Source organism: Crocuta crocuta, unplaced genomic scaffold (genome assembly GCF_008692635.1).
Source record: "Crocuta crocuta isolate KB4526 unplaced genomic scaffold, BGI_CrCroc_1.0 scaffold102, whole genome shotgun sequence".
Classification (NCBI taxonomy): domain Eukaryota; kingdom Metazoa; phylum Chordata; class Mammalia; order Carnivora; family Hyaenidae; genus Crocuta; species Crocuta crocuta.
Window position 1 is genome coordinate 13,041,033 of NW_027530019.1, and position 72,089 is coordinate 13,113,121.

A 72,089-nucleotide genomic window follows, 5' to 3' on the forward strand; every position below is an offset into this window, starting at 1 on the left:
AGTTCCAAAAGCCCAAACTCTAGCAGGAGGAGAGTCAGAAAGAGACTAAAAGTCTTGGCCTTAAGCGGGGTGAGTAGGCCCTGCTCCCAAAACCCTGGTCAGAGAGAAGAGTGAGCGGCATCTGTCAGCAGCTAGAGGGAAAGAAATATGCATCCTGCTTCCCACCACTGAGGAAGGCAACACGGCCTGAGACCTCACAGCAAACTGACCAGAGGCAGCCTGTTCAGGATTCTGTGCTCTGAACACAGCACAGAAGCAGCAGAGAGCTGTACGCTGGGGGAGGGAACCCTCTGGACTGAAATGACTTTGTGGATCGAAGACTGGGGTCCAGACGGACCTCCCTAAGAGCTCAGTACTTGGCTGATCTTGAGACTGTCTTGACGACAAAGATTTGGGTCCCTGAAGGTCTCCTCCAACAGAAACAACTCCTTTCCCCCTATCTTTAGATGACAGATCCCATGTTTCTTTCACCTACCTTTATCTTATGACAGATTTGGCTACACGCTATCCTATAAATTGACTTTTAAGACAGTAAAGCTCCAACCAACTGGCTGGGATCCCAATCTACTTGAGAGGATGCCAGAGAACTTGAGACTGCTCAGGCAACATGAGAACTACAACAATACAAGTATCTACAAGTTATGTGTACTAAAAACTTTAATTTGCAATACTTGGGAAAGCAGACACTCAGGCTGTCCTCATTTTATGCAAAACACTAACTCAGAGAGGGTAAGTAGCTTGTTCAACGCCACACAGCCAGGATTCAAGTGCAGGCATTCTGGCTCTAGAGGCTGCATTTCTAACCACCACGCTAGTGTTTGATTTGGCACCACAGGCAGGGAGCCACCTCAGTCCCGAGGAGGTACTAGAAGAGCCCGGGCCTGTGTGGTTGACCCGTTGTAATGTGAGCACCACATGCAAGTTATAACTAATAAGTATATATTTAAAAAAAGAAAAAACCCCCACAGATCTTGCTCCAAAGAGCTGATCTGAGTGAGACGGGTAAGGCCTGTACATGTGCCTGTCCAAGGCAGCTAAGATGTGGCAGGGGATGGCAAGGGCAGGAGCTACCGGGCGGCCCCTAGTGGCCTACATGGTGGCACCTCAACCACTGGTCCCCGTGCTAAGATTCTGGCTGTGACTGTCTGGGTGAGTCCTGAGCATGTGGAGTGGCTTCCTTATCTGTTCGGGGATGGGGTACAGTTGATGTGTGGAGGGTCTCTCCCAGCAATGCTAGTTAACTTTCCTCTACTCTGCCCAGCTCCCATTTCCTGTCCGCCTGACCCTCTCGGTTTGCTGGGACTCCTCGACTCACTGTGCCACACACGTAGTCATCCTTAGCTCGTTTCCCTGAACGAGTCAATCTCATTGAAACTTCATGTGTCACCTTTCAATGTTTTTATTACTTTGTTCTAGCATTACCAGATTTTTCAATTTTGTTTGAAAAATGCAAAGGCAAACAAATCAATGTATATTCATCTTGTTGTTCACACAGATTTTAATGGGTATTTGGTTTTTATGAAATGTCATCCTTGCTTTGCTAATTGCAGGACTGAGCAATTAAATAAAAATGCACCACATGATCAGGCAAGATTAAACTACTTTGAAACTGCAGCATGCGCTGATTCATATAACTGTTTCAAATGAACGTTAGGTTGGATTAAACACATGTGGGAAATAAAGTACACATTCCAATGGAATAAATACACCTGTGAAAGTAACATTTAATTCTGAAAGGAGTAAACAGGACAATGACGTGTATCACAAGGTCAGCCGTCAACGACAACACAAGGTTACAGGAACACACATAAGGTGCCACACTAGAAAGTGAGGTTATGATTCCATGCAGATCTAGAACCTACAATAGATTTTATCCCCTTTCACCAATGCTCAGGTTTAACTAGTTTCTGAACTTGTAGCTGCTCTTTCCCAACATTTTAATTCACGACCTATTTGACAACCATGTGCTAATATCCGGTATATAAAATTGTTAAGACACACAGTCCTTTGTTCATAAGGAGTTCGAAAACTAGCAGTTTGGGCAACTGCTCCTTTCCTGTGGAGGGGCCTATGAGAACTTCTGGGACAATACGCTCAGCAGCTCTAAGTCAGCCACGGGGGCCTCTAAGGAACGAGATTATTGGTAGTGGTGTTCTTTGATGAAAAAGAGGTCTATGTTTATAGAAGTTTAGCTTAAGTTCATCATGGTCTGTCTGTTCCTTTCTTAATCATATAATGTCAAGTTGTAGAAACTCAAGTGTTTATATGAAAGTCAGAAAATGAATTTTGTTTTGAAAAAAGTCAAGTTTTATGTAATTCAATTCCTCGTTCACAGACATAGGAAATTATAAGGAAGATGGTAATCATGGAAAACATGTATTGAATTGAAAAATTATAAAACATTTGAATATATATTAATTCTTAGTACACTAAAAAGAGAAGTTTAGATATATTATCTTCAATGATTTAAAATTATTTTCATGTCAGGGTGCCCGGGTGGCTCAGTTGGTTGAGCAGTTGACTCTAGATTTCAGCTCAGGTCATGATCCCAGGGTCATGAGATGGGAGTCCCGGGTCAGGACCTGCACTGAGTGTAGAGCCTGCTTAAGATTCTCTTCCTCTGTCTTTCTCCTCTGCTTGTGTGCATGCTCTCCCTCTCAAATAATAAATAAATAAATAAATAAATAAATAAATAAAACAATTTTCACGCTTTCATTTTAATTCCTAATCTTGCTTTGGAATTTGGATGATATACTCCCCAAATTTCCCATTAAAAAAAACTAACACTTATTAGGCTTTTTATTTTTTAATAAAAGGAAAGGATCACAAAACCATGGCCCATAATTTCTTAGACAACAGACAAAAAAGAAAAAAGTAATACATGTACATGGTCAGAAAATTCTAAAGCGTAAAACGTACTGAAAAGTCAAAGTCTTCAGAAATGCATTGAAAAGTAAAAGTCTTCATTCCTTCTTCTCCCTAAAAGTAAAGGTAATCACCTTTTTCCCTTCTGTTTCTTTTCTTTTTTTTTTTTTAACCTGAGCTGAAAATGACTGGAATTAATCTCTCAAAACCTAATGCAGGTTTCTGCCATCTCTATGGGCTCATGCCAAACTGAAACACTGGCTTTCAGGACCATTGCCAAGGTACTCCTACAATCTACAAAAATGGTCTGATGTCACCTCTGCATTGGTTCTAGGATTCATTTTCATGGGGTCTGTCATATTGATCATCATCCTTTTGGGACTAATGAGTCTTGGAAGCAGGGGAGACAGCAATATAAACAGTGCTTTATCTTTGAGTACCTGTGTCAGTGTTTCTTTAAGATAAATTCTTAGAAAATTTTCTCAGCTGGAGGGAATATTTAAATTTAATAAATATTGCCAAATCACCTTCTAATAATGTACAATTTGTATTCCAACTAACAATATAATAGGAGTACCTGCTTCCTCTCACAAACACAATTTTCAACTATTTCCTATGTGAATAATACAAATTTCAGATTTATTTTGCATTTTACTTAATTTAGAATGAAAGGTGAACATCTCAGGTAAGTTGGCCATTAAAATGTTTTTCAGTGGACTCTTCATGTTCTTTGTCTATTTCTATTGGCTTTCAAAAATTTATGAAGAGTTTCTTTGTACTTTAGGGTTAAATAGTGCTTTATCGTATTTTATACATTCAGGCAATGGGGTTAAAACGGGAAACAAGTAAACCCTTGCCCTTAAGAAAGTTAAATTCTAGCAGCAGGATACAGAAAAAAAAATTTACACACACACACACACACACACACACATGGTTGTGATACGTGCTTTGGAAACAACAAAGCAGGGCAAAGAGGGACCGAAAGTAGCAGCAGTACGCGTGTGGCATGTGTGTGTATAGAATGGCCAGCGAAGACCTCTGTGGGAAGGTGGAGATTTGAGAGGACACCTAAAGGGAAGTAAGGGAGTAATCCATGTGAAGATACAGGCAGAAGAAATGGTAAGCAACAAGGCCATAAAGAGAGAGACTAGCTGGCGTGTTTCGGGGGCAGCAAGGAGGTGGACCGGCTAGAGAGGAGGGAGCGAGGAAAAGGAGAGTCAGGGAAGAGGTCAGGGAATAGCGGGGTCACTGGTAGGGTCTCATAGGCTGTGGTAAGGGTTCTGGAGGTGAGGGGGAAGCACAGAGATCAGTTATGAGACCTTGAGATAATGCAAGTGAAAGATGATGAAAATTTATGTTGCAAGTAATTTTTCCTAGTTTCAGTTTATGGCAACTTTTTTTTTTTTTTGGGAGGAGAGAGATAGGTAGTCATATTAGACTTGGGTTTTTAATCTACTATAGTAATAAATAGCAATCTTCTTGCTTTTATCTTAGTTTTATGCCACAAAGACAAAAAAGTACAAACTCATCTAGTATTTTATGTTTTAATTTTCTTACAGTAACATTTTGAATCTAAGATTGCTTTGCAGCTAAGCAGCGAACAGGCAAGACCACTGCAGATGGCTGTCCAAGGTTTTCACTGCACAAGGGCACCGGCGGACAGAAGTGCGGGTGAAAATCTGGTAAAGCTACAGGGCACTGTGAGGTACAGAAGCCACCAGAGGAAGGGTTTTTTTTTTTTCTAATTTGCACGGAAGTATGAACAAGTGGTGGCACCGGTGATGGAGTTCAAACTTGAATCCATTGTTTCAACACCAGTTATTGAATACCCCACCTTTTCTCATACTGATTTGAAATGCACCTTTATCCTATTAAATATTCATGGCTTCTTGTATCTTTGGGTGGAACAAAGGACCTCATTAAGGTCAAAGTTTACCATATTAATTAATTAATTTTTGGGAGACAGAGAGAGACAGCACGAGCAGGGAAGGGTCACAGAGAGAGGGAGACACAGAATCCAAAGACAGGCTCCAGGCTCTGAGCTAGCTGTCTGTGCACAGAGCCGACGCAGGGCTTGAACATGAAGATCGTGTTTGAACCATGAGATCATGACCTGAGCCAAAGTCGGACCCTTAACCAACTGGGCCACCCAGGCACCCCATAAAGTTTACCATATTAAGAAAAAAAATTTTTTTAGGGGCACCTGGGTGGCTTAGTTGGTTAAACATCTGACTCTTGATTTCAGCTCAGGTCATGGTCTCATGGGTTTGTGGGATCGAGCCCCACTTTGGGCTTTGGGATTTTCTCTCTTCCTCTCCCTCTTCCCTGCTCTCTCTCACTCTCTCTCAAAACAAACAAACAAACAAACAAACAAAAAACACTTAGAAAAATTTTTAAATACATCTTCCTCACTAGGGAAGTCTATTTTAGGAGCCAGACTGGAAGCAAATTTGGCATGTTAGAAACAGCTGGTGCAGGGTTGCCTGGTGGCTCAGTCAGTTGAGGCTCCTACACTTGATTTTGGCTCAGGTCATGATCTCATGGTTCCGGAGATGGAGCCCTATGTCCAGCTCAGCACTGGAAGCGGGGAGCTTGCTGGAGATTCTCCCCACCCCGCCCCGCCCCTCTCTCACACCTGCATGTGTGCTCTGTCTCTCAAAATGAGTATATTAAAAAAAAACAACAACAACTGTAATCTCCTTAATGGCATCATTTCTACTTAAATCAATAAAGTCATCTTAAAAAAAAAAGAGCTGGTGCAGTTGGGAGGAAGAACCCCACCTTTTCCGATGCAGCCTTTCTTTGGTGTCTTTGCTTACAAACTTTAAACACATCAACAAGAGTCATTTCAAAGAGGCTTGTGAGAACCATCTGGAAGGCTTTCTTAACTACCTTGAGGTAATAGCTCAACTAACAGTCTAAAGTCCTACTGCTATAGGTAACCTTTTTAGTTTCAGATTCGGGTTTGGCATCAGTTAGAGCCCTTTGACTTAGGGGGAAGGTTTCTTACTCAACTGGCACATGAAGATGAGGGCTCTCACAGTGGTAGAAGATTACTGGATGCATACTTTGTGAATGGTGAGGCACTACATATTCCCTGGTCTCTTTCCAAACAAAAGTAAAAATCCTGTCTTTTCAGCTGTTTCCCCTACCAGGTCCATTTGTTATGTATGCTACTTCTGCCTTAGTAAAGACAAGAATTAAGAACCATTTGAAGCTTCTGCCAAAACACAGGCTTCCTTCCCCAAAGACGAAAACAAGCATAAAACTCAAGGGAAATGGAAATATACCCACTTTGTGGTTGTATGCTCAGGCAAAGAAAAAACTAAGACATCACAGGTCCTGGGGCACGTGGGTGGCTCAGTCGGTTAAGTGTCCGACTTCAGCTCAGGGCATGATCTCACAGTTCGTGAGTTTGAGCCTCGCGTCGGGCTCTGCGCTGACGGCTCAGAGCCTGGAGCCCGCTTCAGATTCTGGGTCTCTCTCTCTCTCTGCCCCTGCCTCGCTCATGCTCTATTTCTCTCTTTCTCAAAAATAAATAAACATTAAAAAAAAGAGAGAGAGACATCACAGGTCCTGTCTTCTTCCCTCTACAAAGCAGGGTCGGGGCTTGGGGAGGGGGAGGGAAAGGAGGGAGAGGTGACAAAACAGCTGCAAGTTCTCTAATAACGGAACTTCCTCAGTTTCTCCTCTCTCTTCTCGGAGTGGAATTTCAGAAACAAAGCTTTATCTATAGAGCAGTGGTTTTTCAGGCTTGCTGTCAAAGTCCTTGAAGAATTCACTAGACGGTAGCTAAGCCTATGTTAAGAAAGAATCTAAATTTACTGTCCAGCCTCATGATTTTAACGTGTCAAGGCGTTGGACTGAGAAATGAGAGCAGAGGCGTAGAAGGGCCCAATTACAATAAAGATACAGATATATAACTTTACATCATCAGTTGTATGAGAAGCAAACATGAAAATGTTTGAAAAGCTGTATTTTGGTTAAGAGCAAAAACCTCTAAGTTGATTATCTTTCAGAGTCAAGTCCTATTTCAGTGCTTCAACTATATATGGTTAAATATTTTTAGTTGTGATATACTTAGAATTTTCTGCTCTCCAGCAAACTTAGAGCAGTAACAGTGACAACTAGAGTGAAAAACAAAACAACACAAAACTGAAAACAATCAGGCACCAAGGCCAGGTATAATTTGTGCTTCTGTTTGGAGGTCCAATACTTCACTTGACTCTAGCCTCTCCCGAATTATTACATGCTTCCAAGTTATCTCTTTATTCTGGTCTTCTCTCTCTTCAAATTTTCCAAACAAAAGAACTTGCTTCCATTCTTTCATCAAGCCCCACCAAGTCATTCTGCACGTCATAGAATGGTGATTATTCCATTTCTGGAAGGCTGCTACACCCCGTTCAAAACCTTTTCTCTTCCTTTCTAACAGCCATAATCCTAATCAAGAGACCCAACAGCCACAGCACCACTAGATTATATACACAGACCAAAGGGTCTGGTAGATAAAAAACAAAAACATTAAAACAGAAACAAAACAATTTTGCCACTTGAAATTTAAGAAAATTTGGTCTTATATAAATACTTTTATCTGCTTTTAAATCTAGACCACTCAGGGGCGCCTGGGTGGCTCAGTCTGGTGAGTATCTGATTTTAGCTCAGGTCATGATCTCAGTCTGGGAGTTCCAGCCCCACATCAGGCTCTGTGCTAACAGTCCAGAGCCTGGAGCCTGCTTCCGATTCTTCGTCTCCCTTTCCCCTGCTCACTCTCTCAAAAATAAAAAAATTAAAAAAACATGGAAAAAAATAAATCTAGACCACTTGGTGGAAGGTGAGGAGCACCCAAAGGAATGAGTCTATCAGAGCAGTCCCATGCCTAGGGTGTATACATTTCCATGGTAAAAATAGCTCCTGTCTGCGAAACCAAGCCATTTATTGTCTTCGATGGCAAAAAGTAGATGAGATGTTAGAAGCACAAATTCAACAAATACTATTTTATTGCTTAAAAATACATAGCGACGATTAGGGTACATGTCACAAATTACAAAAGAAAAATGTACAGGGAAAAGTAGAGACAAATGTATTAAATGACAACAAGGTACCCATTCATATGGAGCCCATTAAGAACAAAACAGTTCTCTGTTAGACAAGGCCAAGAATAGATACAGTGCTATGTAAAAAAGGTGAGTTACCCTAGAAATATACCTCTACTAAAAAGGAGACATGTGTTGGTAGTGTATCTAAATGTGTCCTAAATTGAGTAACAGCATACACGGGCGATGTTCCACAACACAACCATTGGTTTAGGCAGGAATCTGTGAGAGTCGTGGTTGCCTATCTGGCTGAAAGAGCAAAGCCCCAGGACTGATTAACTTCCCTACCTTCCACAGAGCTTTGTTCAGGTGGTTTTGGAATGCGGTGTCAGACACCCCATTCATGGCTGCTGCAAGTTCCCTCAGAACAGACACTGTGGACTCATCACTGGCATTCAGAATCCGCACAAAGAATTTATTCCACAATTCACCATCTTTTAGCCTAAAAACATATAAAACCATTTCCATCAAGATTAGGCACATAAAAGAATTCTGGGTTTAAATCAGTGTACATATATGCGCTAAATAATTTAAGGTAATAGCTAGAAACTCTAGGGTTAGGGCTCATTCAAGTAGTCCTTTCAAAGCCCAGGTGGAACTGTAAAAGAAAAAAAAAAAAAGACTACCGTAGCGGGGAAAGCCATAATACAATGCACATAAAGTCTCTGATCTGAATCTATAAATTTCCTCTGTGCACTAAGATGCAGCACTGTTGCACAAGAGAAGAAATGCGAATTTTCCTCCTCTCCTCTAACTTTCCTAAAGTCTAGTCATCACAGACACAGCAGTTCTCCCTCTCCTCCGGCCCAGTGTTCTATTATCTTCACCGTCTTCTGAGAATTCTAAGCTTGACTGCGGTCACTACTGCTGAAGTCTATGATATTTGTAACTTCTTTCTTTAATTAGAGAAGCTTCTAATAAGGCACAGAGTTATCAGGCAACCCCAGCTGCCCCTACCTGTTTGTGTTTGGGTTAGACCCACCTAGGACCATAACCAATGAGAGATCCCTGAATCTATCCTACACATCTTATATTGTATTTAAAGCCTATTTTTAAAGGATGTTTAAGAGACAAGTAAGGCTGGCTAAATTCTGAATTAAATAAGAAAAAAAAACCCAATTTGTTGGGAGCAGGGGGAATGGAAAAGGGGTGTTAAATTCTCAACATGGTCTTTTTTTTTTTTTTTTTTTTAGCCAAAGAACATACCAATAAGTGATAGATTGGGAAGCTTATTCTGGGAAGTTATTAGCTATGATAAGCTCAAGTGGAACACGTGATATTTAATAAGTTTTAGGAGGAAGCTTAAGGGAATACTAAGGTCCTAAGACCAAGAAGCTCTTAGTAAGGGAGCATTTACTTCTCCAAAGAGATTCAGTTCTCTGCTTTGGTTCTGACCATTCATTAAGTAAATAATAGCCGAAAATTAGTATATAATTTAGAAATTTAATTCTCTTCAAGAAATGCTTATTAATTTTGATAACAATAGCTATTAAAAAGGAGTATATAAGGCTAACATCAATTGGTTAGAAAATCATTCTCACGAAATATTTCTATTAACACTTTTAGACTGAGAGACTTGCGTCATGATAGTCACAGTCTCTAAGAAACAGCTCGGTCCAGAATGATGTCCGAAGTCTGAAGAGTTTGATTCTCAGTTTGTCCTGCACCAGATGCTCCACTGATCCTCTAATGGAAACTGGGTGAAATTCATGGACTCGTGGCATTTGGACTAAGAAAACTAAAGCTGCCCAAGCAGAGGGCATCCAAGAAAAAGAGAAAATTATTTGGAGAGTCAAAGACCCTGAAATCACCAATACTTACTCAGAAATATTTTGGCTAAGTTTCCAGAGGGACCCATCCCAGAAGACCTGTAGGTGCTCCTTGAACAATAGTAAATGTGCTAAATCTGCTATACCAAACAGATCTACCTGAAATCACAAAAAGCACCATCAGCTAAAATAATTTTCTGCTACTATCATGGCAATTTATTTATGTAGAAAGTTGAAAGTTATTATGATGTTTAAGTTTATCTTATGATATACATTTTAGTAGACTGTTCCCTACCCTTAGTGTAAAGGGAGAAGCTCCCCAAAGAAGTGATCAACAGAGCTAACTCTAGGATGCCCTAAGGACACAAGATGAGAACAAAATTATCCTCAACAACAAAAATATCAGGACTGTCCAATTCAAATTTGTAGACCTACTGAATTTGCATGGCCTATGGCTGTGATCTAAACGTGGTTCACATGACAGTTTAAGTTCATGCTACATATTCCATCAGCGAATGCCAAATGCTCCGAGATGAGTCAGAAGGGATTTTTGTATATAATGTTAGCATATAAAACACTGTACACTCATAACATTCCTTTTATACACATCATTCCCTTTAATCCTCCCAACAATTCTGACATACACAGAGCAGACTGCTCTCCTTATTTTACAAAGATTACAGAAAATGACTTATGAAAGACCACACAGATAAGCGATAGAAATGGCCCTGCTGGGGCGCCTGGGTGGCTCAGTCGGTTATGCGTCTGACTTCGGCTCAGGTCATGATCTCACAGTTTGTGGTTTGAGTCTTGCTTTGGGCTCTGTGCTGACTACAAGCTGGGAGCCTAGAGCCTGTTTCAGATTCTGTGAGTGAGTGTGTGTGTGTCTTTCTCTCTCTCTGACCCTCCCCTGCTCATGCTGTCTCTCTCTCTCAGAAATAATTAAAAAAAAAAAAAAAAAAAAAAAAAAGAAATGGCCCTGCCATTTAGGTTACTGAGTTAGCCGTATGTCTGCACGTGTATGTGTAGAGTCTTCAGTGTTATGACAGAAAAATGGTACATTTTGCTTGACTTGGTGCTATTTGAAAACTAGGTCATCTATTCCAGGGGAGAAAATATGAGTAAACACTATCTTTCATGGTTTATCTAGATAAGAAAGAGATTAAGAAGCCCTTTCCATATTTGCTCAGGCTTGTTTCACACTTACCTGGTAGGGAGAAGAACAGTTAGCCAGGATCTTTTGTCCTTCCAGGATTTGTACAGTCCGAAAGCCGCTGAGGACAAAAACATCTAGCTGCGCCCTAAGGTCGACACTGTAGGAAAAGTCCACTATCTTCAAAGCTTGATTGTTCTTATTACAATCATAGGGATCGTGGAGTCTACGCCCAGATTTAAGAGAAAGAGATAATAAAAATAGGCCATGAAAGAAGCTGCAGAGCCGGTCTTTAAAAAAAAAAAAGAAAGAAAAAGAAAAGGAAAAAAAAGGTACTGCAGGTGTGTCTTAGCTATGCCAACAGCTCCCTCCAGTGGTTAGCTATGAAAATGCACCTGTAAGAGCAGCAGACGTGTCCACCTAAGTGGGGAATGTTGAGATTAGTCCAGTGACACAAATACGTCTAAATCAGAATGTATACCCATCACAGAACATTTATCATATTATCTTTATTACATAAAATAAGTACTGAAAGTATAGAGTACAATCCTCTGTCTCACTAGACATAGTAATACGTACAATAGCAATGCTCTACACAGATAGGAATTATGATGGAAGAAATTAAGCTTTTATAGATGTCATAGGCCTTCTTGTTCATTGCTACAGATTAGGCTTTCCAAGTGTCAGATTCCTCCTTTTCAGAATTTAACTGAAACAACAAAATAAGGCTGTTTTTTGGGAAGGTGTCACCTATAAACTGTCCTGTTTTTATTAAACCAACACCATATTCTCTTACTCTTATCTGTAATTCCAATTGTTATTGACTTAAAAAAACTCCCAAAAACAAACAACAAAAGACAATTTTATGACATTAATTCGCTATTAATTATATTTTCCTTATTATCCATTCCATGCATTAAAGCTACTCTCCGAAGAGACACAGGAATTATTTATGTGAGAGAAAACAATGAATTATTCTCATGTGTTCCTTTTGTCTCTGCTTTTCTCAGTTCCTTCAAATCCATGATTAGGATCAGTGATAGGTGCTATATTCTTAAATATAGGCTTTGACTAATCCCATCACATGATTTATTTTATTTTAAAATTTACATTTGCTTATATGGAAACCAACTTGACGATAAACTATTTGTAAAAAAAAAAAAAAAAGAAAGAAATTACTTAAAAATAAAAGCTTAAAAAGAAAAAAAAATTTGGGGCGCCTGGGTGGCTCAGTCGGTTGAGCATCCGGCTTCAGCTCAGGTCATGATCTCACGGTTCGTGGGTTCGCGCCCCGCATCGGGCTCTGTGCTGACAGCTAGCTCAGAGCCTGGAGCCTGCTTCAGATTCTGTGTCTCCCTCCTCTCTCTCTGACCCTCCCCTGCTCATGCTGTCTCTATTGCTCTCTCAAAAATAAATAAAATATTAAAAAAAAAAAAAAGAAAAAAAATTTACATTTGCTCCCATTTCTCCTTGGCACAAGATACATTTTTGGCCATCGTAAAATTATGTATTTACTGCTCTGTGCTCACCCCTTGAACGTGATGTCTAAACTGGGTTTAATTTGAACACTAAGCCCTTTTTCTTGGCATAGTTTACATTTGCACTCTGGTTCTACCCACTTTTCTTGGCAATTACCTCAGTCTGGCTTGACTTAATTAACCTTTGTTTTGAAACCAAGAAGTGCTTCGGTTTTACTAGCATCTTCACTGGCCCCATTCAAAGATGACACAATCTACTTCATATCCCTCCAAATATTCATATTTTATATCTCTTTTTTGACAGTAATCATCACAACACTGAGAGGTTAATTCTTTTTTATGAATTAATATTTCCTCAATGTATTTTTTCTTTGAATTCTTTTAAACTATTCCAAATGATTATTGACTTTTACATAGCAAACAACTCTCTTAACATACTGTGTTCTTCAATACGGCATTTATCAAAAGGCATAAGGAATTGGAAACGATCCATATTTTTCTTAAATGTTTATTTATGGGAGAGAAAGAGAATGTGTGGACGTACATGGGGGTGTGGGTGGGGAGAGGCAGAGAGAGAGGGGGACGGAGGATTTGAAGCAGGCTCTGCACAGACAGCAGAGAGCCTGATGCAGGGCTGGAACTCACAAACCATGAGATCATGACTCAAGCCAAAGTCAGCTGCTTAATCAACTGAGCCACCCAGCTGCCCCAGAAACTATCCACATTTTAAGAGAAAGTTGACAGAATTATAAGAGAATGAAAAGGACCAACCTGTTTCTAAGAATCAGACTCCTTGGACTCAAGTCACCATGGACTATTTCTGCTCTGTGTAGTTTCTCCACTATTGTCAAAAGGTTATAAATAACCAACACTATTATTTCATGGGTAATAAGTTCACTGTGTTGAAGAAGATCCTGGAAACAAAAGGATAGAAAATTCACTACTTGAGTTGGGGTGACTGTACTTAAACTCAATACCTTGCTACCTGCTGCTTTGTACTCTTCCTTGTCGTTTTCTACTAGAATTTGGGCTCCTTTGTAGGTTGGGTCTTTGTCCCACTGTTAACATTGCTCTCCCATAAGGTTGTAAGGGTATGATAAAAGAATGGGTGAAGAACATCAAGGATTAGCCCAGGCCCATAATAGGTGCTCTATAAATGGTAGCTTCATTCCAATCATTTTAGAGAATTCATATTACCATCAAAATATGCAACAACACCTTCTTAGGGACATTCCAAAGAATAGTATGATATATTGTGCTTGGGTTCTAAAAATAATCTAGTAGGGGATAGCATACATAAAACAAGAGTAGCAAAAATAGACCATTCCTTATGTAAGGAGTTTGGAAACTGCCACTCTGTCCTAGTAAGTAAAAAGCTTAAAAGACTGAAAATCAACTCTTCTAGGATCTATAAGNCTCATACTTCTGTGAGCTTTATGTCTAGGAGCTAGATCCAGTTCTCACACTAAATATTGGAGAGAAATTCTCACTGTGCTTCTAGACAGGGAACGGAAGAGGAACCATTTTGAAATAGGCCAGAGCACTCTGTTCTTAAAAAGCTCTCTCTCAGGATGGGGCGCCCGGGTGGCTCACTGGTTGAGCGTCCAACGGCGGCTTAGGTCATGATCTCACAGTTTGTGGGTTTGAGCCACGCGTCAGACTCTGTGCTGACAGCTCGGAGCCTGGAACCTGTTTCAGATTCTGTGTTCTCCTTCTCTCTGCCCCTCCCTCACTTATGCTCAGTCTCTCTCTAAAAAATAAACATTAAAAAATTAAAAAAAAAAAAAGCTCTGTCTCAGGTGAAACTAGTTGACCAGAGCCTAACCTGCTGGAATATTATCAGAGCCTACTTGACCCGTGGAAGGGAAATACCCAACTGCAGCCCACTCTAGCCATCCTGTCCCACCTAAGGGAGGAGAAATACTTGAGAAGTACACAGTCCAGAGGCACAGGCTCACTATAAAAGAACATAAATCATAGAACTTTATAACGCTTTCCTTCCCCTCACACCTTATCACATTATTAAAGGCCTATTTATAGCAGTTCTTTTTACCCAGTACATCATGTCTGGCTATCAAGAAAAATTATAAGACACACTAAAAGGCAAAAAACACAATTTGAAGAGACAAAATGAGCATCAAAACCAGACATGGAAAGAATACTGGAATGATCACACCAGGAATTTAAAATAAGAGTGGTCATGAGCTGATGATGGTCACAGTTAGATGACTGGATCATTGCACAATTCTATTTTTGTCTATGTTTGAAAGCCGACATAGTAAAAATTTTAAAAAATACCAAAGAAGTTCTTGGTCAAGATAACTTAGGAAAGGAAAATGATGAATGCTTTTAATTTATAATTTTTTTGCTCTGAGAGACAGAGCGCACATGAGCAGAGAAGGGGCAGAGAGAATCCTAAGCAGGCTCCACAGCCAGCGTGAGCCTGACAGAGGGCTCAGTCTCACAACTGTGGGCCCATGACCTGAGCTGAAATTAAGAGTCAAAGCTTAACCAACTGAGAGACCCAGGTACTCCTTTATAATTTAACTGATCTAGAAGAGTAACAGAAATCTTGCACTAAATTCATTTGATAAAGGGGACACAAATATGTTTTTATATTATTCAAACCTGAAGGGTGAAGCAGTTTATATACTGGTGCCAAACAATACAACCATCTTGGTATTGGTAACAGCTGCACAGATGATCATACTCTTCCTTCAAACGTTCCTTTAACTTGAGGTTGATATAAAAGTCCCATGGGACAGGTTGAGAGGACACCTGTAAGAAATTTTAAAAATAAGAGCTATCAGAATCTATGGTTATGGTTGGTAGATTGTAAACATTCCCTCCAGCCCTTATGATACCCAGAAATAACAATAAAAGAATGTTTTAAAAAGTCATAAATCTATAATAAAAAACACAGCAGCAACCAATTCTGGAAGCTGCACAGTAAGAGGTAATCCACTTAGCAGACCCAAGGAAAGCTGATCGTAGCAGTGGAGAAAGCTGAGAGCAACCAAATTTATGCTACAAGACCATCTCCCCACAGTATAACACTGATGGCACCAATTAACCTACAGAGGGGTGGAGGTGGAGCCAATACGGCAATGGATGAACTCTATTAATGTGGAAGTTAGGCCCCAGACTCCCCACTGCTGCTCCTGTAGCCCAGCCTAACTGCCTCTCCTCCATTCTAGAAGACCAAAAGTTGAACCCTGAAGAGTATAAAACAGAAGGTCTCTGGACTAGAGGACACCAAGCACTGAGAGTCAGGTGGAAGAGGAAAAAGTTTATATATCAAATGTTAAGATGGCACCTTTCCACCTCTCCACTCTCCAGACTAATTTTCCTACTTAGTTTCAAGCTAGCAGCCAGCATTATATGATTTAGGCAGGAAATCAGAAGTTTTCTCTGGAGGATCTGATCAGCTCAAAAGAAAAGACCTGAAGGATTGAGGAATTTTATTGAATGGCCATGTGAACTCTTCTTATAGTGAGGCCCAACAGCTGTCAAGGTCCTATATGAAAGAGCTTTCAATTAGCTTTTAGAGTCCCACGCTTATATATGAATAGAGGGCCAAAGACCTGAAGAAAGCCTCTAATATGAAAGACTGAGTTCAAAACAGACAAAAGGAAACAGATGATGCACAGAGAAAAAAATTTAAAGCATCGTAAATATACTCAGAGAGATAAGGAATATTCTACCTTTGAAATGAAAAGCAGAATGTTACCAAGAAGAAAAAAATTACCAAAACATAAAAAAGAGCTCTTACAAATCAGATGCATGACAAAAGAAATGAAAAAAATCCAGTAAGAGTTCTGAAAATAAAGTTGACAGAACATTCCAGGAAGAAAAAAAAGAGAAAAAGAGAAAAAAGATAAGACTTTTAAAGGGTCTCTAAGAGACCCCATGTCCTAATAAAATGAATTGTAGAGAGAACAGAGAAGACTGAAAACAAATAATTTATTCTTTGAAGAAAATTTCTCAAAACTGAAGGAGTTTCTGGATTGAAATGGCCATCCAGTGTCTAGCATATGAGCAACAATAGATTTTTACCAAAACATAACATAATTGTGAAATTTCAGAATACTGGGGACAAACTTAAGATTCTACAAGGATTCCCAGAGAGAGAAAAACAGTCTCACACAAAGAATGGCAAAAGACTTTAAAAAGCAAGGCCACAAGCCAAAGATAATAAAGCCTATCTTCAAAATTCTAAGGAAAAAAACTTCTGAACCTAGGATTCTAATAGTCAGCCAAACTACCAATCAAGTATAGATGTGGAATAAAGAATTTTCTGACATGAAAGATTTCAAAAACAATGTATATCCTATGCATCCTTTCTCAGGAAGCTACTAAAATAGGAGGGCTTAAACCAAGAAAGAAATAAAAATGGGAGCTAGTATTACTGGGCATCTGATATACAAAAGACGTAACATGAGTCCCTAGGATAATGGTGAATGGAAATGTCAAGGTAATATTGTTTGAGTGTGTGTGCGCAAGTGTGTGTGTGTCAAGTACAGAATGTAACTTATCCTGACTGAAGCAGGCCAGAAGATTTCAGGATATTTCCTAAAAAAGATAACATTGATAGAACACTTAGTATGTTTGGACATATTAAGAGATTTACACAATAACCTCTCATTTTTGATATCTCATCCTGGCATAGAATGGTGAGTGATTTTTTTGGCGTCTCACTGACTTTTCTATCAGGAAGCTGATAGACTATTCAAAGGATCTGCTGGTACCATGGGGCCACAATTACTGCTCCAGCCCACATTATTTTTTTTTACAAGGCAACTAAAATGACAAAGAACCAGTCCCACCTTTATTATGGTTAACTCTGCCGAGTTTCTTGGTGTCACCCAGAATAATTTATAATCTTCACATGTTAGGTATTCTTGTTTAATGCAATAATCTTCATGACCTGTTGAGACGGTAAGATTCCATTTAAAAATCGTTGGGAATATGGATAGCCCCTTACCTTTTACTTCCTGGTTTAAGGGCTAAAGGCACTTTGTATTTGCCACTTAGTAGCATCTACAATACTTTTCAAAATCATTTGTTAAAAGTTGAAAGAGGGGAAGACAGAATCCCTATTGTTACTGGGACATTAACTTATCAGTGTGTCGACTCTATAATGCTGTTTCTTTCTGTATGTTAAAGCAGTATTTTTTTTTTTTAATTAAGTAAACTCTACCCCCAATGTGTGACTTGAACTCATTACCTGAGATCAAGAGTCACATGCTCTACTGACTGAGTAGGCCAGGAGGCTCCGTAATGCTGTTTCTTATAGTCTAAAAATATTTATTGTGCTCAAACATCAAGCTCAAGTACAAATAATCACTTACTTGTATGCTGTCATACAAAAAAACCTACGCATTGAATGATACTTACCTAATTCAATTTCCTTTTCTATTTCCAACTTAGGCATTGGTCTGTCTTCTACAAAAAATTCTGCAGAGGCCCTAAGCTCTGATAGAGATTTTAGTAGTTGTCTGCGATACTGTGGACACCAGGGTGACTGAGTAGGGTTGTCTGCAGGAAAAAAAAGTTGACAAAAAGATCACCCCCAAAATGTATTATAAACGGGGTGGGGGGGGAAGACTGCATAGTCAACACTGCTAACCTAACAACACTCGTATTTCAGGTCTTTACGGTGTTCAGTTGGTACTGATTCATTCTAGAAGCTTCACAATTTATGGCAACTTTTCTAGAGAATAAAAAATAAAGCTCAGTTTGCGGAGATAAGTTAAGTGTTCACCAGACACGGAGGCAGATGTATGTTTGCTTACAAGTGGGATATGCCATGCTACCTGTAGTCTCATTGGTAAGCTCCAGTTTCTCAGGAATTTGCAGACATTTGATGGAGGACGAACTTGTGACTGAGGCAGAAGACCCAGAGAACCCAGAGGAGTGTGTGGCTTCTCGGCTGTCTTCGATGATTGGGCTGAAAGAACCACAAATGAGTCAGTCCTCATAGAGGTAATATATATTAACTAATCTTCGTTACTTTACTTAATATTCATTAGATTAATTTTCAAAGTCCATTATTCTCCTGAAACAGATATAGATTCATAATCAAAATCTAGGTGACTTTATCTACCTTGGCGGACAAGCAATGCTCAGCATTAGATTTTCTAAATGGATGCTTTATTTACCTAATCCATACTAAATGCCTAATCTACATCTATTCTAAACTACTGGGAAACAATGACTAAGATACCAATTTTTTTCTTGTCTATCTTTTCTGTGGACTCCTTACTCTTCATTAAGAAAAGGTCAAGAGAAAGGGAAACCCAAATCACTCAATGTAATGCTAGCAAATGTGATAACAAGTTTGTTGGGAAAAAAATCTGAAAATGCAGTTATAAAAGCATAAATCGGCAAATTAAAGAATATTCCTGAAACAAAATTAGTTTGTTTAAATTTGCCAACTTTTAAATACAGTTAGTCCATGGCTCTTTATGCCATTCCCTCAATACCATTCGTTATTTATTTCCACCTCTCCATTAAAAGATACTTTAAAAAGTACATTTCTACTTGCTTATCTGAAATCAGAGTATCAAGCTATTCTACCATTAAAAATGTTTTTTAATGTTTAATTTTTTTTTGAGTGAGCGAGCATGAGCGAGGGAGGGGCAGAGAGAGAGGGAGACACAGAATCCGAAGCAGGCTCCAGGCTCTGAGCTGTCAGCACAGAGATTAGAGTGGGGCTTGAACCTGTGAACCACAGGATCATGACCTGAGTTGAAGCTGGCTGCTTAACCAACTGAGCCACCCAGGCGCCCCATATTCTACCATTATTTAAAACTCAATATTAAAGGAAAAACAAAATCTCTCCCAAAGAGGTACACTTTGCCAAGTTTCCTCAAAGACACCATAGTCCTCCTGGGCCTCTCAGCCTCATATTCAAACAGTTACTAAATCCCACTAAATCACAATTTACTTCTTCTCACCCTCATATTCAAATCAGTTACTAAATCCCACTGACACTTTTCAGGGGGAATCCTTCTGTCATGTAAAGCACTGAGCACAGTTCGTGGCAGGTAGGTAAGAGCTGGATAAATGATCGCTATCAACTGATAAGCACACACAGAATAAAAGACCAAACAATCTGGTTATGCAACCTATAATCACCTGAGCTTCTTGATGCTGAGACTTGGATTATAGATGGTGCCACAAGCTGTCTGCTGATCCTCGGAGATCTTCACATCTAGATCCTCCTCCTGCAGCAGTCTCTCAGGATCAGAAGGGAGATCTTTCAAGGATATTATCTCATGAAAAGGAGTGGATACAAACCGAGCTGCTCTCGCAAAGTCGCAAGTGTCCTCTGGGTTAGGGCATATAGTTACATTCCTGAAACCTGTGATAATAGCATCCTCACTCAAGGGCTCAATTCCTGTAAATTCATCCTGAAATAAAAACCACAAAGAGTTTAGCTGAAATATTTCGATGAGCATATGGAGGACTTTTTTACTTAGACACACATTAGATAAGGGATTTTCAACATAGGGTACAGAAGTAGTATATCAGAATCTCTAGGAAAGACTATTTTAAAAAGCACATCATAACATCTGAGGAAAAAGGTTTTGTATCATGGAAACAGCAAACTATGTATTACCAAAAAAATACAGTGAGGATTCTCCACACAAAGGAAAAATACTGGACAATGTTTTTCCTCCAACCAATTTCACCTAAGAACTAAAGGAATAATACGTTTTTTCTGCTGGCTTTGGCCTAGAAAATGTTCTGATAATCCTCTATCCTCCTGCCCTTTAAGTGGTCTTCTATGCCAAATGTTGAATTTTTATTTTATTTCTTAAGGATAATTCATGGTCATAGTAGAAAATATAGAAAACAAAGCATAAAGTATAAAAAATGGAAAATATTTAAAATATTCCTTTGTCTTTAAAAACAATACATGCAGGGGAGCCTGGGTGGCTCAGTCGGTTAAGCATCTGGCTTCGGCTCAGGTTATTCGTGGGTTCAAGGCCCGAGTCAGGCTTTGTACTGTCAGTGCGAAGCCTGCTTAGGATTCTCCCTCTCTCTCTTTCTCTCTGCCCCTCCCCAATTCGCTTGCTCTCTCAAAATAAATAAAGAAAGGTATTATATGTATATGGTCTAAAAAGTCAACTAGTTTGAACGGATATATAGTGAAAAGATCTCCCTCCCTCACTTGACCCCCATTCTTCCACTCCAATTACTACTCCCCAGCTGCAACTGTTGTTACCATATACATCTGGTAGCTAACATGCATAAGCATATTCTATAGATTTAAAAAAGGGAGTTTTACATAAGACACTCTCAAATACAGAGAACAAACTGAAGGTTGATGGGGATGGAGAAAATGGGTGATGGGCATTGAGGAGGGCACTTATTGGGATGAGCACTGGGTGTTGTACTTAAGCGATGTTATCATGGGAATCTACCCCCAAAGCTAAAGGCACACTGTATACACTGTATGTTAGCTAATTTGACAATAAATTATATAAAACAAAAATCAGTAAATAAATAACGGGTTTAGGGGTGCCTGCCTGGCTCAGTTCATGGAGCATGTGACTCTTGGTCCCAGGGTCTGGAGTTTGAACCCCACGTTGGGCATGCAGCCTACTTAAAAAATAAATTGAAAGGGGTTCTATAGCAAGTGAAATTATAGCATATATGCTAGTATGTATTATTCTTCCTCATTATACTTTTAGCCTATCTTCTGTGCTATTAAAAAGTCTTGGGGCTTTTTTTTTTTTAGAATTTTTATTAATTTCTAGGAGAGAGAGAGAGAGAGACAGCGTGAGCAGGGGAGGGTCACAGAGAGAGGGAGTCACAGACTGAAACAGGCTCCAGGCTCTGAGCTGGCAGTCAGCACAGAGCCCGACGCGGGGCTCAAACCCACGAACTGCGAGATCATGACCTAAGCGAAAGTCGGACGCTTAACCGACTAAGCCACCCAGGTACCCCACATCTTGGGGCTTTTTAAAGTCAGTTAAAGCGTCTGACTCTTGGTTTCAGCTCAGGTTATGATCTCACAGTTCATGGGTTCGAGCCCCACATGAGGGTCTGTGCCAATAGTGCAGAGCCTGCTTGGGATTCTCTCTTTCTCCGTTTCTCTCTCTGGCCCTCCTCTGCTCACTCTCTCTCTCTAAATAAATAAAATAAACTTAAAAATTTTTTTTAAAAATTAAAAAAAAAAAGTCTTTAAAAACATGATAGTCACACGGTGGGTCTATGAGGAGTTAACCAACTTTCTTAGGTTATTCCCATTTACTATTTTACTATTATAAAATCATTTTAAATATCCCTGTACATTTAAATCTTTAGGGATATCTTAGTTTTCTGAGGAATAATTCCTAAAAGGAGAATTATCAGGTCAAAAAGATTATGAGCAATAAGGTTCTTTATATATATTGCTGAGCTGCCTTCAGGGAGACTGTATCACTTTATGTAATATTGACCTTCAGTATATAAGAGTGCTCATTTCATTTAATGCTATGAATACTGGATATGAATTTTCTAGATTATGAATTTGACAAATACTTTGAATTTCTGACTCAATGTTAGTAAACAGAGGTGAGAGGTACATGCAGATAAAACAATAAATGTAGCTAAAAAATTTTAAGATCAAAGCAAGATACATGTCTATGGTCTAAGAATATACTTTATGCAAATACCACTTATATGTCCTATTAGTTTAGATGTTTTATTTATTATTTATTTTAAAAAATTGTTTAATGTCTATTTGTTTTTTGAGAGAGAGAGACAGGGTAAGAGCGAGGGAGGTGGAAAGACAGAGAGACACAGAATCTGAAGGAGGCTCCAGGCTCTGAGCTGTCAGCACAGAGCCCAACGTTGAGCTCAAACTCACAAACCATGAGATCATGACCTGAGCTTAAGTTGGACACTCAACTGACTGAGCCACCCAGGTGCCCCTAGTTTAGACATTTTAAATAGAAGTGTTTTCTTAGGGGAGAAATTCTGGTAGGCATCCTTTCTTTTTTTTTTTAAATTTAAATTCAAGTTAGTTAACATATAGTGTAGTCTAGTCTTGTTTTCAGGAGTAGGACCCAGTGATTCATCTCTTACATACGACACCCAGTGCTCATCCCAACAAGTGCCGTCCTTAATGCCCATCTCCCCTTTAGCCCATGCCCCCACGCACCCACCCTTGGTGAGCACCTATTAACAAAATTCAAGTAAAAGGCGCAAGGTACAACAATATTAAAATTGACTCCTTTAACTATTCAGTCCATCCCTGAGTACCTGAAACTAGAACCACGGTCTCCAAATCCAGCTGACCTATTCATAGTGTTGTCTGGTGTGACTCCAGGACACAGTATGTAAATCATTAATCTCCTACGTCCTTTTCTTTTCATAGCAGTTGGTGGACTAACAAAATTATTTTGGAAAGTATTTAAAATAAACAAAATTCCATGCTTGGACTTATCCCTGGAAATTCCAATTCAGTACAGCTGGAAAAGGGTCTCGGCACCTTTAGCCATAAGCAACTGCCTAGGCTTTTCTAGGTTGTTGGACATGTTCTATATCTTAATCTGGGTGGAGACTGCATGGATATTCACATATGTAAAAATTCACCTAGCTGTACAATTACTATTTGTGCAGTTTGTTGGATATAAAATATATCTCAATAAATAAATAAAAAGAAAACCATGTTTAAAAAAGTTACCCTGAGGGATTCTTCCATAGGATATAGAGAACACACTGATTTAAATCATAGCTACTGATCACGTCTCCCCTTAAAAGTCTTCAGATAAAATAATCAGTTCTCTTCAACCTCAAGACAAGTTTCCAGATCCTGGTTTGAAGAGAGGGATGATTTGCTTCCCTAGAACTTTAATGAAATGTCAAAGATAAAGGTTCTTTGAGTTGAATTCTATGCAGGGTCTTTTTACTCTAAGGATTATCATGTCACTAGTTCCACGGTACTTAAAATAAAACAGTACTAAAGAAAAATGGTTGGTCCACATAACCCTTCAAATGCCACAAAAAGCATCTTATATAAAAAGAACAAAGATCCTTTGCTATGTTGGCTTAAAAACAATGCTAAAAGCTTTTCAAAGACAGTGATTTTTCTCTCCACTAAAAAAAATTGAGATATAATTTACATTACCAAAAACTGCACCCCTTTAAAGCATGTATCCCATGGTATTTAGTGTGTTCACAAGGTTGTGCAACCATCACCACTGTCTAACCCCGGAACGTGCTCAGCACCCCAAGAGAAACCACTTACCCAGTAGCAGTCACTCTCTAACCCCCTCTTTCTATTCTCTGGAAATCGCTAACCTACTTTCTGTCTTATGGATTTGCCCATTCTAGACATTTCATATAAATGCAATCATACAGTATGTGGTCTTTCTGTTTGACTTAATTTACTTAGCAAAGTGTTTTTTTTTTTTTAAGTTTATTTATTTTGATAGAGAAAGAGTGTGTGCATGCACACATGTGAGCAGGGGAGGGACAGAGAGAGAGAGGGAGAGAGAGAATCCCAAGCAGGTTGTGCATTGTCAACCCCACCTGGGGCTTATTCCCAGAAACTGTGAGATCATGACCCACGAACCATGAAGTCAAGAGTTGGACACGTAACCGACTGAGCCACCCAGGTGCCCCAGCAAAGTGTTTTCAAAGCTCATCTATATCATAAGATTTATCAGTATAGCATTTCTTTTTATAGCTGAATAGTACTCCATTGTATGGATGTACATTTTATTTATGCATTAGTTGATGTACACTGCATTGTCTGTACTTTTTGACTATTCTAAATAATGTTGCTATGAACATTCATGTACAAGTCTTTTTAATGTAAGTATGTTTTTAATTCTCTTGGATATATACCTAGGAGAGAATTGCAGGGTCATACATATGGTAACTCTATGTTGAACATTTTGAGGAACTGCCAAGCTGTTTTCCAAAGTGGCTGTACCATTTTATATCCCTACCAGCATTGTATGAGGGTTCTAATTTCTCCACATTCTCACCAATACTTAATATTTTCTGTCTTTGATTATAGCCTTCATAGCTATCGATTACAGCATGTGAAGTAGTATCTCACTGTGGTTTTGATTTGCGTACCCCAATGACTAATGATGGTGTCTGTTCATGTGCTTAAATTTTAAGGCAGTGATTTTAATCTTAACCCTAACTTTGTGAGAACTGAATGAAATAATTCACCAGTCTGTTTACATTAACTTAGGAATATTGTTCCTTACACAAACATCTGGAGACACATCTTCATTTGAGTTGATGCTTTCTGAAGTTTTTAGAATTGCGAGGGGTCTGCGTTGGGCTAAAACCCGTGGGGGATCTGCAGGAGGACTGGAAAACGACATTTAACAATTTAATTTAATTTACCCCATTTAACAATTTTTCTGTCAAAATAATTAAGAATAACCCCCTAATTCATCCTCATTTATAATAACAGAAGACGTTCAAGTGTCAAAACAAAACTAAAAGCTTCCAACCTGTTACTTTTTTTTTCCGAGAGAAACTCATCAAAAATGGAGAAAGGTAGACTGGGACCTATAGAAAAAGAGAACAGATTTATACTCTTAAGAGTAAATACCTATTCTTCAGGACAATTAGGACAATTAATATTTAGTGCTATTTGGAAGCAGAAAGGTAATCTGTCTTTTATAATGAACAATTTCAAACATATAAAAGCACAGATCATTTAAAAACAACTATCATCTTTATTCACTACCCCTACTTCCCAAACCCAACCTCACTCTGGATTATTTTATTTAAAGAAAAAAATTTTTTTAAATGTTTATTCATTTCTGAGAAAGAGAGACAGAGCATAAACAGGGGAGGGGAGAAGAAAGAGGGAGACACGGAGAATATGAAGTAGCTCCAGGCTCCAAGCTGTCAGCACAGAGCCCAATGCGGGGCTCGAAACCACAGACCGTGAGATCATGACCTGAGCTGAAGTTGGCAACTCAACTGACTGAGCCACCCAGGTGCCCCTGCTCTGGATTATTTTAAAGCAAATCCAAGATATCACATCATTTCATCTGTAAATATTTCAATATATATTTCTAAAAGAGAGAGGCTCATTCAAAAGATCATAATCTCAAAACATACCTATAGGATTAATAATTTCTGGGGTGCCTGGGTGGCTCAGTCCGTTAAGCGTCTGACTTCGGCTCAGGTCATGATCTCACAGTTTGTGGGTTCGAGCCCCACGTAGGGCTCTGTGCTGACAGCCAGCTCAGAGCCTGGAGCCTGTTTCAGGTTCTGTGTCTCCCTCTCTCTCTCTGACCCTCCCCTGCTCACGCTGTCTCTCTCTCTCTCTCTCTCAGAAATACATAAAACATTAAAAAAAATTTTTTTTAAAAGGATTAATAATTTCTGAGTATCATATATCCATCAGAAGATTCACATTTTACCAAAATTATTTATAAAGTTGGGATTGGGAATGCAAAGTAAAATTTATATGCTGTGGTTGAAATGACCCTTTTTTAATTTTCAATTTTATTTGAGAGAGAGAAAGAGAGAGCGAGCTCATGAGTAGGGAGAGGGGCAAAAGGGGTTAAGAGAATCTCAAGCAAGCAGGCTCTGCACTGTCAGTGTGGAGCTCAAGGCAAGGGTCAAACTCATGAACTGTGACATCATGACCTGAGCCAAAATTAAGTTAGGTGCTCAAGGAACTGAGCCACCTAGGTGCCCCTTAAATTACTTTGATTCTATAGGGTTTGTTGGTTGTTTTAGTAATTTTTTGTTGAAGAAACTACATTGTTTGCTCCATAATGCTGGATATTTTGCCAATTACAGCCTCCTATGTTGTTTAACATGTTCCTCCAGGCTTTGTATTTCCTATAAACTGGTGGTTAGAATTAGAGGGTTAATCAGATTCTTTTTTTTTTTTTTTTTAAAGTTTTATTTATTTCTAGGAGAGAAAGAGAGAGAGACAGCGTGAGCAGGGGAGGGTCAGAGAGAGAGGGAGTCACAGACTGAAACAGGCTCCAGGCTCTGAGCTGGCAGTCAGCACAGAGCCCGACGCGGGGCTCGAACCCACGAACCGCGAGATCATGACCTAAGCGAAAGTCGGACGCTTAACCGACTAAGCCACCCAGGCTCCCCCAGATTCTTTTTTTTTAAAACTACTTATAGGTGGATATTTATCTTTAACCACTTTTAACACATTTTTAAATGAAAAGAGAACAAATGTGAATATAAAATAGCTTTAGTTTTAAGCTTTTTTTTTCTTTCTTCCAAAAAACTACTTTCTTGGCTGCTGGATCCTACTGATAGCTCAGTGTACACTAGCTCAGGTGGAAGATTATTTAGTAGTTAATATAAATGTAAATTTACATTTAAACTAGACATTTCAAAGCACTGAGGAATCTTACAGACACTCTCTTAAATGTCTATCTTATCCTAAATCATACACTTACAACTGAATTCCATGGTTCTTCTGTCTTCTTACAATTCCCTTTACCATACTTAAGAATATATACTACATATTACATAATGTGTTTGTTATCAGCAAGTTTTTCATGAGATAGTCAAATACAACTCACCTTTAGAATGAGGTTGCTCTTGCCAAATGTTTTCTGCAAATGAAGCCTCCCTGGAAAGAAACTTGTTCTAAAACATGTGCTCAGTACCCAAAGAAAGAATTATCTTAAAGGTCCAACAGGGTTTTTCATCAAATATAATCTTTCCTCTATGATAAAGAAAATATTCTAGTACTGTCAATCCAAATGTTTTAAGATAAAACCTTTAGTCATTAAAATTGTTATACAAGTATATTTGATAATAGATATAACATTAACAGTATAAGTAGATTACAAAATGGTAAACTCATTTTCATCAAACAAAACAAAAACAGAACACAGAAGAATATACTTATGTTAACAGCAGTAATCTCTTGGTGGTAGAAATGGGTGGTTTTATCTTTTAAAAATTATATTTGATTGTTTAAGACACGTTATTTTTTTAATAGAAAGAAGTCTGTATTCCGTCTTCCTTCATCAGTATCAGAGCTTATGTTGTGACAAAGACTTGCAAGTTATGTCCTGATACTACTATCAAAATCTTCAAGTCACTATAGTCAAAGATTGGTTCCAAATGCCCTCCTATAAGCATTATCCCATCCTCCATTGTGGTCCTACCTGGCACAAGAGTTTCCTGGGCAAAGAGAATTGGAAAGAGCCATTCTTGGTATTTCCCGAGACTCTGATGCAATATGCAGTTCAGCTGTCGCCTTCATAGGCACCTTCTCTTCTTGCTATTTGCATTAAACAAACAAATTCAATGTGTCCCTCCTCTCTAGAAAATTCTACCTATTTTCAAGTGTTAGCTCCAAAATTAGGTTTACCACTCTTCCCCTAGATATCCACTAACCATATCAAATATCTATACTATAAAAGTTCTTTCCAAAAATTTATGTTCCTAGCATAAACTGGTTCTGTTTTACTCAACTGGGCAGTGCAAATATATACTAAATTTCTTTGGGTAACCCCATTCAGGGGAACATGACTAGAATAAAAAGCTCAAGTCCAGAAATTACAAAATAATAGAGTATAATTAAGAAGTCAATAAATTGTCCCTTCTAGTGACACAATTTCCATTTGAAGTCTTCATCTGTTACATTACTTTCTGATGGACTTAATTGCTACTAATAGCTATGAAACTACCAGAAACTGAATGGAGATGGGAGGACTTTTACCTTCTATACTTTCATATTGTTTAAATTTGCTTCAAAACGCATAGTTTTCTGCATTAAAGAAAAGAGGAATGACCTGATCACCCATTCTTTCTTGCTGAGTAGTTTGAATTTCTTTTAGCTTCTTCTCCATCTCTTCAATCTGTTTCTGCATTTCTGCTCTCTTCTCTGCACTGGTCAGCAGCTCAGCTAGAAATGGTAAGGTGGGCTGATGCATTACTCCTCATAGTAATTTATTGTCAAAAACTGTCTTTGGAGCTCATGGCCTTAACAAACATACTAACATTACAGATAAGAATATAGATGGAGCAAAGTCCTCTAACCGAGGTCTAGGTCTCTGTTCATTCATTTTCGTCAATAAAAACCAGAATATTTGTGATGTGCCAAGAACAACTCGGAGCATTTACATTTCAGTTGTGCATAATACAAAGTCCTTGGTCATGTGACACTAACATCCAATGCGAGGGGGACACATACACACACAAATTAACAAGAAAGTCAATGTTAAAAATAAATAAACTAGGTGATGTGAGAATGTGTGACTGAGTAGGCAGATGGAAGTCGGGAGTTCCTTAAGACAGGTAAGAAGGGAAGGGGCACTTGGGGGGCTCAGTCGGTTAAGCGTCAGACTTTGGCTCAGGTCATGATCTTGCAGTTCACGAGTTCAAGCCTATGTTGGGCTCTGTGCTGACAGCTCAGAGCCTGGAGCCTGCTTCAGATTCTGTGTCTCCCTCTCTCTCTGATGCTCCCCCACTTGTGCTCTGTCTCTCTCTCTCTCTGTCTCTCAAAACTAAATAAATATTAAAACAAAATACCAGTAAGCAGGGAAGATCATTTTAACATTATTATTATTTTTTTTTAATATTTTTATTTATTTCCAGGAGAGAGAGAGAGAGAGACAGCGTGCACAGGGGAGGGTCAAAGAGAGAGGCAGATACAGACTCTGAAAGAGGCTCCAGGCTCTGAGCTGGCAGTCAGCACAGAGCCCGACGCGGGGCTCGAACCCACGAACCGCGAGATCATGACCTAAGCGAAAGTCGGACGCTTAACCGACTAAGCCACCCAGCTACCCCAAAGATCATTTTAACATTATAAAATGCTCATCTGCTGTGAGCAAAATGGGCTATGGTAAGGCCAGAATGAGTGCAGAAAGTCTAGCTGCAGTAGTCTACCTAAAAGATGGTAATTTAGATTAATAATGAGAATGATGATAAAGAAAAGATGTGGGAAATTTTTGGTTGTAAGTTGATAGGCTTATTCACTGGATGTGGGGGAATGGTATGGAAAGAGGGATCAGAAATGACGTCTAGCTTTTTTTGGCTTCAAGCATCTGGGTGCACGGTGTTGCCTTTTACTAAAGTGGGGAAGCCGGTGGTGCATGTGTGTGCTGGGGTGTGGTTTGTGGCAGAACTCAACAATTCTGTTCTGGATATGTCGAAGTTAAAATGTCTATTAAAATAGCCCATAGATACAGGAAACCAAATATGAGTCTGGAGTTCAGGTGAAATGTCAGGGATGGAGATATAAATTTGAGAGTCCATGGCCTGTAAACAGTATTTAATCCATTACTTAGTGATAACTGTAGAAAGAAAAGATAACTGGAATATTCCAAGGGCCTCAGGAAGAAGTCTTTGATGAGAAGAACAGCAATAAAGGAAACCGAGAGGGAATACACACCAAGGAAAAAGCGAAGAGAAACACTTCATAAAGTATCTCATCAACTGTGTCAAATGAAGCCAAAAGGTCAATAAATAAAGATCAAGACTGAGAAATGGCCACCGGACTTAGCAAAAAGGAGGTTTCTGGTGATCATGATCAGAGCTGCTTCACTCGAAGAAAGGGAATGCTTGAGAAAATAACAGGCAGTGAAGAAGAAATTTACTGTGAACTAGATCAATACACATACCTTCCCTTCGCTCTTTTAATTTCTTCCGGAAAACTTCAGCCCGGATCTCTTCAAAGGAGAACTCTCCTACTCCTGCATAAATCTTCTCCTTACAATACATCATCTTCTCTTTCTTCTCCTGAGACTCTTGCTGATGGCTTTGAACTCTCTGCAGGAGATCTCCTTCTTCCTTTCCAGGTTTTCTTGTGCTCAGAATGTGGTTTATACTAGGTTCAATTTTACATGGTGTCCTAAAGAAGCAAAATAATCATTATTCACCATACAGATCAAATAAATTATTTCTTACATATTTTGACAGACCATAGGAACACTGTCAGTGACAAGACTGTGTAATTGATTAAAAAAAAAAATAAAAACAGGGGCGCCTGGGTGGCTCAGTCAGTTAAGCGTCCGACTTCGGCTCAGGTCATGATCTCACAGTTCATGGGCTCGAGCCCCGTGTCGGGCTCTGTGCTGACAGCTAGCTCAGAGCTTGGAGGCCTGTTTCAGATTCTGTATCTGACCCTCCTCTGCTCACACACACTCTCTCTCTCTCAGAAATAAAACATTAAAACAAAAATTAAATAAAAAAATAAAAACAAAGAAGATTGAGGAAAGAGGCTAAAAAATAATTCATATGGGTCATCAACAATTATGTTCTGAGTATTACTCTGTTATGATGAGGAAGGAAACAGGTGAAAATAAATCTGAATATCATATCTTAATATGAGCCTGGGTGGCTCAGTTGGTTGAGCATCTAACTCTTAATTTCGGTTCAGATCATGATCTCACGGTTCATGGGATTGAGCCCCACATCTGGCTCTATGCCATCTGAGAGCAGAGCCTGCTTGGGATTCTCGATCTCTCTCTCTGTCTCTCTCTGCCCCTTCCGTGCTAGCAGGTATGCACTCTCTCTCTCACAAAATAAATAAACTTGAAAAAAAAAAAAAACCCTAGATGAAAGAAAACTCACTTGTACATTACAGCCCATTTTATACCATTTCACAGCAGAAACAATCAGTGTTAGGAATACAGCATTTAGGGAATTCATGATGAAAAGTTCAAGGTTCTCAGCTGAGGGGGAAGAATGAGAATAATAATATAGGTTTGAAAAGAATGAAGCATAATGTACTTCACACAAAATGGGGCAGATGTTTTCAATTCTGGCTATGGATAAGAATCACTTACATACCTTTTACTTCCTTCTGTGCCTTTTTATAACTAAAGATATCTGGTACCTACACCAAATCCACTAAATTAGAACCTTTAATGCTAGGGTCCAAGCATCTACATACCTATAAGGCTTCCTCAACTTGTTCAATCTGATAAAGGACATCTACAAAAACCCCACACAAACATCACACTTAATGATGAAAGATTGAATGCTTCTCCCCTAAGATTAGGAACAAGATAAGAATGTCCATTCTTGCCACTTCTATTCAAAATTGTACTGGAAGTTCTAGCCAGGGCAATTAGGTAAGGGGGAAAAACAAAAGAAAGAAAGGAGGCATCCAGACGGCATAAGAAGGAAAATGGTCTCTACTTGCAGATGACATGATCTTATATATAGAAAATCCTAAGACTTCTATTATAAAAACTACTAGAGCTAATAATGAGTTCACCAAAGAAGTAGGATATAAAGTTAATATATAAAAATCAACTGTATTTTACACAATGAATAGTCTGAAAATGAAATTAAGAGAACATTTCTACTTACAACAGCACCAAAAGAATGAAGTATTTCAGAATAATTTAAAAAAAAAGTGACTAGATACCACAGAAAACATACAGATGGCAAACAAGCCATCTTTTATATGAAAGATGCTCAATCATACATTATCAAGGAATTACAAATTAAAACAATAATGAGATACCACTACACTTCTATTAGAACTGTTAAAACCTAAATACTGACAACACCAAATGTTCACAAGGGTGTGGAGGATTAGGAACTCTCAGTCACTACTGGTATGAATGAATGCAAAATGATACAGCCACTTTGGAGAGTTTAGCATTTTCCTACAAAGCTAAACTTAGTCTTCAAATATAATCCAGCTATAGGAATTGAAAACTTATGTCCACATAAAACCCTGCACTCAAGTATTTATAGCAACTTTATTCATAATTGCCAAAACTGGAAGCAACCAAGATGTCCTCCCATAAATGGATAAACATCCACACAATGGAATATCACTCAGCACTAAAAATAAATGAGCCATTATGCCACAAAAAGACAGGAAGAAACCTTAAATTCATATTACTGAGAAAAGCCAGTCTGGAAAGCTTACATCTGTTTTTTTCCAACTATAGGACTTCTGGGAAAAGACAGAACTATTTAGACAATATAAAGATTAGTGGTTGCCAGGGATTTGAGGGAGGAATAAATGAACCACTGGAGTATAGGAAAGTTTTAGGGCAGTGAAACTACTTATGTGACACTGTCATCATGGACATATGAAAAACCCACAGAACCGTAAAATACACTAGAGTGATTCCTAACCTAAACTACGAACTTCATTTAATAATGTATCAATATGGTGTGTCAATTACAACAAATGAACCACACTGATAGAAGATGTTAATAGGGAGAACTATGTGCAGGGTTGAGGAGGAGGAAGTACATGTGAACTCAGTACAATTTTTCTATAAACTTAAAATAGCTCAAAAAATAACATCTCATTCTTTTAAAAAGTGTAAAACTTTGGAGCACCTGGGTGGCTCAGTTGAGCGTGTGATTTCAGCTCAGGTCATATCTTGCAGTTCGTGAGTTCAAGCTCCACACTGGGCTCACTGCTGTCAGCACAGAGCCCACTTTGGATCTCTACTCTCTGTCCCCACTCTCTGCCCCTCTCTCACTTGTGCTCTCTCAAAAATAAATAAACCTTTTAAAAAATTTAAAAAATAATAAATAAAAGTGTAAAATATGAATTCTGAAAACTATGAAACATTGTTGAAAGAAGTGAAGGAAGGCATAAATAAGAGATATTCTATGTCCACGTATCTGAAGATATATTATTATTAAAATGGCAATATTCATTAAGTTGAACTACAGATTCAGAGCACACTCTGTAGCACAATCCCAGCTGGCTATTTCGCAGAAATTACTAACATGATCCTAAAATTCAGATGGAATTGCAAGGGGACCAAAATGGTCAAAACAATCTTTAAAAAGAAGAACAAAGGGTGCCTGGGTGGCTCAGTTAGTTAAGCGTTGGACTTTGGCTCAGGTCATGATCTCATTCACAGTACATGGGCTTGAACCCTGTGTCAGGCTCTGTGCTGACAGCTCAGAGGCTGAAGCCTACTTCAAATTCTGTGGCTCCCTCTCTCTCTGCCCCTCCCCTGCTCGCTCTCTTATCTCTCTCCCTCAAAAATAAATAAATAAATATTTAAGAAAAAAAAAGAAAGAAAGAAAACAAAATGTGTCTGGTTACTTTCATCTCCACACGGAAAAGAAATGCCCTTGGGAACCAAGATAAGTGCCCCTGCTCGCTCTTAATAATTCCCACCTCTAAAACATCTGAAAATCAAACTCACATAACTGGCTGTTGTGCAGTTTCTTCAACATATGGAGTAAAACTGGGAAGCAGAGAAGGTACTGCTGTCACAGAAGCAGTATTGCCACGAGGCTGGCAGTAAAGAAGAAAATGAAAATTATTACAGTGTTCCATTCTAATGCAATATATGCAGACCATGCCTAATTATTCAAGAGGAATTAAGAGAGATGCTGAAAATACTTCTCTACGCGAAATGTGAAGTCCTCATTATGTGTGCAAATACACTGGATCCAAGAGTCCTTACCCTGTATTCCAAAGGCCAGGCTGTGTTCCATGGGCCTGCTTGCAGCTCGTTCTCCTTGGCCCTGGACACAGGGCGTGCTGTCCATGGCTGAGCTGTAGGCTTGGACAACTCTGTTCTAGAGGCTTCTTCAGCATTTTCATCAAAAATAGTAATTCTGGAATTACTTTGCATCTGTTGAGGAACTGGATTTTGGAGCCCTCTGTTCTGGTCTGGAGCTAGGAGAAAACATTAAAACTTTATGTAAAATCTTTAATTATCAATCTAGATGCCTGATACAGTATACCCAATTCTTCCTACAATCAAGGAGATTACTTCTATGGAGATTACCATAGAAACAAAGAGATTTTTTCAAAAAACAATAATTTTTTAAAACCTTAAATGAATTAAATTACTAACTTTTCAATCCACTCTGTTTGTTACTTACATGACCCTCCTTCCTCCCATTTCCAATCTTTTATTTATAGATATTTTTAAAAATTCTACATCTTCCTTCAGTCACCATTCTAACATTGTCTAGTCTTCTCAGAGGTTAACCTAACCTAAATCTTCGTTTCTCAACTTAAAATTTTTCTCTCAATGGAAATAACCTGAAATGTGCTGAATCTAGAGAAGACAAATCAGTCCATTTATTAGGGGTGCTCTCTGCCATGGGGCTCCTTATTACAATCAAGCTTCAGTATAATCTGGATGAAATATTCTTTAGGTCTAGATACTCCCTATACTCGAATTCTAGGATATATTTTGAATACTGATGAGTTGATACGAGAAAAGGCGTTAAGAGATTTTTAAAAATTCTGGTCTATATTTCTAACTGCTATAAATGCAGTTAGTAAAAGCTTATTGTTTTCTGTACTTTCTGTTCAATTTTGCTATAAATCTAAAACTTCCCTAAACATGGTAAATTTAAAAAAAAAAAAAAGCTTATCATTGATCACCTTTACGTGTACAAAGAGGGTCAAATTTCTGGCCCCCAAAAGCTTGAAGACCATGTCAATACAGTCTCTGAGGCTTTGGTATATGTAATTTGATAATACTGGCTATTTTATTGCATATCTTCTTTCAACTAACAACTCAAGTTCAGAAACCCTTGATGCTTCCTATATATTAGGTTCTTCTTAATTAAGACACAAAATTGCTGACATGTTTTGGTTTTACTGCATACTGTAATCTCAGCTCTCTGAAGACTTCCTATTTTTTGCTACCTAGTATTCAGAAAACTAGGACAGTGTCCACATATATATTTATACATTATCTCTTTACATAATTTGCCTACCACCCAAGACTAAGAGCTTCCCATAATAACACTTAACAAACTTACCCTTGAGCGCACTTCCTACACGGCTGATTGGAGCTCTTGCTGTCTTTTTCCCTTTGCTTTTTAGTTCAGCCAATGTGTTTCGCTGTGGTACAGAAGATCCAAATACTTCTTCCTCCTCTTCTTTCTCAAGTGCCAACACAGTCTGCCGAGACACTCGAGCTTGGAATTGTCTAAAGTAAGAGAATGGACAATTAACTTTTGGGGATCTGAACACCATTCCCCAGAATCAAAATATCTTATTTGTTAAAACAAGGGAGGACAAATATAGAGAAATAGGCCACAGAAAATGTTTATTATGTCAGAAATAAAGAACTCTACCTTGAAATCAGAGAGAAGGTTTAGAATAGAATGGTTTAGCTTCCCCTTTAAATGTCCAAGTTTGACCAATTAGCATACTCTGAAGAGCACCACTAGTTTGAGCTAAGGATCAGAGCAGGGTGACTAAGATTAAAGAATTTATTAAGATCAGAGTTTCCCATCAACATTTTACTATAAAACTTTTTAAACTTACAAATTATTGAAAGTGTAAATGAGCACCCACATACTCTTCACCTAGATTCAGCCACTGTTAACATCTTGCCACATCTATTTTGTCCCTGTCTGTCTCTCTTTCTCTATGCACACTACTCCCCTCTATACCATTTTTTCCTAAACCATATCAAATGAAGCTGTATCCCACATGACATTTTACTTTAGCAAAGCTGGCAGAAGTTTGAAGATTAAACTTCCTGTCCTGCTGCCAAAGCCTTAAGTATTATCAAAAGTGGTAAAAAAAAAAAAAAAAAAAAAAAGGCAAAAAAACCCCCAAAAAACCCCAAACAGAATAAACTGGCAAGAAATGGCCAAGATGGAGGAGTAAGGTCATGACAGCCTCTCTTGCGCTGGATAGAATTAAAAACTCTAAACAAACTACAAAAAAAGCAACTGAGGCTTCTGAAAGTAAACAAAAGCAAGTGGACTGTAGAGAGGAGTAAAACTTGAAGAAACAACCCACACAAGGTTGTTTCCTGTTTTTTTTCTTCTTTTTTCTCTTGTGGTTTAAAATTGTGGCAGTGATGGTGTGGGAAGCTAAAACCTCATCTTTCTGGCCAGAGTACTGGGAAAAGGGGACTCTGCGGGCCAACGAATGTGGGAGAGATATTGGAGAGGATGAAACAAAGAAGGGGATCTCCTAATTCTCTATGTGAATTGGCACAAGCCCTGGGCTCAGTTCTGAGCTATGCACGCACAGGGTAGGCCCAAAGCAGCACAGAAAACTGAAGTAGGATATAAACCATTACCCAAGTCCTAGACTAATGCCTAAGCAGCCTCCACATGGGATAGACCCAAAGGTCTTGAAAACTGAACTGACAATGGAACCACTATTCACATGAGAAAGAACTTAGGATATCTGAGGGTCTGTTGCCTACTAAGACAAAAATATCAACAATGCCCAGAGAATATCAACCAACAGAACTCAGAGTTTAAAAACATAGTATCAGGATCAATGTGCAAGATATAATCCAAAACTACTTGACAGACCAAGAAACAGTAAAATCTGATCAATTCTCAAAGGAAAAGGCAAGCAATATGTATCAATATCAAGATGACCTACATGTTGGGAATTTTCAGATAGAGATTTGAGAGCAGTTATTATAACAATGCTCATAAGACAAAGGTTAAAATATTTGAAATGAATAAAAAAACCCCCAGAAGTTCTCAGCAGAGACACAGAAATTACAAAAAGGAATCAAATGGAGAATTTAGACCTAAAAAACACATTTTCTGAAATAAAAAATTTACTGGATGGACTCAATATCAGACTGGAGATGGCTGAGGAAAGAGTAAGTAAACCTGAAGACAAATCAATAAAAACTAGCCACTCTGAAGAACAGAAAGAAAAAAAGGTTAAAAGGGGCGCCTGGGTGGCTCAGTTGGTTGGGTGTCCGGCTTCGGCTCAGGTCATGATCTCGTGGTTCGTGGGTTCGAGCCCTGCATCGGGCTCTGTGCTGACAGCTAGCTCAGAGCCTGAAGACGGTTTCAGATTCGGTGTCTCCCTCTCTCTCTCTCTGACCCTCCCCTGCTCACGCTGTCTCTCTCTCTCTCTCTCAGAATTAAAAAAAAAAAAAAAAAATTGAAAGAAAAAAGGTTAAAAAATTAAAAATTTAAACAACAAATAGGAGAGCTTCAGGGACGTATGGAACAATATCAAAAGGTCTAATATATGTGTAAGTGAAAATCCATAAAAAGAGATAGAATAAGTACAGAAAAAACATTTTTAAATGATGACTAAACAATTTTCAAATTTTGTGAAAGGCATACATTTGTAACTTCAAAAAGCTCATTAAACCCTAAATGGATTAAGTGCAAGAGCAATCACACCAAGATACACCATAATCTAACTTCTGAATAACAATGTTAAAGACAAAAATCTTAAATGCACCCAGAGAAAATCAACACAATACATATAGAGAAGGAATCAATCAAATGACTAGATTTCTCATCAGAAGTCACGGGAGTCCAGAAGACGGTGCAACAACATCTTAAAAGTACCAAAAGAAAAGAACTGTTGACCCAGGATTCTACAACCATTGAATATATCCTTTAGGAATGAAAATGAAATGAAGACATTCTTAGATGAAGAAAAACAGGGAATTTATTGGCCACAGGCTCACTCTAAATGAATGGCCAAGCATCTTTGGGCTAAAGGGAAATTACACGAGAAGAGAACTTGGGACTTCAGGAATGAAGAAAGAACCAAAGTGATAAATATGAAAGACCATTTTCCTCCAAAGTTCTTTAAAATATGTAAGGCTGTTGAAAGCAAAAATTATAACATTGTCTGATGGGGATTTCAGTGTATTTACATATGACAAGTGTACCAAAAAAGTAGGGAAGATAAAGGGACCTATATGGTTATAAAGCTTCTGTATTTTACTTGAAGTGGTATTATATTAACTGTAAGTAGACTACTGAAGGTTAGGTATGTTTATAATATACTCTAGAGCAACCACTAAAAAAATAATAACAGACAAAAACAGCCAATAAAATAAATTAAAATGAAATACTAAAAAATATTCAGATAATCCAGAAGAAGACAGGAAAGGGGTAACAGAAGAATAAAAGAGAATAAACTGAAAACAAAAATAACAAATAGATCTAAATCCAACACACTTAATAATTAAAGTAAATGTTCTAAATACACCATTTAAAAACAGATATTGTGGGGCACCTGGGTGGCTCAGTCGGTTAAACATATGACTTCGGCTCAGGTCATGACCTCAAGGTTTGTGGGTTCAAGCCCTGCATCGGGCTCTGTACTGACAGCTCGGAGCCTGGAGCCTGCTTTGGATTCTGTGTCTCCCTCTCTCTCTGCCCCTCCCCTGCTCACACTCTGTCTTTCTTTTCACTCTCAAAAATAAATAAACATTAAAATAATAATAAATAAAAAGAAAAACATATTATGAAAGCTGAGGTAAAAGACAAGGCCCACCTATTTGCTGTGTGTAAGAAATCTACTTTAAGTATAAAGACATAGACAAGATAAAAATTAAAGAAAATCCACACAAAAGTCTGTATCATGAATGTTTGCAGAAGCATTATTTCACAATAGCCAAGAAATGGAAACTACCTAAACTCTCATTAATTGATGAATAAACAAAATCTGTTCTATCCAAAGAATGGCATATTACTGAGCAATAAAAAGGAATGAAATATTAATATATAACACAACTATGTTCATCAATGATGATATACTGTGATGAGCCTTCAAAATATTAGGCTAAGTAAAAGAAGTCAGTCACAAAAGACTACATAATGTAGGAGTCCATTTATGTGCAATGCCCAGAACAGGCAAACCTAGAGAAAGAAAGCAGGTAAGTCATTGCCTGGAAGTGGGTGAGAGGGAATGGGGAGTAACTGCAAATGAGTATGGGGTTCATGTTGGGGTGTTAAAAATGTTCTAAAATTAGACTGTGGTGATGGTCATACAACTCCAACCCTAAAACTGTTACACACACACATACACACACACACACACACACAGAGAAAAGATATATCACATAAACAAAAGAAAGCCAGAGTGGCTATAGTAATAATCAGACCAAGAAGACATCAGAATGTATATCACCAAGGATAAAGATACTGTAGATCGATTCTAAATGTGTATCCTTCAGAACTTCAAAATACATAAAGCAAAAAAAATGGAACTTAAAGAAGAAAGAGACAAATTCACAATAAAAAGGAATTCAAAATTCCTCTCTCAATGACTGAGAGAACAAGTAGACAGAAAATCAGCAAGGAAACAAAAGACCACGACAGACCTAAATAACATTTAAAAAACATTACACTGGCAAATAGCACAAAACTCGTACTTTTCAAGCGTCCATGGAATATTTACCAAGGACAGACCATATTCTGGGCCGAGGACAAAACTTAATCAATTTAAAAAAATGAAACCATACAAATTATGTTCTCTATCCATAATGGAATTAAGCTAGAAATCAGTAACAGAGAGACATCTGAAAAATTTCTGAACATTTCCTAATTAAATTAATACACTTATAAATAAGCCATGGATCAAAGGGACAACACATGGGAAGTCAGAAAATTTTGAGAGGGAAAATGAAAATATTGTATCAAAATTTATGGGTATAGCTAAAGCAGTGCTTAGAAGGAAATTTTTTATATTAGAAAAGAAAGATCTAGATCAGTGATCTAGGCTATCACTTGAAACTAGAAACAGAGCAAGTTAAACTCAAAGTAAGCACAAAGAAGGAAATAATAAAGAGGAGAAATTCATAAAAATAAGAAGAGAAAGTCAATTGAGAAAAAACAATAAAACCAACAGCTGGTTCTCTAAAAAGATCAATAAAATCGTTAATTTCTAACCAGACTAGGAGAAAAAGGAGAAGACACAAATCACCAATATCAGGAATGAAAGAGGGAAGATCACTACATAACCTACAGACATTAAAAGGAAAATAAAGGAATTCTATAAACAACTCTATGCTCATAAACTCATAGATGAAATGAATCAATTCCTCAAACACAAATACTACCATGGGGCACCTGGGTGGCTCAGTTGATTAAGCATGCCACTTCGGCTCAGGTCATGACCTCACCATTTGAGAGTCTGAGCCCTGCATCAGGCTCTGCACTGCTCTCTGACACTCCCCACCTCTCAAAAATACTTTCAAAGCTTACTCAAAGAAATCAAAGATCTAAATAGAGAAATATATCAAGTTCATGCACAATACTAATCAAAATCCCAGAAAGCTGATTCTAAAATTTATACAGAAAGTCAAAGGAGCTCTAGTTAAAAAGAAGCTAAAAGAGCTTAAAAAGCTAAAAAGAATAACAAAGTTGGAGGTCTCATATTACTTGATTTCTAGACTTACTATAAAGCTGCAGTAATCTAGATACTGTGGTATACACTAATGAATATATAGATCAGAAGAACAAAATAGAGTAACAGAAATAACTACACATATATGATTTTTTAATGTCAAATACCATTTTTCAAAAATCTTCACTTATTCATTTTGAGAGAGAGTGTGTACACACAACTGGAGCACAAGCAGGAACAGGGGAGGGGCAGAGGGAGGGAAAGAGAGAATCCCAAGCAGGCTCTGCACTGTCAGTGCAGAGTGTTATGCAGGGCTCCATCCCATGACCTGTGAGATCATGACCTAAGCCAAAGTGGAACACTTAACCAGCTGAGCCACCCAGGTACCCCTCAAATATAATTATGACAAAGATGCAAAGTCAAATCAATGGAGACAATCTTTTCAACAAGTGACACAAGAACAAATGGAGGTTCATATGCAAAAAAAAGAACCTTGATCAATACATTATGCAAAGATTAACTCAAAATGAATCAGAGATCAATATGTAAAAAGTAAAACTATAAAAACTTCAAGATGAAAATAAACTATTGGGACTACATCAAAATATAAAGCTTTTGCACAGCAAAGGAAAACATCAAAAAACAAAAAGGCAAACTACTGAATGGGAGGAGATATTTGCAAATAATATTTCTAATAAAGGGTCAATATTCAAAATATATAAAACTTATAGAACTCAATACCAAAATAACAATCTGATTTTAAAATGGGCATAGAACTTGAATAGATATTTTCCCAAAGACATCTAGATGGCCAACAGACACATGAAAAGATGCTCAACATCACTTATCATCAGAAAAATGCAAATCAGGGGTGCCTGGGTGGCTCACTCGGTTAAGCATCCAACTTCGGCTCAGGTCATGATCTCATGGTTCATGAGTTCGAGTCCCACATTGGGGTCTTGTGCTGACAGCTCGGAGCCTGGAACCTGATTCAGAGTCTGTCTCCCTCTCTCTCTGCCCCTCCCCTGCTCGTGCTCGCTCTCTCTCAAAAACAAATAGACATTTAAAAAAATGAAAAAAAAAAACAAAAAAAAAAGAAAAATGCAAATCAAAACCCAATGAGATATCACCTAACGCTTGTCAGAATGGCTAAAATCAGCAAGACAAGAAATAACAAGTGCTGACGAGGATGTGGAGAAAAAGGAGCCCTCACACACTGTTAGTGGGAATGTAAATTAGTACAGCCACTGTGGAAAACAGTATGGAGGTTCCTCAAAAAATTAAACGCAGAAATACCATACAATCCAATAATACTACTACTGGGTGTTTGTTTATCCAAAGAAAACGAAAACACTAACTAAAAAGGATATATGCACACCTATGTTTATTGCAGCATTATTTACAATAGCCAAGATACAGAAGGCAACCTAAGTGTCTACTGATAGACAGATAAGGAAGATATGTATATATATGCATAATGGATTACACAGCCATAAAAAAGCATGATGGTGCCACTGATGACAACATGGATGGACTTACAGCCTATCATGCTAAATGATCTAAGTCAGACTAAGAAAGACAAATACCATAGGATTTCACTCATATGTGGAATCTAAAAGAAAAAAAAAAGAACAATCAAACAAATGGCAGAATCAGACCTATAAATACAGAGAACAAACTGACGGCTGCCAGAGGGGAGGGAGTTGGGGGAAATGAGCAAATGGGTGAAAAAGAGAAGGAGACACAGGGTTCCAGTTATGGAATGAATAAATCGTGGAATTAAAAGGTACAGAATAAGAAATACAGTCAATAATATTATAATGGCTTTGTATGGTGAGCTATGGTAACTATACTTGCAGTGAGCACAGCATAATGTATATACGTGCCCTATAGGGCACACCTGAAACTAATGTAACATTGTGTATCAACTCTACCAAATAAAAAAAAAATTTTTTAAACTTCAAGATAAAAACCTTGGAGAAAATCTTTGTGACCCTTTGCTAAACAGAGCTCTCAGACATACCAAGAGCATGATCTATACAACACAAAAATTTATTTTAGAATTCTCTGAAAGTAAAAACTTTGGTTCTATAAAACACACTGTTAAGAAAAAACATAACCAACAGTTAAACTGGGAGAAGAGATTTACAAATCATATTATGTGATAAAAGACTTGTATTCAGAATATAGATATAAAATCCATCTTTAAAGTAGAACCAATTTAACAACTGAAATGCATTATGTTAAATGAAAGCAGACACACTCAACAGGCCACACATACTATATGCTGCCACTTAGATGATATTATGGAAAAGGCAAAACTACAGGGCTGGAGAACAGATCAGTGGTGACCAGGGTTTGGGAGTGAACCTAAGTGTTGAACTACAAAGGGAGAGCAAAAAGAAATTCTATGGGTTGAGTCGGGGGTGGGAGATGTTTGCACGTAGGAGGATTAGGAGGACCATGGGGGAGAAGAAGGGGAAAAATAGTGGGGGAGAGGGAGGGAGGCAAACCATGAGAGACTCTTGAATGCTGAGAACAAACTGAGGGCAGATGGGGTGGGGGGAGGGGAAGAGGGGTGATAGGCATGGAGGAGGGCACTTGTGGGGATGAGCACTGGGTGTTATATGGAAACCAACTTGACAATAAACTATTAAAAAAATAAAACTTAAGAAGCCTTTTTGGCATAAAAAAAAGAAATTCTATGGAGTGATGGAACTATAGTATATTTTGATTACGGTAATGGTTATAGGTCCCCATTCAATTGTGGAAACTTACAAAACTATACACCAAACAGTGGATTTTACTGCATGTTAAATAAAAAATATTTAAATAGGTCTTTTAAAAAATCAAATAGTAACTAAGTAAACTTGCCATGGCGGGGGTGGGGTGGGGGATTTTATTCAGGTGCAAAAACAATGATTTACATGTATTAGTTTTAAAGAGTTAAAACAAGGTTCAAAGAAGCTTACCGGTGCTGTGACTGCAGTCTTTCCAGTGGCTCAGCCTTCTGCTGAATCCCTTCCTGAAATATCTGGTCTGCTTTCTTAAAGTTTTCTCTAGCTTCATACTCTTCAGCCCATGAGATATAGAACTGAGCAAGTGAAACACCAATCCCCTGGTTGTGTAAATAACTGTACATATCCAAAGGCTCGTTGCATAAATGTCCCTGTAACAAATTAAAAGCATTAACAGTTAACCAATTTCTATTCATTTATTGAGTGTTTATTATGTGCTGAACTATCACTGGAGTGACTATATGTGGTTTCTGCATTGAAAAAATATATATCTACTCTAATACAATGTTAAAAGGACTGTACTGGGAAGACCTAAAAAGTAGACAGAAGAGGTTAATTTGAAAGAAAAAGGGATGAGAAGACTTCAAGAAGGTATGACATTTGAGTGTGGCCCTGAAGGAGGAATAGACTTACACCAGGTAGAGAAGGGGAATGGAAGGGCATTGCAGACAGAGAAAATAGTATAAGCAAAGAAAGAGAAGACTAAAAGTTTGTGAGGATGCAGACAAGACAGGAGTTTGGAGAAAAAGTAGTGATAGGTCTTAAATGTCAAGCTAATCGACTGTAAATTTACCTGATACCCGATGCATGTATGTTCAGGTGGGAGAGCTATAAGCAAAGGAATGATATGGTCAGATCTGCATTTTAGAGGGGATCTTTTAAGACCGGCTATAATGTAGACAATTCCAGTAGTAAGAAGGCGGGGGGGACATGTCAATAAAAATCCCACATCGTTAACAATTTGATATATTTTCTTCAATCTTTTTTTCCCTTAAGGAAAAAAAAGAACATACACCATTTTACACAGCATAGAAGAATTTTATCATTTATAAAGTTTTAATCATAAGGACATTTTAATTCTAACAGTTCATCATTCATTTTTCCATGCTGCTTACTCTTTCTTATTTTTAGATGGATGAATAATGTTCCATCTAGTAATCTCCCATCATTTAACCATTCCCTATTTTTTTGGATATGTAGCTTCTTTCTACTTTACTCAGCTATAAATAATTCTATAACAAATATCTTTTAATATTTTCTTTTAAGTCTATTTGAGAAACAGAGAGAGTGAGAGAGCACATGCAAGTGTGAGAGGGGCAGAGAGAGAGAGGGAGAGAGAGAATCCCAAGCAGGCTCCACATTGCCAACGCAATTTGTTACTTTTTACCATAGTCCTACTTCTAGAAATTTATTTTAAGGGAGTAGTATAAAACATGAGAAGTTGTGTGCATGAAGATATTTGTTACGGGGCACCCAGGTGGCTCAGTCGGTTAAACATCTGACTCTTAATTTTGGCTCAGGTCATAGTCTCGCATACCCACACACCGCGAGACTGAGCAACCCCGGCACCCCTGTAACAAGTATCTTGATGCACACAACCTTTCATGATTTATATTACTCCCCTAAGATACGTTCTAGAAGTAGAACTATGTTAAAAAGGAACAAATTTCTTTCTGAAAGGTTTGTACCAATTTAAAATGCCAGTAGTTATTCTCAAATACTAATTTCACAGAAAATACCTATTTTTAAGTTGCTAACATCATATAAAAATGGCATTTCAGTGTTCTAATTAGGAGTTCTTATATAACTAAGGAGGTTAACATTTTCTCCCGTTTATTTATATTTTCTCTCATCTCTACCTGTTCCTCACTGTCTGACCTAGGTTAAGTCCTCCTTATATATATTCCCTTCTACACAACTCAATACTTCCCTCTTTCTCTTTTGTGACAATTAAATTCTTTAACATCTGTCCTTCCCAATAAAGTAAGTTCCACAAAGGTACAAAACATTGCTATCCACTATATCCCCAGTTCCTAACCAGAGTCTGGTAGAAAAAGATTGAATAAATGAAATGCTCCACTTACTTCTTTGACAAAAACAATTAATATTTTATAGTTTAATTTAGTAGTAATTCAGTAAATGGAGTTCTCTGCTTATTCCAATTAGTGATTTTTTCCCCATATGTGATGGCGATTCAAGCAAAGTTATAATTATGAATATGTTATCAGTATGAGATCCAGTCCTTGATATCTGTTACTACATAAATAAAGGTTAACATTGACTGCACTTGTTAATGGTTTTCTGAATAGCTCTGGTACAGCATAAAACAGCCAGTAAAGATGAGGTTATTCCAGAGTGCTGAATGAGATCATTTAAGAAATAACATAAATAAAAGGACCACATGGTTAGATTAATATATCCAAAAGTTAAAGAAATTTTTTTGGTAACCCCTAACAAGCCAACTAAAACAATTTTATACTTTTAACTAAAAATCCTGGATATTTTTTAAGAACAAATTTTTCCTTAGCTAGATTGTAGTAATTCCTTATAAAAATAACTCTCGGAATGGGGAAATTTTTCTGCAAAGCAAAAGAAAGAAGTAGAGTGAGGAACCCAACTGTTGCTCCTCTTGACCATAAGGGAAAAAAATAAAAACAGCAAAATAGTTTAATATGCTTGCTAACTATCTACTATGTTCCAATTATTGCTGATCATTTGAATATGAGGGCTGTCTACACCACCAGTACTTCTCAGACTGCTTGTGGTAAAGGGGCCAGTTTCGGTGTGTGCATGTTTAAAGTTTCCATTTACATTGTTGACTGGTATTTTTAAAAATTACAATAAAAATAGAAGTCACTAGAAAAATGATGATGTGTTTGGATGTTGTGGCGATGTCAAATTTGTTAACCAAACCTCTAAATGCTTATTTGGAACTTTTATACTGATCTTGAACAGTCCACAGACCATTGTTCAGTAGCACTGGTCTAGACTATGCTTTTTATGTTATGGCAATGTCATGTCTCTTTGGTACCGGCACCAGTTAGCATTATGAACAGAAAAATTATTCCAATTGTTACTGTTAATAGCTCCAAGCAAATAGAATCATAGAATCCTAGGATTAAGAGTTACTTTAGAAGTTTATCCAGTCCAAACCATTAATAAATCACATATATAAACATTATATAGGTTAAGATTATATAGGGTAGAATGAAAAACAAAATCCATCAGCATGCTACCAGGGACCATAGAATCCATGCTAAAAAATCTGTTTAGCATTCTTTGGGTATCATCATTTGTCATAAATTCTTACCACTAATATTCCTAATTTCTCCAACTTGTCAATAACGATGCCAAGACATGTCAAATGCCCTCCGGAAACCAAGATACAGTATGCCTTCAGGATGTGCCTAATTTCCTTTACTAGTAATATTTGAAAGTTTTTTTCAAAATTTCTTTTTAATGTTTATTTTTGAGAGACAGAGCGCAAGTGCAAAGGGGCTGAGAGAGAGAGAGGAAGACACAGAATCTGAAACAGGCTCAGGCTCTGAGCTGTCGGCACAGAGCCCGATGCAGACTTGAATTCGGGAATGGCAAGATCATGACCTAAGCTGAAGTCGGACCCTTAATCAACTGAGCCACCCAGGTGTCCCTGAAGGGTTTTTTTTTTTTTATGTTTGTTTATTTTTGAGAGAGAGAGGAAGAGAAAGAGCACAAGCGGGGTAGGCTTAGCCAACTGAACCACCGAGGAGCCCCTATTTGAAGTTTAAGATAAGCTCTCAAGAGATCTGTTTTAGCCAGAAATTTTATCAATTTCAACTGTCAATATTTTATCATTTTACAATGGTTGTAAATATTCTATTATTTAGAATTATTTAATCTGTTACAGAATTATGTTTTTATAGTTTTTTATTATTATTACTTTTTGGAGAGAGAATGCACAAGTAGGAGAAAAGGAAAGAGAAAGAGAGAGAGAGAGAGAGAGAGAGAGAGAGAGAGAGAGAGAGAGAGAGACTTAAGCAGACTTCATACTCAGCACCAAGCCTGACGTAGGGCTCATTACCAAAACCCTAGGATCATAACCTGAGCTAAAAATCAAGTAGACGCTCAAGTGACTGAGCCACCCAGGCATCCCTACTTTTTACTTTTATTTATTTTTAAGTTTACTTATTTATTTTGAGGTAGCATGAGCGTGAGAAGGAGAGGGGCCAAGAGAAAGAGAGAGAAGTCAAGCAGACCCCATGCTGTCAGCGCAGAGCCCCATGTGAAGCTCAAACTCATGTACCACAAGATCATGACATGAGGTGAAATCAAGAGTCAGATGCTCAACTGACTGAGCCACCTAGGTGCACCCTATTTTTATTTTTTAATAATTTATTTTTATAAGTATCTAATTATCCATTATCTAGTTATCTAACATTCGAATCTAAATATTTATCACTTTCTCTAATCTTTTTTAGAACAAAAACAATGAAATAAATATCTAAGAAACTCTCATTATTTTATTTGGAGATGTTTCCACAAAAAAATTCTCAATAAAAGAACTACATGTCAAATGAGACAGCACAAAGTGGTCAGGCAGATATTTTTGGAAATAACAATATATTACATAAAAACACATTTAACTTTTTATGGTAATGATTCTCAAAAAGGGAACAAAGGACTACCAGAATCACCTACAAAAATTTGTTCCGAAACAATCACACTACTGCCATGCATTGGCTCCTACACACCCTCCCTTTGTACGGTTGCATGGCCCAATTATGTTTGAAATAAATAAATGATCCACTCCCAGGAGGAGACATTCAGGCCTTTATGATCACTTTTAAAGGGGTAAAAAAACTCTTACATTAAAATCTATTTTTAAATAGGACCAATTTAACAAATATTGAGTATTTATTAAATGTTTCGTATTTATTAAATGGCTCAAGTGCTGCCATTTTCTGGTGTGTACCAGAGAGCTCTAAAGAAAAATCTCTTGGTTTAGTATTTTATTTTTTTAATATTTATTCATTTTTGAGAGACAGAGTACGAATTAGGCAGAGAGAGAGGGAGACAAAGAATCTGAAGCAGGCTCCAGGCTCTGAGCTGTCAGCACAGAGCCTGATGTGGGGCTCGAACCAACGGGCCGCAAGATTATGACCTGAGATGAAGTGGCCACTTAACCGGCTAAGCCACGTAGGCACCCCTCTTGGTTTAATATTTTGAACTCAGATGGCACTTGAGAAAGACTTACCAATTTAAGCCAGAGACTAAGAAATCGAGGATCATTATAGTATCGTTTTTCTCCTTGTAGTGCTTCAACAGCTCTTTCTAATAATGTTGACATATTACTCTCTTTCCCTCCCTGAGGGTAGTTCTGTTCTGTCCAGTTAATATACCTGAATGAAAAGGAAAAGAATAATTTTAAAGTTCAATGTGTACTTTTGCTCTTGCACCAAGACCCATTCTTGACTTTCTTAGGCAGAAATATCTAATATATAGGAAGTGTGTTTATTTAGAGGTCCTTAATGACATATCCTAAGCCTCGATCCCTCAAGCTTTTCCAAATATTGCTAACATATACCTCTGGGAAATAAAGAGGATGGGGATACAAGGGTGTAGCTCTCAGCTGCATGCCACAAAGTTGAAACTTCTTTAGTCGTGAACACCTCAAGAAGAAATGCTATGATTATTCTGTCTTTCCATGTCCCCAAGACACCCCTTTGTACTCTGACATACTTCTGTACACCCTAATTTGAGAAACATGGTCATATGGACTCATTTGTTAAGTTTCTATTGCCCTTGTTAAATAAAAAAGACTCACCTATCCCAAACATCCAGAGGATCATTTCCAGAGTAAAATCGAATTTCAGATTCAAATGCCCTGAAATTTAAACAGAAAATGTTAGCAGAAGCAGTAGCGATAACAGTCAAATAAATACATTTCACCCCTCCGTTTTTATTAATTTTTTAAGTGTTTAATATCAAGTCAAATAACTGCACTGGAGTTTGAGGGTTTGTTAAACAAAGAAAAATAGGAGTCATCAAGATTCTGCCAGATAACAGGATGGACAAAACATGTAGAAATTAGATAAATTCTAAGACAACATATCGAAAACAGAGTTACATAGCTCTGGAACAAGACTCCCCAGGTTCAAATGCAGCTCTGCTAATCACTAGCAGAGACATTAAACGAGTTGTTTAAATTCCATTTTCAGTCTCCTCATCTGTAAAATGGGGATAATAATACAAAAATCCCCCCTTTATATGTAGGGGGATACTTTCCAAGATGGGGGCCTGAAATCCAGGATACTTCCAAAACCTAGATATACTTTGTTTCATTTCTGTACATACATACCTATGATAAAGTTCAAGTTATAAATTAGGCATAGTAAGGGATTAACAACAATAACGAAATAGAACAATTATAACAATATACTATAATAAGAGTTATGTGAATGTGGTCTCTCTCTCAAAATATCTTATTGTTCTATGCTCGTCTTTCATTCTCCTCGTGAGGATGGGAGATGATAAAATGCCGACATCAGGGGATGAAGTGAGGGGAATGATGTAGGTGCCGTAATGGAGCATTAGACTACTACTGACCTGACAATATGTCAGAGGGAGGATCATGTGATTGGGGACCGCAGCTGACAGTGGGTGAGTGAAACTGAGGAAAGTGAAACCACAGACATAGCGGGACTACCGCAGCATCTCTCTTATCAGGTTGATTACTCTTAGTATAAAGTGCTTAAGCATAATATATACTCAATAAGTGAGAGTTATTATTTTATATGTATATAATAGTATTGAAGTAAACACACACATACACACAGAAATACATAGAAATAAGAATTTTAAAGTAAAATTCCATGGGTAACATTAGTCACAGAAGAATAATATCAATACATACTTTGGGGAGTGCTTCAAAAAAAAAGTGTAAAATTCTACTTTGTAAAGAGCTGGGAAAGGCAGGGCTAAGATTAAGTTAAGATTCACCAGTTAGAACAAAGGGAAGTATTAGGTAATAAACCACAATTTAGATAAATGTTTCATCAATAAAAGCTGTATAAAGGGTTGTGCTAGAATTATCAAATAGTTCCTAACACAAGGGAATTTATACTCCAATAAGAAAGACACAGTATAGGGGCGCCTGGGTGGCTCAGTTGGTTGAGCATCCGACTTTGGCTCAGGTCATGATCTCATGGTTTGTGGGTCCACGTCGGGCTTTGTGCTGACAGCGCGGAACCTGCTTCAGATTCTCTGTCTCCCTCTCTCTCTCTCTGCCTCTCCTTCTCTCTCTCTCTCTCAAAAATAAACAAACATTAAAAAAAAAAAGACAAAGTATACTAATGAAAAATTAACCCACAGTACAAAGCAGTATATTACAGTTGCCAAGAATGGATAGTAAAGCCTTTGAGAAGCAAAAGGAGGTATCACAGAAGCAGCCTCAGAAGGTGGGACTCTGAAGGAACCATAAAATTTCAAAGAAAAATGGAGTTTTCCAAGATTTGCAAGAAATCAGTATTGAATAAAGTTGTAAAAGTGGGAGGGGCGCCTGGGTGGCTTAGTTGGTTAAGCGTCCGACTTTCGCTCAGGTCATGATCTCACGGTTCGTGGGTTCGAGCCCTGCGTCCGGCTCTGTGCTGACTGCCAGCTCGGAGCCTGGAGCCTGTTTCAGTCTGTGACTCCCTCTCTCTCTGACCCTCCCCTGCTCATGCTGTCTCTCTCTCTCTCTCTCCTAGAAATAAATAAAACATTAAAAAAAAAAATTAAAAAAAAAAAAAGTTGTAAAAGTGGGAGAGTTTATCCAGAGGAAATTGAGCTATAAGATACAGTTAGTATTGGGAATAAGTGGCAATATCTGGAGAAGTTAAGAAGGACATGTTTTAAATGTAAATTTAAAGACTTTGAGCACCTGGCTGGCTCAGCTGGAAGAGCATGCAACTCTGTATCTCACGGTTGTGAGTTCAAGCCCCATGTTAGGCATAAAGATTATCTTAAAAAAAATTAAAATAAAGACTTTGGGTTCCATGTGCTCAACCTACTGTTGGCTCTTTAATTGGAGAATATCTTGAATATGATAAGCAAAGATTTCAAAAAGATCAATTAAGTAACATTTTAGGAACAAAAGTATTTATATAAGGACCTACAATTATGAAGCTAATATGGTGATTTAAGTATGACATAGTGAAGGAATTACCTGCAGAAATGGTAAAAAAAATAAAATCTAAGACACTACTGATAAAAATCAGCAAGCCTCCAAATTTACCTATAGATGCAATGCAATCCAACCAAAATCTCACAAGGATCTTTTCATCAAACTGACAAGAAGATTTTAAAATTTGTTTGGAAAAGGAAAGGACCAAAAATAGTCAAAACAAATTTAACAAAGAACAGCAAAAGTTGGAGAACTCACTCTACCCTAAGTCAAGATTTACTATATAAAATCAAGACAACATGTAATTGGTGAAAGGACAAGCAATGAGATCAATGGATGATAAGAGTCCAGAAATATCCGCACACATACAGTCAAATGATTTCTTTTTCACAAAGGCCCCAAAGCAATTTGGAGTGGGGGGAAAAAAATCCCTTCAACAAGTGGAAAAAAAAAATCCCTTCAACAGATGGAAGCAGGACAATTAGAAATCCATACGGGGGTGGGGAAAGAACTTACTCCAGTCTTACAGTATACACAAGGATGAATTTCAAGTGAAACGTAAAACGTGAAACAATAAAGCTACTAGAAGAAAACACAGGAGAATATCTTTACAACTTTGGATCTTTGTAAAGATCTAAAGACACAAAAAAGCATTAACCATAAAAGAAAAACAGTATTCATTACACTCCATCAAAATGAAAAATGTCTGCTTATAAAAAAAAAAAAAAAACACCAAGAAAACAGGCAACCATGAACTGGAAGAAAACGTTTGTGACACATTATGTGATAAAGGTCTTGTACACAGACTACAGAAAGGTCTCCTGCAATCCAATTTTAAAACTGGGCAGAATGTCTCAACAAATACACCACAAAAGAAGAGATTTAAAAGGCCAAGAACCGGGGTGCCTGGGTGGTTGAATGTCAGACTCTTGATTTCTATTCAGGTCAGGATCCCAGGGTTGTGGGTTCGAGCTCCCGTGTCAGGTTCCACAATGAGCATGGAGTCTGCTTGAGTCTCTTAGTCTCCCTCTCTCTCTCTCTCTCCCCTTCTGCCTCTCTCCCTCACTCATGAATGCACTCTCTAGAAAGAAAAGAAAAAAACAGTAAAATCTATGATCTATGAATTTAAAAAAAGGCCAATAACCAGGAGAAAAAGTGCTCATCATCGTTAGTCATCAGGGAAATAACAAGTAAAACCACAATGAGATATTACATACCCACCAAAATAGATAAAATGAAAAAGCTTGGCACCATCAAATACTGAAGTAGATTTGGAGAAGGCAAGCTCTCAGACATAGCTGACATAAGTGTAAAATGTTATAATCTCTTTGGAAAACTGCCAGTCTCTTAAAAAGTTAAATATAGATTTTTTTTTAAGTTTATTTTTGAGAGCGAGAGTGTGAGCATGTGGGGGAGAGAGAGGGGAGGGAGGAAGAGAGAGAGAATTCCAAGCAGGGTACACACTGTCAGCGTGGATCCTTATTAGGGGTTCGAACCCACAAGCCACAAGATCATGACCTAAGCCAAAGTCTGATGCTTAACCAACTGAGCAACCCAGGCACCCATACATTTATATGACCCATCAGTTCTATTTTTTTTTTTAATGTTTATTTTTGAGAGAGAGACAGTGCACACAGGGGAGGGGCAAAGAGAGAGGGGGACAGAGGATCCAAAGTGGGCTCTGTGCTCACAGCAGCAAGCCCAGTGAGGGGCTTAAACTCACAACTGCAAGATCATGACCTGAGCCAAAGTGGGATGCTTAAACGACTGAGCCACCCAGGTGACCCCCAACAGTTCTAAGAGAAGTGAAAATCTATGTCCACAAAAATCCTTGTACAAGAATGTCCACAGTAGCTTTATTCATGAAGCACAAAACTGTAAAGAATCAAATGTCCATCAATTAATAAATGCACAAACAAATGAAATACTACTCAGTAATAAAAAGGAACAATCTACTGATAATGCAACATGGAAAAGCCTCATAAAACATATGCTGAGTGAAAGAAACACATGACTTCGTTTATATAAGTGTCTAAAATAAGCAGAAGTAATCAAGATGATAGAAATCTGATCACTGCTTGCTTCACCGAGGGAGGGGAAGAACACTGGGAACGGGCATGAGAGAACTTTCGGAGGTAATAAAAATGTTCTGTGGCTTGAAGTGAATGTCAAAATGGATTAAATGGTACACTTAAAAATCTGAGCACTTCACAGCATGTAAATTATACTTTCAGAAGAAAAAAAAGTGCCCAGACCTTAGTAACTGACTAAATACAATTTGGATGAGAGAGCAATGAGTAAGATCATTCAAGTGAGTTTTGGTTCCATTAACCAAAATGGAGTAGAAAATGGAAGATCATTTATGAGAAGTGATTCAGTATTTAATACATTAGTGATTATACAAGTAGATAAAAAGATGTTTACAAGGCAAATAAGAGATGTAAATAGTGATTAAGCAATCCCAGAATATGTGACTATATAAGGACACACAGGGCAATGAACAAAAGACTTAGGTAAAATACAGTAGGAATCCAATAAGAAAAAAGGAAGATTAGAGAAGTGGAAACACTAGAACAATATCACAGAAACCAGGAAGAAGAGTTAACAATAGAACGTCACATCTTTTTTTTTTTTTTAATGTTTATTTATTTTTGAGAGAGAGAGACAGAGCGTGAGCAGGTGAGGGGCAGAGGGAGGGAGACACAGAATTTGAAGCAAGCTGCAGGCTCCGAGCCATCAGCACAGAGCAGAACACGGGGCTGGAACCCACATACCATGGGATCATGACCTGAGCGAAGTCAGGCACTTAACCAACGAACCACCCAGGTGCCCTAGAACATCACAATCTTTTGATACTTTTAAAGATCCAATGAGATGAATGAGGACATTCATTACACTATAACCCCAAATTATGATAATTTGCCTATGACGGTGAAATCTGTCAGAGAGTCAACGTAAGAACTGACATTTTAGTTCCGTTTTTTTGAAAAAAGCATATTTATCAAAACACGTATTAGTCAAAGGAAAGCAAGTTCTATAGGTCCATTTGAATTATGTAGTACAGTTGATCCTTGAACCACATGTATTTGAACTATGTGGGTTTATTTATATGGGGATATTTTCCATGTAAATAGTGTATAGTCCTGTAAATATATTTTTCTTTTGATTTTAACATTTTCTTTTCTCTAGCTTACTTTACTGTAATACAGTATATAATACATATACAAAATATGTATTAACTCTTTATGTTATTTATCGGGAAGGCTTCCAGTCAACAGCACGCTTTTATTTTTTCTTTCAGTTTACGTATTTATTTTCGGGGTTGGGAGAAAGGAAGAGGACGAGAGAGAGAGAGAGAGAGAGAGAGAGAGAGAGAGAGAGAGAGAATCCCAAGCAGGCTCTGTGCTATCAGTGAGGAGCCTGATGAGGGGCTTAATCCCACTGATGGTGAGTCAGATCATGACCTGAGCCAAAACCAAGAGTCAGACGCTTAACCAACTGAGCCACCCAGGTGCCCCAAGATGTATTTTTTTTGAAAAGTTTATTTATTTATTTTGAGAGAGAGTGAGAACAGGGGAGAGACAGAATGAGAGGGAGAGAGAGAATCCCAAGCAGGCTCCATACTGTCAGTGCAGAGCCCATTGCAGGGCTAAATCTCACGAACCTTGAGATCATGACCTGAGCTAAAACCAAGAGTCAGAAGCTCAACCAACTGAGCCACCCGGGCGCCCCAAGATGTATTTCTATTGCTGCAAGAGTTTGGCTGCTCCATAACCTAATGAGATGAAATCCTATAGCTCTTATTCTTAGTCACGCTCAGGGAGATCTTTAGGTAGTTGTTTTGTGATGAAAAAGCAGGTGGAGAACAGATTCTCACACTATCAACTCTGAAAAGTACTTCTTAGGCCAATCCACATGGATCCACACCTACATGACTAACCACAGTTGGGGAGGAAACCTGACAGGTTGACCCCAAACCATTCTACACACCGTTTCTGTTGCTGAAGAGTAGTGTTACAGGCACATTCTTGCTGCGCCAATGCTCCCTGAAGTGTAGACATGATCCGCCCCTGCCTTAAGGGTTGGACATTTTCTTTACTCAGCTCCCACTCATCTCCTTCCAATGACATGGCTTCACTGTGAAGAGAGAAACAAATGTAAAGTTCATACTAATATTACATTATTATATCACTAGATTATTACAAATGCTTTCAGATAAGTGATTATTCATGATCTTTGGACTGAATATGGTGGGCTGGCACAGAAGTAGTGTTCTTATACATCTAAGCTTCTAAGCCTTTCTGTGACCTGGTTTCCAAGTTTATGGCTATAATACTGCCTTATGGAAGAGAGAGCATGACCAGGATACTATGGACAGTTATAAGAGTAAAGTTTAAGGCAGGAAGAAAAGAAGGGGAAAAACTTATAAATTTGGCAAGGTAGACAAAAAACAGTTCTATGCCTACCACTAATGTATCATCTCATTTAAAGTTAGTAAATAGAGGTGACTGGGTGGCTCAGTCGGTTAAGCGTCCGACTTGGGCTCAGGTCATGATCTCGCGGTTTGTGGGTTTGAGCCCCAAATCAGGTTCTGTGCTGAATGTTTGCTCAGAGCCTGGAGCCTGCTTTAGATTCTGTGTCTTCTTCTCTCTCAGCCTCTCCTCCACTCGTACTCTGTCTCTCAAAAATAAATGTAAAAAAAAATTTTTTTTCCCAAAAAAAATATAAAGTTAGCAAATAGTTTGTTGGGCTAATATCCCATGTTTGTTTCAACTGATTAATTAAAACTGAAACTGGAATGAATATAGATCTCCCAGAACAGGAGACAAAGATAGAATTTAGTGATCACAACTGGTCCCCACCCCTCCAATTCTATTAAGCCTATTGATGGCGAAATTCCCAGAAGATTTTTGGAGGCAATCACCATATGGGGTGTGTGCTCAGAACTTCAGAGCTCTGCACTTCTCAGATAGAAGTCTACTTCTGGCTGTGAGACATCATCTCTGAGTTTAAAACAGTGAAACAGATATAGGCACTCATCTTCAAAAGAAAGTGAAAGTTATGTGTGACCTCAGTCTAGATGAGAACTGAACAAAGTAAACTGTGAGTGATTAATGATTAAAGTTGTAACTATTCACAACTTTTTAACTATATTATGTGAATCCTATAAATGTAAGGGCTGTGCCATTTTGTTTGTTTATTATTGTTTTGTTTTGTTTTTTGGAAAAGAGAAAGAGTGCAAGAAGGGGAGGGGCAGAGAGAGGGAGACAGAGGATCTGAAACAGGCTCTGTGCTGACAACAGAGAGCCAGATGTGGGGCTCGAACTCATGAACCGAGAGATCATGACTTGAGCTGAGGTTGGACCCTTAACAAACTGAGCCACCCAAGTGACCCAGTGTGTCATTTAGTTTTATATCCCCATGGCCTAATATAGGATCTGACACTAGTAAGCACTGAATAAATGTTTGCTGAGTTCCTCTGAATTTCTTCTCTTCATCTTGAAATAGCAATTAAACTATCTCAACTAATTGTCCCAAACTGAGCTGGGACTGCTCCTCTCCTTTCCTGCTCTTCCTGCCTCTTCCCGACCTGCTCCTCCCACAGTTTTCCTTCATCTCAAGTAGCAATTCCATTTTTCCAGTTACTCAAGCCAAAAATCTCAGTGCCCACCTTGACACCCTTCTTACTACCACCCTACCCCCAGTCAGCCTGCAAATCCTGTTGGCTCTACCTTCAAAACAGATCCAGGAAGCAACCTCTCATCTCCACTGTTTCTAGTCTGGCTCAAGTTACCATCTTCCCTTGCCTGGATTATTTCAACAACCTCTTCACTGGTGTCCCTGCTTCCATCCTTTCCTGCCTTAAGTCTTTTCAACAAGGCAGCCCATGATCCTATTTAAATCCATATCAGATCCTGACTTTCCTCTGCTCAAAACCTTCCACTGACTTTCAAACCTGAGTAAAAGCCAAGTCCTTAGAATGCCTGCATCCTCCCCTTCACCTCATCCTTCATATCCTTTACTCTCCTGGCTTACTTGGCTCCAGCCATACTTGCCAGATGCGGCTCCCTCCCCCCAGCCCTCACCCCCCAATTCTCTGTACTTCCTCCCAGATACATGCATCACTAGCTCTTGAGTTCCCTTCAAGTCCTGACCCAAATGACACTTTCTTAGTGAGGTCCCCTGTTCAAAAGTATCTAAAATGGAACCAACCCCCTACTCTCCACCATTTTAATTCTTTTAGAACTGACCACCTATCTACCATCCAGTTTACTGATCTTCGTTATTGTCTGTTGCTACCACCCCAGAACTTAAATTTCAAAAGGGCAGGAGTTTTTGTGTCTTTCGTTCATTTGCCATACTAGAGCTTAGTAGGTGCTCGATAAATATTTGTTGCATGAGTTAAAGAGGTCTCCGTATGGCATTTGTCTAAGCACTGTGGACCCCATAATGAAAAAAAAGGCATATAGAATTCCAACCTCGAAGAGCTGATATTTATATAAGGAAAAGCAACAAGCACGCAGAGAAAGGTGTCTTAGATTTCTGACTACGCCACGGACACGGAAGCACCTACCACTTGTTGGGCACTTATTTGGAGGCAGTTAGTTTGCAAACACGTTGAATTCATCAGCACTTTCCGTATTAAGATGCGCCCAAGGTCAAAGAGCTAGCAAACGGCTGGGCTGAGAGACACAGACCACACTACAAATTCCAAGTTCCTTGTACTAATGGGGTCGCACAGCCACCTTTGCTTTGAAGCTGGACGCAGGAAAGTTCTCACGTGCCCTCACCCATACTGAGGTCAGCGTTTCACCTCCACCCCTTGCGTCCGACTCCAGCAGGAAGGAAGCTCCTGTCTGGCCCCCTCTTCTCCCGACCGTGTTCCCCTGGACCGCTCTTGAGTCGAGAGCCTCTGTCACCGACTAGGCACCCTCGGGTCTCGCAGGCCCAGCTCCCGGCAGTTCCTGTCTTGCGGACCTACCTCAAAGCACCCCCTTCCTTCTTCATCGCCGCCATCCTGCATTCCCGGTTCAGGCTCTCGTTCTGCCGCAAATCTTCCCTCAGAGACGCAGACCGCCTGGGCTTCTTCCTTCTGAAACCTGCCTTTAGAGATAACGAAGAGATAAGAAGGACAAAAGCTAGCAAACTTGACTCCTTCGCAAAGCAGCCACCTGAAACCCTCCAAGTTTCAAATTTAACGGTCCCGCGCGGGCGACGTGAACACGCCCCTCCGTCCCTTCGTACTCGCGTCTTTTCTCCTAAGGAATTCTGGGGCTTGTAGTTTAGCCCGGGTTTAGCCCACGCAGTCGCTATGCATAATGGGAGTTGTAGTTTCCGGCCAATCTGTGGCAGATCAGTCCGCGCAGGTTGAGGCGGTATGTGTTCTCTGCGAGTACTTTATTATTTTTTTTAATTTTTTTAAAATATTTTTTTATTTATTTCTAGGAGAGAGAGAGAGCGTGAGCAGGGGAGGGTCAGAGAGAGAGGGAGTCACAGACTCTGAAACAGGCTCCAGGCTCTGAGCTGGCAGTCAGCACAGAGCCCGACGCGGGGCTCGAACCCCCGAACAGCAAGATCATGACCTAAGCGAAAGTGGGACGCTCAACCGACTAAGCCACCCAGGCGCCCCTCTGTGCGAGTACTTTAAAGCCAGTCTCTGAACCGAGCGAGGGACACTTTAAGCACCAGAATTTCTTTGATGTTTTGAGCAGAGAGATATCTTTGAGTGCTTGCAATTGGCTGGACTCTTCTTGGGTGGCTGGCCAGGCTGTGATCACTCCTCGCTGTCTGACTCAAGTTGTTCACAGGTCCACAGCTTAGGGCGCTCTGACCCAGCTGTTGCCTGCCTCACCTTTGAGTTCAGAAAAGCTGGATTCTAATTATGTAAAAATCGTGCCAAGTGTGTAGCCTTAGGCAAAATCACATACACTCTCTGATCTTCAAATTTCCTCATCTATAATGTGATGCATTGCCTTTCTCTACTGCACGGTCCACAGGCAGAAAATGCAGCTATCTATGCTTTGGCTGCCAAGGTTTGGCCTCTTTTCCCCTTCAGGACACCAGCCTCCGCTGGCTTTGGACTCAGTCCCAGTTCCAGTTTCCTAAGGAAGAAAATATGGCGGGCTCAGTTGTGGCCAGGGGAGCGATTCTTTGAACAAACCCAGGTACAGAGCAGTTCTCTTCCTGTGAACTTGGGGGTGGTGAGAGGTGGCCCTTCCTAGAGTAGAGCTGGGAGTAGTGTTCACTACTCCTTGCCTTTTGGTTCTCAGGTTTCTCCAACATTTTTTTTAAGAATTTATTTTTAAGTAATCTTTGCACCTAACGTGGGGCTTGAACTTAAACCCCTGATATCAAGAGTCAGCAGCCGTTACCACCTGAGCCAGCTGGTTGCTCTTCCACCATTTTTTCATGCTATGTAAGCTCTTCTTTCTTCTGCACCATCAGGACCACCATCAGGACTCTTGATTGCATTGGAATGGAAATCCAACTGAAACGGACTTACTAAGAAAAAGGGGGTTATTGGCTCATATATAAAAGACTTCAGATGACACTTAATCCGGGACTCATGTAGTGTCATCAGGCCTAGGACCCTCTCCATTTCTCACCTCTGCTCTTCTTTATATTAGTTTATTATCATTCTCCACTGAGTAACAGCTCTAGGACTTCGTCCTTCCAGGTTCAAGTTCAGACTCAGAAGTCGCTCTCTTTAACCACTTGCCTTCTCTGTCTGGAACGAGCAGATTCAGAGCTCTAATTGTTCAGGCCCAAATCATGTGTTTCATCTTGGGAGAAGAGAGGGGAAGGGGTGGTTCCCCACAGGAAATTTTGGTTTCTCTTTACTTCTAAGTCCTCTAGATCCAGGAAGACTTCCTGGATTCTGGAAGAGGTGATATATGGGATTATCTCTCTGGCTCATTTTACTCTCACCTCATACCAGTAATGACCTAATCCCTCATTTCCTTTCCCCAGGGTGTCCTGTTCACATCTACAACTCCTTATTTTCTGTTGCTTCCTATAAACCATCTTGGAAGTGTAGCATTCACTCTTTTGATCTCAGTTTTGCTTGTAGCCCCACTAACTTTGGGACAACATGGAACACATTCAAGCTAAACTCTGTTTCACCAGAGAAGAAGGGAGATAGGTTTCTTAAAAAGGTATGACAGGGGTGCCTGGGTGGCTCGGTCGGTTAAGCATCCGACTCTTGGTTTCCACTCAGGTCATGATCTCGTGGTTTGTGGGTTCGAGTGCCAAATCAGACTCTGTGCTGACAGCTTGGAGCCTGGAGCCTGCTTCAGATCCTGTGTTTTCCTCTCTCTTTGCCACTCCCTCACTTGCACTCTGCACCCTCCCCCTCAAAAATGAATAAACATTTAAAAAATAAAAAAATAAAAAAAATAAAAATGAGATCTATCACATTCTGGTTCAAAATCTACCATTAAAAAAATAACAAAAAAGTACAAGAGAGGTTCTGTATGGATTTATTGGGAACGTGAGTTCTTGTTGGACTGGACTGTGACTGGGGGGTGATTTGGGTCTCAATAGCACCTACCAATCAGGAGGGAAGTCATGATTAAGCTCATATATATTTCTGGTCCAAAGAGGGTAAGACAGAGGCTCGGCCTGACATACTTCAATGTGCTGAGCATGGGTGGGACACAGAAGATCTGAACAATGAACCAGACACAGCTCTTGTCTTCTAGCAACTTCAGGCTGGTTGGAGAGACACATAAACAAGCAACTTCAGTACATTGCTGCCATAACCAGAGGTAAATGAACACAGCGGGGCATGGGGACACATAGGAAGACCTTCTGGCCCAGGCCTGAGGGAGAGGAGGAGGTCAGGACAAATTTTGTAGAGAATATGGTAAACCTGATAGGCAAGATTGGCACAAACTATTGAGAACAACAACACAGGCTGTGGAGCAGCTCAAGTTTTTCTTCAGTACGTGTCCACTTTCTCCCCATTCCCTGCTCTTTTCACTGACTTCCTGTACCCAGGTCACACTTCTTTAGACCTCCATGCTGGCCCCTCAAAACTTGTTTATCCTGTGTCCCATTCTCTCTTACTTAGCTATCACATTGAAAACACATGGGGCGCCTGGGTGGCTCAGTTGGCTAAGCAGCCAACTTCAGCTCAGGACATGATCTCATGGTTTATGGGTTCGAGCCCCGTGTCGGGCTCTGTGCTGACAGCTAGCTCAGAGCCTGGAGCCTGTTTCGGATTCTGTGTCTCCTTCTCTCTCTGACCCTCCCCTGCTCATGCTGTCTCTCTCTCTCTCTCTCTTTCTCTCTCTCCCTCTCTCTCTCTCTCGGAAATAAATAAAAAACATTAAAAAAAAGAAGAAAACATATGAACTAGGGCACCTGGGTTCAGTTCGTTAAGTCTTCAACTCTTGATTTCAGCTCAGGTCATGATCTCAGGGCCAGGAGATCCAGCCCTGTGCAGGGCTCTACACTGGGCATGGGGCCTGCTTAAGATTTTCTCCCTCCCTCAGTCCCTCCTGAGCATGCACCTCGTGCACGAGTGCACACATTCTCCCTCAAAAAAAGAAAAGAAAAAGAAAACATGAACTAAGTCACACTAAGAAGTTAATAATAGTTTTTGCTTGAATACAGTATATTTCACATGATATTATTTTAAAAATTCTCTTAATATTTTATTTACTTTTTAGAGAGAGACAGAGTACTAGCGGGGGAGAGAGGGGCACAGAGAGAAGGAGACACAGAATTCAAAGCAGGCTCCAGGCTCTGAGCTGTCAGCAGAGACCCCAACGCAGGGCTCCAACTTGTGAGCCTTGAGATCGTTACCTGAGCCAAAGTTGGATGCTAACCAACTGAGCCACCCAGGCTCACCTTTCACATCCTATTCTAAGATGCTAGTAGATGTTATAGGGGAATAAAGTTTCGGTTTTCAAATAAACTTCTGAAATGCTTACTTCAACGGGTATCTTTACTGAAAGTCTCCCCAGAGCCCTTAATATGCCGAAGTGCACTATGAATCTCTAAGGGAAAGGGTGTTTTAGCTTTCAATACTGCAGTAACAAAATACCATAAACTTGGTAGCTTAGAACAACACAAATTTATCATCTTACAGTTTGGTTAGTCAGAAGTTTGACTCCAGCCTCACTGGATTAAACAAGATGTTGGCAGGACTGTGTTTTTGGAAGCCCTTTGGGAGCATTTGTTTCCTTTTCTCCAGTTTTTAGAGGCATTCACTAGTATTCCTTCACTTCCTTCACTTGTGAGCCCCTTCCTACAGCTTCAAAGCCAGCAACATAGCATCTGTCTGATCTGGCTTCTGTCACCACATCTCTGACCCTGACAGTCAGGAAAATCTCTTTGCTTTTAAGGGCTCATGTAATTATACTGGACTCTTCCAGATAATCCAGGATAACCTGTCTATCTCAAGGTTCTGAATGTTAATCACGTCTGCCAAGTCCCTTTTGCCACAGGTTCCATGGATTAGGACATGGACATCTTTGGGGGTGATGACTCCACCTATCACAACATGTCGTTGGTGTCTTTGAACACATTTGATCAGGAAGAAACCTTTCCACACGTCTTTCAGAACAGATCTGGGGCTCTTTGTATTTTAATAGTGGGTCTCAGGAGAAGAAAATTCATAAAGGAATAAATCTTGGTGGTGGAATTTCAGGCACAGTGGTGACCGATAACAGCTGGGGCCTAGCAAGCCACTCATTCTTATACATTTGCTTTATATGCAAAGCCTTACCTATCAGCATCAGTGCCTTTCAGAGGATTAGGTTGTTAGACAATCTATGATCCCTTGCTTGGTCTTGTGGAGATGTGTGTGTTCTTGATTATCAAGGGCTGATTTCCCCCAACTTTGCCTTCATGGAGTATATAAAAGCCTACTTTAGCAGGCTAAAACACTACAAAGATGAAAACCCTCTGGGTCTCCAGGGAACCCTTGGATGGGCTGATTGTTTACTGTGCAACCACAAGAGGAAGGAGAGACTATCTGGGGTAGGAGGAAGGTCAAGAGACACTGAATGGGGGTGTGTGTATCTTCGGGGCCTGACGGAGACCACATCTGGGAAAGCACCATGCTGGCCTTTACCCTGGCAACAGACCAGCCAATCAGGGCAGCAGCTGCATCTTGTGTTTACCAGTGATGAGGTGTCTTGAGGTAGAAGAACCAATGAGAAGGAGGCATAATAATCCAAACCATCTTGTGTTTGCAGGAGGAAGGGAGGTGAAGGATGAAAAGATGCAATAGCCTGGGGCTGGGGGCTACTGGCTTTGACCCACTGCATCTCACAGTAGCTGTTGCTAACAGGGTATTAGGGAGCTCTCCAAGGAGCTGGGCTTCTGTCTCTTCAATTCCACAGAAACCCTTTTCTGGACTATGTTTCTACTTTTCTGCAGAACTACCTTACCTTTCATGGGTCTTCTCAAACCGTTGGAAATTGTCTGACCCAGAAATTCCACACCGATATATGCAAAAAAAATATACATGCTGAACGAGGCAATACCAGTTATCAACTTTTCTGCATCTGGCAGAAAAAAAAAGGTTGGAATGAACCACAAGCTGAGAACAGAAGTAAGCGTATGTCAGGACTGTTAGGAAACAAGGTAAACTATGTAGCTAATAAGAAGTACAAAAGTGGGCTCTTTTGCCCTGGCAGTATCCTGACCAGAGTTTTGTGCTCCAGGAGGGTCTTGGAGAATCCAGAGTGCCCCAATATTCATCATTGTGCTCAGTTTACACATTAGGTGATCTGAACTCAAGGAAGTAAAGTGATAATGAGCATCATCCATGAGAGTAGATCTGAATGTCACCAGCTTCTCACTTCATGTCCTCGGCTCTGGGTGCCACAAACCTCAGCTCTAGAGTAAGTAATCGAACTGATTCTAATATTTAATAAACTTCAGCTTTGGGGTGCCACATTCTGGGGGAGGAGCAAATTCAGGGTCACCCAGCGTCATATGTGTGTGTTAGGTATTTTCTTAGAACTGTTGGATGGGGCCCCTCGCAGGCAATCTTGTTTGCCCTCCAATAAGAGGAATGGCAGAAGCAGGAGGGTTTCACCCCGAGCTCAGAGGGGACTGGAATGGGGAGGACCACTTGCTATTTACCCTGAATAGCAACCCTTCTTTGGCCTGGCCCCAGAGACTCCTGGCCTTATGGAGAGATGGCCTATAGGCAGTGGCTATCAGAATGCGGAATGAGTTCTGGGTGATGTTGGCCTTCAGCAGCACTGCCTTCATTCTCAGGTGCTGAGGACACAGCCAAGCTCCAGCATCTCCCAGACTGGCCATGCTGAGAGCCTTGGGGCCGGGAGCAGGGAGCACTCCGGGTCTAGACATCAGCACCCTCCCAGCAGACTCCAGCACAGGTGAGATACTGTCCCGTGGCCTCAGAGGCAGAGCCATCAACCAGGGAACTGAAGCAGGAAGGGAAGAGCATGGCAGAGACTGCGTGGTAACCAGGGAAAACCGGTTGATGAGCACAGGAGCTCCAGAAGCCACCTAGGGGAGGCTTTGAAAGGGAGGGATGACTCGGGACCACGTGTAGAGTTGTACAAATTATGCCCTGCCCAGGAGTGCCAGTCCGGAGACACAAGTGGGGACACTTTTTCCTGCTTTTCCCACTCACAGGAGGCACTTCTGAAAGTTCTTCTGCCCTGAGGGGCCTCCTTTTGTAATTCACAGAAAGCACTGTGTGTACTTGCTGTGGCCCTGGGCTTAGAGATTTTTTTGGAAGAACCCGCTGGAGTCTTCGGCACTTGCGTTTGTGTGGCTCCACAGCGGTGAGGCCTGTCTCTCCTTATCTGAGGCGACAGTGATCCTCTGACGGGTGAGCAACAGTTGGGTTGGTTCTTGGCAGAGCTGCACAATGTGGGAAAGCTGCCCAGAGGATGGAGTGGCTGGGGGTGGATATGTGGGTGCCCCCATCGTTTCTTTGTGTAGCAGGCTTCCTTGCCTCTGACTCCCAGGTGTTGCCTCCTGGGGCCTGGGACAGCCTGTAGAAAGTTTGCTTCTGACATTCTAAGAGGGCCCAGCCATAGGAGGCATTCCTGCAGATCTGGCCTCTCTCTGCACTGTTCTTCCAAGGAAAGGCCAGGGATGGGGCCCCCAGGCTGGGACAGAATGGGATGTTTGGAAACAACTCAGTTTGGCTGAATGTGGGAGCCAACAGAGAGAGGCTTGGATCACGCTGTTGAGAAGCTGACCACGGCTAGAGGCGAGATGATTCAGAGGAGAATTAAGTGAGGTGACAAGCTATTGGGCCTCTGTTCCTGCCTCTACCCTCCTCCTTACCAGCTTTTCTTTTCTGACCTTGTCTGGAACTGTGGGTCTTCCCCAGGACCAGCCAGCATTTCTCCTTTCTTAAAATGATTCTGAGACTGAGGACCAGTGGGAAACCTGAATTTGGGACCCTTCTAGAGCAACATCAGAGGAATTCTTCACATGTGAGAATCCAAGGCTCACTCCTGGGCTTGGACTTGTCAGTGATGAGAACCCCAGTCTCCTGAGCCAGGACAGAACTGCACAAGCTTCCCGTCTCCACAGAGGTCTTCAAGACGTGTTGCCTCTGAGAAGTTTCAATGCCTGCCTTCCAACACAGGCTCCCAAACTGAGGCCGGGAGAAGAGAATCCAGAGGACAGGCCAAGTTAGAAAAGCATCATCCCCTCAGATCCAAAGACAGAAGTGGATCAATCTGATCCTGTTTCTCATTTTCCACCCACGGCCCCCTGTGAGGAGTTAGGAAAGGCGGTGGGGATTCTGAAAGCAGGGGCTGGGGTATTTGCCAGATGTGGTCCCTGTGCTTTCACCGGGGGAGCTGTGGTATTGGAGAGGCCGACGTCTGCCCCCTGGGAGATGTATGGCAGGAACAGACAGATAATGGGCAGTACTAACTGCAGGCTCTTCTGAGGAAGACCCCACCGCACGGACGGGTCGGAGAGAGGTGTATCCTTCCCATCTATGGGCTACAGTTTTCTCCTCAACTGCAAACAAAGAGATGGGCTCTGCTGGCCCCTCGCAGCAGCCACAGGCTGTGCCGGCCACGGCTCCTCAGAGTCCCTCACTGGAACATAAGAACCATGAGGCAGGATGTGGCAGTCCTTGCTCCTCACCAGCTTCTCAGGACCTGGCTGAAGGCTGGAGCTCAGTAAACACTGGTCAACTGCCTGCCTGACAGAAATGAGCAAAAGAGAATGGCTAGCTATGACCTTGGTGGACCAGGCACTCTAGGATGTCCTCCGTTCGGTCAACAAATGTTTATCGACTATTTTGTGTCAGGTGCCATGCCAGGAGCCAGGGAAATAAAATATGAAAAAGATCACAAGTCCTGTGCCCAGCAAAATCAGTCCATAATGTGGCAGTTTATGAGTTATGACTCTGTGTGCCTGGAGGTAGGGGAGCTGAAAAGAGATTTCAGCCCCTCGTCTACCTGAGAGAAGGGGAGGTCAGGAAGTGCGTCCAAGAAGGGTCTTGGAAAATGACTAGGAGTTATTAGGAGGAGAGGAAAGGCTTTCCAGGCAGAAAGAACAGCATGTCTAAGGAACAGCAGGTTGGCAAGAGCCTGAATGTTCTGGGTGTCTGTGGGGTCGTAGGGAGTCATAATGGTAGGAGCTTGGGGGAGGCATGGGGATCCGGCTGGGGAAGTCCCTGACTCACTGTGCCCGGCCAACAGCAAGGTTGGAGGGCAAACCCCGCTCCTTCTGCTCCCAAGGTAAGGCGATGTCAGCTGCAGCCTGGAAGGTGGGTCTCTTCCCCCTGTGGTCTCAACTTTCCCAACGATGCGTGGAGCCTCCTATTTTCTCGGCTCTGGAAAAGCCTGAAGATTCTTCTCCCCAACACCCAGGTGAGAAGGGACCTGGGGAGGGCACAGAATGGGTACCTCCCCCACCGAGATGCATTCCCTTCCCCATTTCAGACTCACTTCTCAGATGCCAAGCTGTTTTCACTCATTTGCTTGATCCTGAAGAGGCCATCCAGGACCAGGGGGACCTGCCCCAGCTCGTCTAACTGGTTGGGCTGCAGGTCGTGGCTCCTGTCTCTCCCAGATGTTTCCTGGGTCTCCTTTCTCCCCTCTTTGCTGTGTCTGGCTCTGACGTGTTCCCACTGGCTGCGGTGGCCAGCGCTCGTCACTTGGCGTCAGAGCCCTCCCGCCTTGAGGATGTGATGGAGAGCACTGGGCTGTTTTCACTTCTGCATCGTTCTGTGCCTCCTGGACGCATCTGCAGATGTAGCTCTCCTGTCAGACAAAGCGCTTCTCTCCAGGGGTTTGCACGCCCGAGGTGATTCTGCTCCCCAGAGAGCGTCTGGAGGATGAAGATACTTCTGATTGTCTTGGGGGCTGGGGAGCACTGTGGGCATTTAATGGATGGGGACGAGGCAGGGGTGTCCTGCAAAGGGAGGGGCAGCCCCGAACCACAGTGGATTGTCCCACTCAAGCCAGCAGCACTGTCCAGCACTGAGAAACACGGCATCTGGGCCCACTTTATTCAGAGAAGCAGAGTTTGTGTAACCTCTGCAGCAGATCTTCTCAGACTTCTAGAATCATCTGGGGGGGGGGCCTGTTAAAATGCAGACCCCGATTCAGCGGGACTGGGGTGGGGCCCAAGATTCTGCACGTCTAATGGGCTCCCAGGCTTTGGGGCGGCTACTTCTTCAGGACCACACTTTGTGTAGCGAGGCTCACAGCACAAATGTGCATCTGTTTCTCTTTTAGGGCTTTTGATCCACTGAATTTGTTGAATCGGATTTGTTGAACCTAGTATTTGCTTAGGTTGATAGTTTTCAACCAGGACTAATTTTGTCTCCTCTCCCAGGAGATGTTTTTGACTGTTACAACTAGGGGGGCTGGGGCAGGGGTGCTCCTGGTATCTAGTGGGTAGAGGTATACTGCTAAACATCCTACGACAGACAGGACAGCCCCTCACAACAAAGAATGGTGCAGCCCAAAATGTCAGTAGTGCCGAGGCTGAGAAACCTTGGCTTAGATAAATTTTTGAAACAATGTGAAATGTATCTGTGCCCGATGTGACTCCATTACAAGCTGGTGGCTCCAGCCATGATGCTGCAAACACATATCACTGCCTGAGGCTCAGGCCTCTCTGAGCATGAGCATATGTGGCCAGTTAGAAATCAGCAGCGGGGGGGTGGTGCGGCTGGGTGGCTCAGTCTGTTGGGCGTCCAANGAAGAAATCAGCAGAGGGGCGCCCGGGAGGCTCAGTCGGTTAAGCATCCGACTTCGGCTCGGGTCGTGATCTCATGGATTCTCACGGTTCCTGAGTTTGAGCCCCATGTCAGGCTCTGCACTGTCAGTGCAGAGCCTGCTTGGGATTCTCTCTCTGCCCCTTCCCTACTTGCACTCTCTCTCTCTCTCAAAATAAACAAATAAACTTAAAAAAAGAAATCAGAACTGGGTGTGCTCCCAAAACTCTGGTAGTAGTTGTGATACTACCACGTTTCTAAGCCTTGGAAATCAAGTTTTAAAAAAATGAATGGTGGAGAGTGGGGTGACAGGGAAAGTGATGAGATGAAGGAGGAGCCCATAGGTAGATGTAGGTATGTCCATATTTTAGTTCTAGCCCTGGGTGTTCATGGGTGCTTCTTATATTATTTCAAAATAAATAATTAACTAAACACAAATAATCACAAAGGTGAGCCAGGCCTGGATCAAAGAAGAGAAAGGGCTATAGACCAAGGATTGTGACTAATCCAATATACTTGGAGTTAAAAAAAAAAAAAGTGAATTACTTAAGGTGAGTGACTAATCATAAAGTAATACCATTATACGCAAGGCAAAAATATCTGTGAGGGGGAGAGAACGTGACAGGTTATGCAAAAAGACAAAAGTAGGCGCCCTGGGAGGAATACCGCTTGCCTCAGGCCTGACTCTGTACATGCCTAGCAGAGTGGAGATCTGGAAGGCAGAGAAGACAGTTCTTGCCTCTTCTGTTCAGCTTCAGCCCTGCAAGGAAACTGAGGATTGTNCTCTCTCTCTCAAAAATAAACATTTAAAAAAAATTACTTCGGGGTGCCTGGGTGGCTTAGTCGGTTAAGCTTCCGACTTTTGCTTAGGTCATGATCNCTGTGTCTCCCTCTCTCTCTGCCCCTCCTCCACTCGGATTCTGTGTGTGTGTCTCTCTCTCAAAAATAAACATTTAAAAAAAATTACTTCGGGGCGCCTGGGTGGCTTAGTCGGTTAAGCGTTCGACTTTTGCTTAGGTCATGATCTCGCGGTTNCTTCTCCTATGCCCCCCCTCCCCAGACACTTTTCTCTGAGAGTGGCCAATTGTAAACACCAGAGAATTTTCCTCAGTAATGCCAATGGTTTTTTTTTATTATGCTACCCACCCCCCACATGGTGTATGTGTATTTTAACAGAAGATACCTGGATAGCTAGTGTCTCAATCTAAAGAAATCAGTCCTGGGGTGCCTGGGTGTCTCAGTGGGTTAAGCGACCTACTCGATTTCAGCTCAGGGTAAGATCTCACGGTTTGAGCCCTGTGACTAGCTCTGTGCTGGCAGTGCAGAGCCTGCTTGGGATTCTCTCTCTCCCCCTCTCTCTCTGCTCCTCCTGCCCACCTCCCTGCCCCCCTCACCCTGTGTTCACATGCACTCTCTCTCTCTAAATAAATAAATAACCATGAATAAAATAAAAAAAAAAAGAAATAAGTCTGGAAGCATTCTTTCATCTATGGTGGAGTTAAAAATCCCCAAATGTCTGAAAGAGAAGAGGTCTTGGAGATCTTCCAGCGCAGCTTTCTCAGTTGATAGGCGATGAACCAAGGTGCAGAGAAGCTATTTGCCCAAGGTCACACCCGAGTGGCAAGCAAGACTGAGAGCGCAGCCAGCTCTGGAGCCTCTATTTAGTCAGTCACTTAGTCAGTCAGCCAGCAAATGTTTATTGAGTGTTTGCCATCACATGTCAGGCATTAACTGGGCAAAGGGGGTCACAAATAAGATGAGAATTCTTGTCCTGAGTCAGCACCCTCCCCTTCCATCCCCCTGGCCCCCCCACCAAGCCTAGCAGGAAAGAAAGCTGCAACTCAGCGAGGGTCTAGGGTCGAGGGTCAGTGAGGTGATTCGGTGGAAGTCCCCTGTGCAGCTTTACCCCACAGAGGAGGGAAGAGCTCTGAGGAGGCTGTGGAGGACTTTGCTGAGCAGTTTTCTGATTGTGTCCTTCAGGGTTTCTCCCCACGACTCTTACCAATGGGGGAGGTGGGCCACCAGACTGTTTTAGGGGCAGGGTTTTTAACTACCTTCCATTCCCCATCTGCACCATTTCTTTCCTTTTTTTTTTTAATGTTTTATTTTTGAGATACAGAGCACGAGCCCAGAAGATGGGGCAGAGAGACACACACACACACAAAATCCAAAGCAGGCTCCAGGCTCTGCGCTGTCAGCCCAGAGCTCAACGCGGGGCTCAAACTCAGGAACCACGAGATTATGACCTGAACTGAAGTTGGAAGCTTAACCAACAGCGATACAGGTGCCCTGTTACATTTTTTAAAAAATGTTTATTTATTTTTGAGAGAGAGAAAGAGTGAGAGACCAGGGGAGGGGCATAGAGAGGGAGACAGAGGATCTGAAGCAGATCCGATGTGGGGCTGAGATTCACGAAACATGAGATCATGACATGAACCAAAGCTGGACGCTTAACCAACTGAGCCCCTCAGGCACTGCCCAATCGTCACCTTTAACTGCAGACACCACTGTCTACCAGCTTGTGTCACTTACCTGTTACCATCACCTTGGGCCCAGCGGCACCCACAGCTGAGTTAAATTCACTGCAGCCATCAGGAGCCATTGGCCAAACCAACACCAATTCCCCGCTGCTCTCCTTTGCTAACAAGATGATTTCCCATGATGACAACGTGCCTTGCCCCAAGCAGTAGCTCATGATTTCCCCAGCCCAATCATGACAGTTCTTTTTCCCAGTCTCTCAGCTTCCCTTACATCCAAGAACTGCCATATGATCCAGTTGTGACCCACACAGAAGTCTGGAGAGGAGAGCGGTGGTGGAGACACAGTTGGCATGGCCCTGTTGTCCAACTTCCTAACTTAGAGTATGTGATGTCTGGATCTGAGCAGCCTCTAAGGACCATGAAGTGAAATTAGGAAGAGAAGAGCCAATGTGCTAAAGAAAAGCAGAACAGAAAACCAGGAAGAGCCTGGCTTTATGACAAAATCCTACATAGTTTGTCCTGGGAGGGAGAACAGTTCCAAGGAAAAGCAAGCATCATGGGGAAGCTGATGAATATGCCCTTCCAAAAATCCACCCTATTATCACATTTCATGATCATCACCCAGCTCCCAACAATCCTAACCTTACTATGGTTGCCAGGAAGCTAAAGGTGAATGAAGAATTGAGCTTTGAGTTTCACTGGTTATTTGTTCTCAAGAATATGAATCACAACTGGATTTGCTCTGATGATATTTTTCGAGTGGCTTCATATAATTTTCGTTGACTACTTTGTACATTGACTCTTCACCCTGTTAACAGCTTGGTTTGACTTATGAAAAATGTAAAGACAGGCTCCTGGGTGGCTCAGTCAGTTGGGCATCCAGCTCTTGGTTTTGGCTCAAGTCATGATCTCAAGGTCATGTTGAGCCCCACATCCAGCTCTGCACTGAACATGGAACCTGCTTGAGATTCTCTCTCTCTTTCAAAATAAATAAATTTAAAAAAGAAAAATGTAAAGAGCACACTGTTTTGTTTTATTTTTGTTTGGGAGAGTTTAAATAAAGGAAAATGGATGGTTTCATTAAAAAAAAAGCCAATCTCATTATGTGAAACA

General features: G+C 40.2%; 1 protein-coding gene across 1 annotated transcript; it reads right to left on the bottom strand.

Annotated features, from left to right (window-relative positions):
* Positions 1-7,844: 7,844 nt before the first annotated feature.
* BUB1B (BUB1 mitotic checkpoint serine/threonine kinase B) lies at positions 7,845-58,410 on the bottom strand. The gene is made up of 23 exons (XM_077764694.1): positions 58,288-58,410; positions 55,296-55,442; positions 48,969-49,028; positions 48,399-48,543; positions 43,340-43,536; positions 35,042-35,211; positions 33,724-33,938; positions 33,460-33,551; positions 29,944-30,173; positions 28,114-28,226; positions 27,484-27,599; positions 26,890-26,939; positions 24,832-24,889; positions 24,580-24,685; positions 19,499-19,773; positions 18,175-18,308; positions 17,756-17,896; positions 17,185-17,285; positions 14,987-15,136; positions 13,130-13,272; positions 10,935-11,106; positions 9,780-9,886; positions 7,845-8,400 (listed from the first exon to the last, which is right to left on the bottom strand). Exons 1-23 carry the CDS (start codon positions 58,320-58,322, stop codon positions 8,169-8,171), a joined length of 3,189 nt encoding a protein of 1,062 aa, XP_077620820.1. The 5' UTR covers positions 58,323-58,410; the 3' UTR covers positions 7,845-8,168.
* Positions 58,411-72,089: the final 13,679 nt, after the last annotated feature.

Bases quoted from the DNA above. Each gene is read 5' to 3' on its own strand.
- BUB1B (XM_077764694.1), bottom strand. From the start codon at position 58,322: ATGGCGGCGATGAAGAAGGAAGGGGGTGCTTTGAG. The intron at 28,227-29,943 runs GTATGTGTATTG...TACCATTTCTAG, and splicing joins ATTAAAAGAGCGAAGGGAAG to CTGAGCTGCTGACCAGTGCA. The intron at 13,273-14,986 runs GTTTGAATAATA...TTTTGTTTCCAG, and splicing joins TAAACTGCTTCACCCTTCAG to GATCTTCTTCAACACAGTGA.